General features: G+C 34.6%; 2 protein-coding genes across 3 annotated transcripts; one reads left to right on the top strand and one right to left on the bottom strand.

Annotated features, from left to right (window-relative positions):
- Positions 1 to 8,368: 8,368 nt before the first annotated feature.
- On the top strand, positions 8,369 to 43,327 carry LOC145690084 (uncharacterized). 2 transcript variants are annotated; one of them, XM_081764618.1, is made up of 4 exons: positions 8,369 to 8,486; positions 27,121 to 27,310; positions 31,212 to 31,414; positions 36,035 to 43,327. In XM_081764618.1, the coding sequence occupies exons 1-4, from the start codon at positions 8,477 to 8,479 to the stop codon at positions 36,211 to 36,213; spliced, it is 582 nt and encodes a 193-aa protein (XP_081620744.1). In that variant the 5' UTR covers positions 8,369 to 8,476; the 3' UTR covers positions 36,214 to 43,327. The 2 variants fall into 2 exon arrangements, with proteins under 2 accessions (XP_081620744.1, XP_081620755.1); XM_081764629.1 differs by having other exon boundaries at positions 8,372 to 8,443.
- Positions 43,328 to 57,600: 14,273 nt separating this feature from the next.
- On the bottom strand, positions 57,601 to 65,474 carry LOC145666667 (uncharacterized). The gene is made up of 5 exons (XM_081734143.1): positions 65,273 to 65,474; positions 63,408 to 63,551; positions 61,588 to 61,704; positions 58,652 to 58,759; positions 57,601 to 57,708 (listed from the first exon to the last, which is right to left on the bottom strand). The coding sequence occupies exons 1-5, from the start codon at positions 65,388 to 65,390 to the stop codon at positions 57,662 to 57,664; spliced, it is 534 nt and encodes a 177-aa protein (XP_081590269.1). The 5' UTR covers positions 65,391 to 65,474; the 3' UTR covers positions 57,601 to 57,661.
- Positions 65,475 to 68,890: the final 3,416 nt, after the last annotated feature.

Genomic DNA, 68,890 nt, shown 5'->3' with positions numbered 1-68,890 from the left:
ATGAGCACGAGCGAGTTTTCTTTGAAACTTGACTCGATTTGAAACAGACATCTTTGAGCTAGATTCGAGAACTCGGCCCGAAAAATTTCCTCCAACTCGACTTGAATTCGGATCGAGTCGAGCAAAATCGAGCTAAAGCCTCTGTGTAGTTCAAGTAGCCTACATAGACAATATAATTATCAATAATACCACTACCACAACTTATTATTATTATTATTATTATTATTATTATTATTATTATTAACAATACCGTATATAACTATGAAAGATAGGCGATTTGTATTTGAATACTAAAAACTATTTGGCTTCCGATCTTGGTCTCGAGCCAAAAATTGTTAAAAGATATATATATATATATATATATATATATATATATATATATATATATATATATATATATATATATATATATATATATATATATATATATATATATATATATATATATTAAAAGATATATAGACTGGATTACTCAGAGGACGAGTTCCTGGAGCATCAAACCAGGGACGTTTGAGAGGTATATAGATTTTATCAATAGAATAGTAGTAAATCAGTGAAAAACGCGAGATTTGACTTACATCAAGGGGTCTTGCCCCCCCCCCCCAAGCAAAATCTGAAATGACGCTCCTGCATCAAACATTGAGAGAGAGAGAGGTTCATCCAATACATGGCTGAAGTAGCACTCTTATTGGCTACGTACCGATGACGTCACAAAGTTTCAAGTTGAACCTGCTAGTATATTCGTTCCTCTGTTTTCTGTATGTGCGCGTTTAAAAAAAGAGAGAGGAGATTGTTAATATTTTTACTTCTGAAATAAATTGCATTATAATTCTTGATTTATGTTCACTTTATACGCGGTACAAATATATTATCCTTAAATTCATTCTAATAAAAGTTTAATAAAAGGCACTACACATGAATGTTATTACAAAAAATTTTAATATTGTTATAAGATCACATATTAGCTGATCGTGCTCACAATACAATAAATACCGTACACTACCGTGTGCAGAAATCGTGTACTTTGTAATACCTTCTTTTGATTTCAAATATATATACAGAACTTGGGTTCAGGCCCGTGCTGGCCCACCGGGACACCGGGACGTGTCCCGGTGCGCCCTCCGAAATATCACAGTATAAATAAAGGTACAAGTTGTTAGTAATAAATTCTTACAGTTTTATTGGTAAAGAACCCGTGAAAGGTGCAGTGCGCCCTTTACATTAGGCTCCCTTCTGAGACCACATTAAAGATGAACGATTTTATTTACTCTTCTGTATACCACAGTTCTGTACAATAAATACACACAGTTACTGTTGGCGAAGAACCGTGAAAGGTACAGTGCGCCCTTTACATAAGGCGCCCTACGAAACATGACATTATAGATAAGTGGTTTTAGTTATCCTGTATATCAGCTTTGACTGGTAGTACAGAACCTGTGAAGAATACAATACAAGGCGCCCTTTACATAAGATGCCCTGCGAAATATCACATTATTTTTTTATTTTATTATTCTGTATTTCAGTTTTGTATTATAAATGCATACAGTTGCTATTGACGGAGAACAGGTGAAGAGTATAATCTAACGAACTAACTAACTCTATGGCCTATGGAAACCAGAGGTTCAATGCCGCGTTCACAAAAGCTCTCCACTGACTTCTATCCTTATCCAACTAGATCCAGCTTCTACTTTGTATTTTTATCTCTGCGAGAGCCATCTTAATATTGTCCTCTCATCTGCACCTAGGTCTTCCTAATGTCATTTTCCTATTGGATTTTCAGTTAAAATTTTGAAAGCGTTTCTACTTTCTTCCATTCTAGCTACATGACCTGCCCATCTAAGCCTCCTAGACTTGACGACCCTAACAATGTTAGGTAAACCGTATAAATTATGTAGTTTCTCGTTATGAAGTTACCGCCATTCCCCATTCCCGTTCCTCTTGGGTCCGAATATTCGTCTCAGGATCTTGTTCTCAAATACTTTCAGAAAGTTATATAGCTATAAAACGAAACAATGTGATACATCAAGAATAGTTCGTAAAGTTCGTATAGTCAAACGCACGATGCATTTATGTAATACTACGCTGACACTAGTATCTAATTTACGAGTTTTACGGCATCGAAGCTTGCGCAGTCTTAATATGCATCCATTTATCCCAGCATATTGATTGTTCCTGCGTGTTTTAAAGCAGTGTTCGGATAATCAGTACCTGTTGTATTTCTGATATAAAGCTGTATTAATTTCCGTAAAATGTGGCCTTCCTGTCCCCACGGCACGGCGCGTCTTCACGTTGTGGATCGAGGAGAAGGCCTCTGGGATATAGAGGTTAGCTGTGAATATACTGAGTAAGCAGTCGCGGACAGACAAGGGGTGATAATCCAGCTTGAGAATTTGGTGTGAGGCTAACAACCTCATCCACTAAAAAAAAAAAAAAAAAAAAAAAAAAAAAAAAAAAAAAAAAAAAATCAGATAAGTTCTCAGAATCCTCTGATCAGAACTGATAACTTGGCACAAACTCCACAAAGTAAAGTCGACATAGATTTGGAACATAAAATACAAGAAGTCTCTATAGGACAGGCGCGTTAAAATTTTTAAAAAATGAGTTTAGAAATAGACGTTGGATCTAGTGGGATATCAGGAAGTTAGATGAGAAGGAAATGGAGGAGTCAAGTCGGGAAATTTTACGTTCTTTTACGGGGAACAAATTAAAAATTACCAACTAGAAACAGGGCTTTCCGTTCACAAACGAATACGTAATATCAGCAATTACATAGGTTGAATTTGTTAATGATAGATTTTCTTTTATTTCTCTTAAGGGTCGGTGATGTAATATTATTGTTTTAAATGCACATGCCCCAACAGAAAATAAGCATGGCGATTTAAAAAATACAGTTTTTACGAAAGAATAGAACGGGTATTTGATCATCTTCTGCAATACCATATGAAAATTATGTTGCGAAGGTAGGACCAGAGGGTATTTTCAAACCGATTATAGGGAATAAATATTTGCATAAGGAAGGTTGTGACAACAGCGTTAGACTCGTCAACTGTGCAATATCCAGAAATCTTATCGTGAAGATTACAAAATTCCAACATCGCGACATTCATAAATATACTTGGACCGCATCAGATGGAAAAACACATATTCAAACTGATCATGTTTTAGTAGACAGAAAAGAACAGTCTAGCACAACTGATATTCGGTCGTTCAGAGGAGTTGATTGTGATAGTAAGAGAGAGACTATCGTTGAATAAAGGAAATATTCAATATCTGAAAACGGAGTGGTATTTTTTTAAAAATAGAGGAGAGTCAGGTGAGAGGGGAGCCAGATTGAAGTGTCGAATAGATTCTCGGTTTTAGAAGGTTCGGAATGCACTAGTGTTCAAGATACTTGGTTGAAATTAGAGATAACATTAACATTTCAGCAAAAGAAATATTGGAGCACGCAGAAATACGTAGGAACAAACCATGGTTCAACCAGGAGTGTACTAAAGTAGCAGAGAAGAGAAAACAGAAGAAACTGCGTTGGCTACAAAATCTGAACGAAATAACTGCATAAAATTTCACTGTCATCTGACAGAAAGCTTTTAAAACTTTTAGAACAAAGAAACGCGACTTTTGAAAGTTAAAATTAATTAACTTGAAGATAATAGTGAAAACAAAAACATTCGGGACATGTATATATGCATCAACGAACTTAAGAAGGGCTATCAACTTCGTGCTTATATATTAAAGAAACCTAAAGGAACAGTTCTCACTGATATACATAGCATCTTAAATAGATGGAAAGATTTCTTTGTCGATTTGCTTAAAACATAACCAAAAACTAATGCGCGTGGAGAAAGTGAAATACATGCAGCATAATCGTATATTCCAGAACCTAACCAGACAGAAATAGAAATCGCTATTTAAAAATAAATAAATAAACACACATCTCCGGGTGTAGACGAAATTCTGGCTGACTTAATTTTAGTTTGAGGGGAAAATTGTAGAGCAAGATACACGAACTCATTCTCGTTATCTGGAACAAGGAGGAATTACCACAAGAGTGAAGAGAATCAATTATTGTTCCAGTTCAGAAGAAAAGCAACAAAATAGATTTAATAATTATCGAGGCATTTCTTTTCTGTTAACATCCAATAAATCCTCTTAAACATAGTATTAGGAAGATTGACTCCATACGCAGATGAAATTATTGGAGGTTATCAGAACGGATTTAGGTAAAATCGATCAACTATCGACCAGATATTTACCATTCGACTAATACTTGAAAAGAAATGAGAGAATACAACATTCTTGCACATCAATTATTGACTTTAGACTCTGGTAGGAGTCTAGACTCTGACAGTAATCAGGTACTAGAGCTGAATTGTATTTGCCAGGTTATGGCGTATGCTGATGATGTAAATTTAATAGGGAATGATAGAACAATAGAAAGGAATGCAGAAATCTTAATTAACGCTTGCAGGGATATAGGCTTAAAAGTAAATGCAGAGAAAACTAAATAAATGGAAGTTTGTCGGGATCGTAATACTGCATTTTATTGATGCATTAAAATTCCAAATAATATTTTCTTTCGACAAAGTGGATACTTTCAAATATCTAGGATCATTATTAACAGACTAAAACCAATTACTAAAAAAATTGATGTCAACTGAAAGCAGGGATTTCGTGCTATTATTCAGTTAAAAGTCTTTTGTTGTCGCTAATTCTGTTGAGGAATTTGTAGCTCAAAATATAAAACGATAATCATGTCTGTTGTGCTGTATGGTTGCGAAACATGGTCACTGACTCTGAGGGAAAATCGTAGACTGAAAGTATTTGAAAACAATATTCTTAAACCAATATTCGAACTCCAAAAGGAACGGGAATGGGGAAAGATGGAAACTTCATAACGAGGAACTGCATAATTTTATACCGTTTATCAAACATTGTTAGGGTCATCAAGTCTTGAAGGCTTAAATGGTTAGATTATGTAGCCAGAATGGAAGAAATTAGAAACGCTTTCGAAGTTGTAACTGGAAATCCAAATAGGAAAATGACCGTTAGGAAGACCGAGGCGCAGATGGGAGGACAATATTAAAATGGCTCTCGCAGAGATTGAAGTATAAAGTAGAAACCGGGTTCAGTTTTCTAAGGACAGAAATCAATGGAGAGCTTTTGTAAACGCGGCAATGAGCTTCCTGCGTCCATAGGCGTGCTATATTAAGTTGTTGATACATTTAGCTTCTTTTTATTTGACAGAAATGTTATTACAGGAACTAAAAAGTTTTTCTGTAGTAAAGAGGATTTCGTTTTGAGGTTAGCTATTTACGTTAATACTAAAACAAATTTGGTAGTGATTTTGATATAAAATGGCACCCATACTTTCTTTCAAAATCTCTCTCTCTCTCGCTATATATATATATATATATATATATATATATATATATATATATATATATATATATATATATATATATATATATATATATATACATTCCCGTTTGTATGGGCGCCCTTTTAGTAGACTTGTCCACTGCCCTCATTAGTATCCCAGCACGGCCCTGCTTGGATTCCACTCACTTGTTGATGCAAAATTAAAAACATCTTGGCCTAGTTACTTTTACCATGTACAAAAATGGTCCTCAAATTAACTTTACATTACACGCTTCAGTTCGTCTTCATTTTCATCCAAGAGTAGGTCTGGTTTTGCGGCAAATATCGTTGTAGTGCCTTTACAGATAAGCCATACTCTGTTCAATTGCACGAGAAATGCCCACAAACTTGAGCTAGATGGCTATGAGAATCTGAAATCTTAGATGAGTCAGAGAGAAAAACACGCATATGGCCAATGAGCGGGAAGAATTAGCAAGAAGTATAAAGGGTTTAGGAAGAAGGAGGAGTCAGGTAAATGCGGTTGGAAACCACTGCTTTAAACATTATCACTTATACTTTACAACCTCCCACTTGTGCACCTTGCTTCGCCCTACCCTTCTTCGGATTTGATGAAAAACTAACTTGTACAGACCACCCAGCACAGATGGGCATATATTTAACACATTTGATGATAAAATTGTATCGAAAATCCCTTATCAATAAAGACACGACAATAACATATGTTACAAAATACTTCTGCGCATGGAATGCACGTACGAACTGCAGGACTTTTTTAAAATTATCTTTATACGAAATTCGTAATGTTTAAATGAGCCTATTCCATCAGCAGATTTCCATTCTGCTATGAATGCTTTCAAGAAAAGATGTGTTTCATAATTCACTGAGAAGTGTAGATACCTGAATAGCGGGGTTAAGAGCAAGGATAATAGATCTAAAAGCACTAGCCTTAAAATACCGCAAAATAATTTTATGTTACATTTGATGCAGATTTTGAAATCGGGTGCCAAAAACTGGAAATTTACAGGAAATTCCTAGTAATTTAGATTTGATTTTCGATTTTAATTTAGCGTTCCTTTCAGCAAGAGCTTGTATGAGACGTTGAGCTACAGCTTAACATGAGACCCGAACTGCATGAGCTTCTGCCGAGAATCGAACCTACTACGGCAAAGGTGCGTACGCTATCCACCTACCCATTAGGAAGCTGTGTGTAGTAATTTAGAAACGAAAAGCATTTTTAAGGAACTAGCTTATGTATACACTTAACCCTGTAAGTGTAGTGTTACATCTCATATATCTATAGGCCTTTTCTGAAAGAGACGCTAAATTCAAATCGAAAATCAATTCTAAATTTCTTACACTTTCCTGTAAATTTCCAGCTATTGGAACACGATTTCAAAATCTGCAGCAAATGCAACATATAATTATCTGTAGGATCGTCTACCAGCAGCATTAGGCTTGTGTTTCAGATCTTATCTTGCTCTTAACACCACTCCCAGTGTTATTTAGGTGTCTGCTTTCTTAGATCCCCTACAATTCAGTGTGGATTATGAAACCAATCCTTTCCTGAAAGCATTTGTAGCAGAATGGAAATCCGCTTATGGAATAGGCTCATTTAACATTACGTGTTTCGTATAAAGATAATTAAAAATTAGTCCTGCAGTCCGTACGTGCATTAGATGTGTTTAGAAATATTTTGTAACATATGTTAATGTCGTGTCTTTATTGATTAGGGTTTCTCGATGCAATTATATCATCAAGTATATAAAATACATGATAATCTTTGCTGGGTGGTGTACAAGCTAGTTTTACATCAAATCCGGATAAGGGCAGGGCGCAGCAGGAAGCACAAGTGGGAGGTTGTAAAGCTTAAATGATAATGTTTAAAGCAATGGTTCCCAACCGTGTTTACCTGCGCCTCCTTCTTAAACACTGTATATTTCTCGCTAACCTCCCTCCCACTCATTTTTTTTTTTTTTTTTTTTTTTTGTCTGACTCATCTATGATTTCACATTGAGCATTGAAATCTCAAATCTTCAATAATTATACGATAATACAATAATAACCATATCTTTATCTTTAGTTTCCTCGTAGCTATATGATTAGCATATACGTCTTCGTTGTGGGAGACCTGGTTTCATGGGTGAAGTTAGGAATTGTCTGCTGGGGGGCAAACTTTAGGTCGGTCTTGGACCTGTGGAATATTTTCTACACGAGTGTGGAGTTAATATGAATAACTCAATTTTTGCCAAAAAGTTGGGGGACAATTCCCGCTGACGTTATTAATTAGGCCAAGACGTTTTTAATTTTGTATCAACAAGCGAGTGAACCCAAGTTCTGTATGTAAATTTGAAATAAAAAGAAGGCATTACAACGTGCACGATTTCTGAAAAAGTCATTACATTTATTGTATTGTAAGCACCATCAGCTAATACGCGATCTAATAAAAATGTTAAAATTTATTGTAGACGGTAATAACATTTATTTGTAGTGCGTATTTTTAAAAAATTAGGACGAAGACTTATTTAAGGATAATATATTTGTATCGCATAAAAAGTAAACATAAGTCAAGAATTATAATGCAATTTATTTGACAAGTAAGAATATTAATAATTTCCTCTCCCTTGTTTTAAACACGCAAAACAAACAAACGAAAGCAACAAGCATAGTAGCAGGTTGAACTTAAAACTTTGTGACGTCATCGGCGCGTAGCTAATAAGAGTGCTACTTCAGTAATGTATTGGATGAACCTCTTGGGATCGGCGAAAATGCTGCAAGGATAACTGGGTTTATGTATGTACGATAATTCCAACCGAAATACGGGGCCTGGTCCGTAATAATATTGGTGAACGTAACGTCTGCGTTGTGATTTGCAATAATTCACAAAGCAATACTTCTTTAATTAGTTGTGTTGCGCTACGCAATGTTTGCGAATGTTTTTTTCTATGCCCGTTTTTTTCTAGGTATATGGTTTTCGCAATGTTAAGAATCTGTCCATAACCTGGCAACAGTTAGCCCGGAAGAAGAAGAGGAAGAAGAATCGAGAGGCGGTGTTACTGGACAGGTGGTTGGTTACGTTTTGTTTGTGTTTTTGAATTGAATGCTTGAAGGTGTGTGTTATACTGTAATTCTAATACTAAGTCTGTGCTTACTTTCTTAAAATGTGTATACTTGCTGCATGCTCACGATATGCCCAATTGCATAGTAATGACAAATAGTTGTTGCTTGTAAATGAATACATCACGTACTTGTGCAGCGTATTATTTTTCCTCTGCAAATGAATACATTTTACCTCTTGTTTAATAACTGTTGTCAGCCGGATTCTTAACCTACGCATCTTATATCTTAAAATTGCGTAGTAAAACAAATTGAGAATCTGGGACCGTACAGTTTTATTATGAACTTTCTGCAGAAGCGAATTGCTAAATACCATTTCAGCTATCAAGTTTGAAACTTAAGAGTCACCAAATTATGTTGACAACTTGTCAGTCTGCATTCAGGTACCAATACGAGCTCGTAAAGTATTAGGGTTCAATTTTTGCGAGAGAGTGTTCCTGTTTCATTTTTTCCAACCAGCACTAAACAACGCAATACTAAATACAGGGGTTGGAGTATGTTTAGTACAAGGGGTCCAGAACCACGTAAAAAACACAAAATTTACAGGAGAAATGAATGATGCAAGTACTTAGACGTAAGAGAACGTAACCAAATCTGATCTAAGCTAACCTAAACTAACCTAATATTAGTAGAAATAAGCGAAATTTTATCATTTTTTTGGAAAATCATGCTGGACCCATACACTAATATAACATAAACTAACCGAATCTACCCTAAACTAACGTAATGTGAACAGAAATTATCAAAATTTTTAGCGATAAGTGCTGGACCCCTTCTGCTAAACATAAGCCCAGGGGTTAACTGTCGCAGGCGGTCCCGAAATAAAATTAAAAAAAAAAAAAAAAAATCAAAAGGATCAGACTAAATGTTTTAATGAGTTATTGGAATCTTAGAATACTCACAAATGTCGTTTGTTGATCTCTTTATTTTGTATCTTATTCTCTAGCTGTGCCTCTACATAAGCTCGACTCATTAAATTTATCTTATTCCATATACTCATAATCTTAACTTACATCACAATATAAATATTGTTACTACACGTTCTTAATCTTCCTAGTAATCTTTTCTTAACATAACAATCTATTTCTTCATTATAATCTATCTATATTTTCACAGTGTATTGCCTAACTACTAGCATTCAATATAGAGGCATATGCAAACTTCTTTAACGCACTGTGTCTGTATCCAGCAATCTCACTCGCACCTAGTGTTGTGTCGGTCATGAACGATTCGATCATTATGAACGAATCATGGCGTGAATCAATTAAATTATGATTTTTTTCACAAATTAATCGATTCTTCTAATGAATCATTTGTGCTTCTCACTGAATTGTTTGCCGTGATCGGAATGAATTGAGAATCACAAACTGCCAGCTTGTGTGAGACAATAGGTGAGGTTGCTTCTGCAAATGCGCTTGCAGTTCACGGGGAGTGAAAAAGAAAGAAAACCATACGCGCGCCTTTTCTTCCTGCTCTTGTAGATGCATGCGTTTTTTTTTTTTTTTTTTTTCTGCGTGGTAGGGTTTTTCCTAGGAAGAAAGGAAGCCGCCTTGTTAGATTACTTTCAGAATAAACTTTCTTGTTGCTTGCTTCTTGTCTTGAAGTGCTGGCAGTGTTGCTCAATTAGATGTATAATACGATTTCGTAGTTAATATCAACATAGTCTTGATGAGTATTTATCCATTTTATTAAGATACTGTACGTGCATTGGATAAAATTATTTTCATCACTTTCAACTGCAGTAGCCAAAAAGGTCAATTTTAATGTTTTATAATCAACTCTAAGTACTATATTATGTTCGATGTAAATACAGTACTTACACAGAAAAAGTGCACTGTAAATTATTTGTACTGTACAAAATTGATTTTAAAAATGTATATGAAGAAAGACGAATAAAGATTGTTTCTGGGAAGATAGTGTATTGCATCTTTCAGTAAAAACACTTGTCCACATGGAACGAAGCTTAGTTGTACCTACTTTTCGCTTTACTTCTATTGAAACATATATGAAGACACAAATGCTTTTCTGAGCTTCCATGTAAACAAGAAGATGTGGGAGATCCGGGATCGATTCCCGGCGGAAGATCATGTGGTTCGGATTTCATGTTAATCAGTAGGTCCACGCCTCATATAGCCTCGCTGCTGAAACGGACGTTAAACTGAAAATCAACTCAGCTTAAATTTAAGTAACTAACGGGTTTCTCTTAGAAATGTAGACAAACACTGATGATAACAGGGGTGGCCGGGGAGAAAATCAACCAGGCCAAGAAGTTTCTCCCGGGGCATTTCTCAAATTGGCTTCAATTGGGGTTGCCAGTATTTTCAGAAATATTATGTTCATCTCTTGCTTATTGAAGTAGTAGTGGCTCAGTGGTAAAGCGTTCACTTCTGGTGAATGGGGTCCCTGGTTGTCTATTTGTGCCAAGTTGGATTTATGGTGGACAAGCACCAAATGTGTGGGTTTTCTCGGAGTTCTTTTCTTTTCGCTCACTTCTTTCATTTCATTCATTCTCATCATTATCGTTTCCTTTAGTCTACACAATGATAATCATGGAACGTAAAACTTTTAAAATTATCACAATAGTATTAAATATATGTTCATATTTAAACTCCCTCTTTTTCTCTATCTCGAAGATCAGTATCTTTTCCAGTCAAGAATAAAATAGAACATATTTTAGAATATAATAGAATAAAATAGAAATCTTGCAGTTTAACGTTCCACGATTATGTCCATTAGCCTAAGCAAAACGAATGATTAAAGCAAGTAAATGACGATGGATGAATAGTTGGAATGAGAGTGTGGAAGGAAAGGGGAGTACCCGATAAAACCCACGGACATGATGATGTATACCACAAACTTACTCAGCAGTAGATCAAACCAAGGACCCCGCGCAAAGGAGGAAAGAGTTTTATCAGTGAGCCACGGTGATCCCTAGGATAGAATAGAATGGACTGCGAGATAACAATTTACTTTTAACTAATCATCCGCATCTTTTTTACCCTACAGAGTGTAACTCTGACTTACAGCAACAAAAGAAATCCATTAACATGATGTGTACTTTACAAAGTTTATATGACCTGGGCAAATAATACCCACTAGAAATGAATATAACACTAAAGACTCATTGTCTAATACTTTCTGTATTTAAAACCAAAAGCATGAATGTCGCCTATACAGAGCTCTATATTCTTCCCCATATTAATATGTACGACATTAAGAAGTTGAAAATAAATTGTTATAACTGCTCATATTCCGTGAAAATCTTACGGAGTATATTTCAACAAAATATTTCCTCGGAAAACTGAAGTGCAGAAAACTCGTGGAGATTGCAACAGTTTTAGTGTTTGTCTCAAGCTCTAATATGAAAGCAGGATGCAAAAACAACAACAATGGGAGTAGAGCAACACCGTATTATTGAAACTTCATAATTGCACTGAAGCTTACGAGTTCCCGAGACACTCCACTCACCCCAATGCAACGCTGCTCATGTCATGTGGCAAAGATGATTCACGAGATTGCATTTTCTCACAAGGAATTTGTGAAGTTGCGCAGAAAAGAAGTGCAATGGCCCAAGTGATTCATATGATCGAACAATTCCCACTCAATTCATATGATCGAATAACTCACTTGCGCAAAAGAGATGCGCGGAAACCTAACTGATTCAATGAGCGAATCATTCCCAACCAATTCACTTGCGCGAAAGGAATGCGCGGACGACCAATTCATGTGAACGAATTAAAAGATTGAATCATTTTAGTAAATCAAAGTAAATGAATCGATTCTCCGAAATGAATCGTTTTGCCCATCACTACTCCCACCTTTTAACTCATTCTTGGTCCATCAACTTTTCATTAGTCTATTCCCTTCCTTTCTTCTGTTTTCGCCAAATAGCCATCATGTTGTTAATCTGTTGTTGCATCCAATTCTGTTGAACTATTAAAGTATCTACTTCGTTATCTAACACCTTTACCTGAGTGATATGATTTGAATTGTGATCACTCTTTGTAATTGCCCTTTCCCTGACCTAATCTTTCAGAGATGTTCTTTTAATCGTTTTCATCTCGCTGGTGCTAGACGACGATGAAATTGGGTGGTCTGTATTCTCGTTCCTTGCCGATCGCAACTTCTTGACTTCTCCCGGAATGTGTAACGATGTTACTAGTTGAACGGAATCACTGACATTGGCGAACAACGTCTTTACATCATTCTGATCTTTTGCTGACAAATCATGTTCTATGAAGCACAGATTCTCTGCATATCCAATATGACCACTCTTGTTTCTTCGTTCCAGATTTATCCGCATTTCCTCCAGGGTTTGCCCAAGTGGGCCCATCCCGAAGAAACCCGGTGTTTTTTTTTCGGGTTGGACCCACCTGAAAAAACCCACTTTAAAACCCACCTGGGTTTTTGACCTATTTGTTCGTATATTATTAGTACAACTAAGGTGATCACATTGTAAGTGATTTTTATGAGATTTTAGACTTTCCGTGGGCAAATTAGAGGCTTTCACGTTAAGGTATACAACAACATTCAACATAAGACCTTTATAAAGTTTTGAATGCACTAAAAGATTTTAAAAAGAAAAAAAAACTTAGTTTGAGATAGTTATAGAACAAATTAATGTATGGATTATGCTTATAGCCTATTTGGAGTAAAATAAGCAATTTTGTACTATATAAAATATTTTCCGTGAATAGTGTGCTCGTCGACTTGGCGACACCGAGGGACATTATCACTCATACGTTTCATGGGTTTAAGGTCATGGGTGCCGGTAGTAATAGTACATATGTAAATACATTAGTGAAACTATTAGTATTATTTCTTACCTTTGATGTAAAACACAAGTTTCTTCAACTAAAATTTGGTTTTTCAACAATAACACTTTAGTTCAGTCATTTGTTGCTACTCTTCAAATAAGCATTCTGTAGAATCAAACCAGCAATACTGTAAAAATTCTTGTCAAATTTAAGAAGCTTAACGCTCGGGGTTCCGAAGACTATGTAACGCTTATCAGGGGCGGATTCAGGATGGACTTGGAGGGGAGGCGGTGAGTTGTAATACTGCTACTTAGAGGTACTTTTAAGAGCTCCAAACTCTGGGATGGGCTTTATTTTTATATATAAAATAAGAAAGTTTCCTCTTCCGGGGGGGGGGGGGGCATGGATCCGCCACTGACGCTTACTATTTCAAGTGCTAAGTTCAAATTTCTGTACTAGTGGAAGTTTTGATGTACACACCGTGAAAGAAGTGCTCGGGGAATTCCCGAATTAAACGCAGAAGGATCGGAAATGAATACTTCAACAATAAAACTATTTATTTTACGCTTAAGCCTGCCATACGTCCCGTACAGTACGGAAAAGTCTCGCGTCCCCGTAAATTTAATCGGGACAGAGAAATGTCTCGTATTTTAACTCCGTTCCATTTTTGCTACCATTATCAGCTTATTCGAAAAGTGAAAAACAAAAAATTCTGACATTGGCTGGGAATCCTGTAATTAGTGAATAAACAGTACGCTGTTGCATGTAACAGTTTCGAGGAAGTTATTACACCACCCTGTTCGACTTGATAGCGAGCGAAATTTGCAATGCTACTTTTTCTATTGCATTTCATGGAAACTCGGATACTCTCCGGAACATTAAAATAAATTGTGTGTTTCCACAGTTACAAACACAGGGAAGATGACTAACCTTTTCTCCAGCAACACATTAGGTAAGTTAAGAATTATAATCTTTTTCAGAGGCTAGGGTCACAGAATTCTGCTTTGGTCCAAGTCTTAGAAAAATGTAAATCTGGTCCTGACAATTATACACGACACAAGGAAAATAATCCGCTTTTCATCAGATTAAACTGACGAACGTAATTTTGGCAAATACAGCCATGTAAATAAGTATTGCTAAACGCGCGAAGAATATAGAAGATGGATTGTACCACTGATTTAAATAATTTGCATATTGTTTTCCTGTAAAACATTTTTATAGCACATCTTAAGTTTGTAAGCATCTTCAGTCTGTACAATTAATTGCAGGGTACGAACAGAGAAAAGCAGCAGCTGCCTATTATATTCTTGAAAAAATAAAATAAAATGAAATCTTTTAGTTTTAGTCTCGCGGTTATGCCTGCTATGCTCAAGGTGACGGTGATGATGAGAAATGAATGAAATGGCGGAATGAAGGAAGTGGGAGGAAACGTGAGAATCCCGAGAAAACCCGCGCACAAGGTGTTTGTCCACCACAAAGCTCACTTGGCGTGAGCTGGGATCGAACTAGGAACCCCGTGCACTGGAGGTGAACGCTCTACCACTGAACCACCGCGGCCTATTATACTTTTGTTCATAACCAGACTACAGTTCATTGCATTGTGTAGGAAAGTTAAGGAGGGGAGATCTGAGGTGTCCCGTATTCTCATGGAGAAAATATAGCAGGTTTATTTACGTTGGAAGATGTTAATTTCATATAAGACATTTGAAAACATTTATTTATGTCATACAACATGAATTGTATCTTTGTTATAAATTAATAGACCCCTTTGGTATTCATATTTGGCGAACGTCAGTCAGGCTTCTGGATGACTTGATTTACATTTGTTCGTTTGTCTGCCGAGCTCCTTCATGGCTATGCGGTTAGTGTATGCGTCTTCGGCGTGGGACCCGGGTTTGCTTTCCGGAGGGGCTCATGTGGTTCGGATTCCACGATCAGTAGGTCCGCTGCTGAAAAGGGCGTTAAACACAAAATCAACTTAACTCGTTTGTCTGCCTCTACCACACACACTACAGGGTACAACTTTCGGTCTTTTAAGTTAAAATTGTCAGAGTACAAGCACGAGACACTCTAAATTTTCTGTACAGATTTTAGCGGCATACCAACGTAAAATATCAAAATGGCGGCCATTTTTTCAAAACAGCGAATATCCACGCTACGAAGCGCAATTTTCAGTCTTTTAAGTTGAATTTTTGACGGTGGAAGCACGAGATACGCTAAATTTGCTGTATAGATTTTCTCGGCGATCGAATGTAAAATTTCAAAATGGCGGCCATTTTTTCAAAACAGGCCATTTAGTAAGTAGAAAATTGTTGCAAGTTGTGACAATGACAATCTTGAAATATAATTCACATTTTAACTTTTACCCCAAAGACGTTGAAATATTTCGAAAAAAAAACGATTAAACCCGAAAAAACCCATATGGGCCCAGGTAGGTTGGGCTTTTTCAAAAAAAAGCCCGGGTTTTTTCAAACCTTGATTTCCTCTAACTTTGGTTTTACCTTGATAATCTTAAACTTAGTTTTACTTTGTGCCCATCGCTTCTGGTCCTACCCTGTTTGTGACTGTTTCTATAGAAATTTATGCTCATGTTTCATGCTGAATGTGCTATCCTTGTTAGAACTGTGATTTTCGTTTATTTTTTCCGTGTCCATATATGGGTTTCAGCTTTTTGTGGTTTTGGGCTAAAACCCAAGAAACATGATGCACAAACAGTGGCGTAGATAAGGGGGGGATAAGGGGGATATATCCCCCCCTTGAACCTTTAACTCAGTCAAAATTGTTATATCTGATCTTAACATTTTGTTTAAAAAATTCAATATATATGTTGCTCAGTACAAAAATGCGTTCAAATTAATGAAAGGGTTTCGTTCTCTAAGAAATACCCCGTACGCACACAACATTGTAGAAAGGAATTGATGGTGAAATTAGTCCTATATCAATTACATAGTCAGCTATTTATAGAAGCAAATTCTTTGCAAGTCGATAGGCATTTGAAATAAATATTTCAAATTTCTACTTTTCTGAAATCGAAATTGACTGCGTCAAAGCCTTTTCACTTTTTCCAAATACCGCCGCTAAATTTGATCATGGTAACTTTTGATGCTTTCTTTGTGATTCATAAATTATCCTTCTTCCCCGGCATAAATTCATCTTATTATAAATGAAACGACATCACTAATCATATTTGGTAATATACTTCATTTCTATCTCAGAGAATTATAACACGCAAATGTTTCTCTGCGAAGCATTTTCCTCAAGAGGAAAAGAATGTTCATTTTTTTAACACTTTATGTATAAAAAAATACCGAACAAAAACAGTTGCTCATTTCTGTGGAGACTAATATTTTCCAAAGTTCTATTAAAACGTCACTTTCTACAACGACAGGAGGGTTGTTTTTTTTAAATGTGCGAAGGCAATAAATACTATCAATGGGTGGTCAGTCGAAAGACGTGGTTGGCTTCGTTCACCAACAATGAGATTGCGCTCGCCTACTCGGAAGGGTGAAAGGAAAGGAAAGCTGTTACTCAATTTTTATTCGAGGTAGACAAGGGTTTTGTTGAAATCGAGGTAAAAACTCGAAAACTTAGTTTGCCGGGCAAGCTGTTGTGCGCGGAGTGTGAAATCTTGCGTTCATGTAAAATGTCGCAAAGCAAATTGACAACTTTTTTTACGCGTAAACGAATAGTTATTGAAGATGAAGAAGAGAATAGAAGTGATGTGAAAAAAAGGTGTGTAACGAGTGCGAATGCAAATATTATTGAAAATATGCAAAATACTGGTGTTAGAGCTCCTGGTTCACAAGCTGTACAACTTGTAAGCGACATTTCATGTTTCGTGAATACGAAGTTAAGTGATGAAGAGAAAATTCGGGCGCTTGAGAATGTGTGGGTTCCGTGTAAAGATTACAAGTTTCCTCTTTTGGAGAAATTTAAGGAGAGGAAACTTCGATTTAGACATCAGTGGCTGTAGGAATTTAATTGGTTAGCCTACTCAGAAGTGCATCAAGGAGCATACTGTAAGTACTGTGTGATATTTTCACATTTGGGAGGATGTGGTGGGCAACCTTTGGGGCAACTTGTCAAAATAAAGTTTGATAATTGGAAAAAAGCAAAAGAAACATTCAGGGAACATAGAAACACGAAATATCATATAGATAGTGTGGGGAAGGCAGAAGATTTTTTGAAGGTAATGAAGAATAATTCGGGGAATGTAATTGAAGTCTTCAACAGGGACAGGACTAAGAAAGTACAAAAAAACCGCAAAGGTCTCGCACCTATTGTAGATGCTATTATTTTGTGTGGAAGGGAAGAAATTGCTTTACGAGGACATCGTGATCATGGCAAATTAGATATAAATGAAACAAGCGATTATACTAAAATGGGGAAATTTCGCGCCATTTTAAAATACCGAGCACAGGGAGACAATGATTTTCGAGAATTTTTAGAGGAACTCATATTAGGAACTCATATTAAAGAAAGTTGTTTCGCGAGTTAATGCTGTAAAATGCTTTTCGTTATTGGCTGATGAAACAATGGATATCACAAATGTAGAGCAGTTGGCTCTTTGTGCAAGATATGTTGAAAATGGATCTGTACGAGAAGATTTTCCCCAATTCGTTAAAGTTGAATCACTTAGATACAGGTAACGACTTAGCGGAAATAATTTTGACAAGTTTAAAAGACTTCGGCATAAATTGTGAATACTTGCTCGGACAAGGATATGACGGTGCCGCAAATATGTCCGGTCAATATAAGGGTGTTCAAGCGTTAATAAGGAAAAAATATCCTTTGGCAGTTTATGTACATTGCGCAGCTCATTCTCTAAATTTAGCGGTTACGAAAAGTAGTGAAATTTTACCAATAAAAAGCTGTTTAGGAGTAGTGGAAAAAATGTACGAATTTTTCAGTTCACCAAAGAGAAAATCTATTTTAAACAAAATGATAGAGAAGGCAGATATACCACCAAATGCAAAATCATTGAAAAGACTTAGTGTTGGAAAATTCGAAGCAGTTCACGATTTCATAGAATTGATTGAATTTGTATTTGAGGCATTGGAGGAGATATCCACGTGGAGTGATTCTACAGGTACGGACGCAAGGCTTGTCGTTAACTCTTTAGACTTCGAGTTTCTTCTGTCCTTATACGCAATTGATTTCGTTTTTAGCTATGGCTTCCCGTTATGCAAATTTTTGCAGTCAGAAAACATCGATCTTGCGGAAGCCGTAAATAACGCACAAAACATTGTGGAAGAATTTGATAGAATCAGAGGAGATTCTGAGAAGGTGTTCAAAAGAATATACAATAAGGCGCAGAAAGTAGCTGAAAGTTTGGGTGTAGAGGAGAAAATGAGGAGGGTTTCTATGCTTCAGAGAAACAGATCAAACTATAAAACATTCAGGTGAAGAATTTTTTAGAGTGAATATGTTTATTCCTTTCTTGGATCACTTTTCAAATCAGTTAAAAGAACGATTCTTAAAACACGAGAACATTTTCAGAGCCTTTATGTGCCTATTCAGTAGTGACGACATGGAAATTGAGTGCGAGAAGTTCGAAGATCTGGCTGCATTTTATTCTCCTTTTGTAGATAGAGATTCATATGGAGAACTGAGACTCTGGAAAACTAGATTGGCAAATGTAGGATGTAATCCCCGTACTGCCATTGAAGCACTGGAAAAATGTGACAGCAGGATCTTTCCTAACATACATAAGCTACTGCAGATCTTATGTACTCTACCTGTGTCTACTTCCACCCCGGAAAGAACCTTTTCCACTCTCAAGCGCCTGAAAACCTACGTAAGAAATTCCACGTCTCAGACAAGGCTAAACGGACTAGCAGCTCTTTCCCTTCATCATGACATACCACTGTCGAGTGTTGAAGTGATAGATGAACTAGCAAAGAAAAAGCGTCGTCTCGAGTTTGTTTTGTGATGTGATATTCTGTGTAATTGTGACTATTTTTTTTTTTTTTTTTTTTTTAAAGTAATGTAAATAATTGTGCGAATAGTATGAATAGATCATATATATATTATAAACGTTTGATAGACAGTACAAATATAAACAAAGATTTTAAAGTCGTAAATTTAACGTTTACAAGACTATTAAATAATTTGATATTTTATCGTGTGCATGGAATCGGGACATTTGAGAAGCGAGAGCTGAAATACAAGCCCACTAGATTCAAATACAGATATGTAGGTTTGTATTTTTGGGTTCAAATTTAATATTAGTATGTAATAACAAGAATTAATTATCTTTTTTTTTTTGTTTTTGGAAACTTTGAATTGTGTATGTCTTTCTATAGATATACACGTAGGAAGAAACTTAATTTATTGATCAATATTTCTCCCATAATATCAGCTATGAACTGTTAATTAATTAATAATTGTTAATTAGTTTATATATATATATATGTGTGTGTGTGTGTGTGTGTACCCTTCCTCAGTTTCCTGACATATCCCCCCCCTTGTCGAAATGCTATCTACGCCACTGTGCACAAATACGTGCAAAATGGTTAAATCCAAAACAGCGGAAACATCTTTTACCAAAAGCTTCTGGTTTACTTATATGTCTTAATATGCTGTGCATATACTATCACAAGTTTCACTATTCTGAGAGTTTTGATAACCACTTTGCACTTTTTTTTTTTTTTTTTTTTTTTTTTTTTTTACCTAACATATGTAGTTCATTTTGCAGACTTTGAATGATAGCATCTCGTCTAGCTAGTTCCTGTGCAATCCAACATTTGAGGTTCAAATTATCTTTCTGATCCATATTTGAGCATATAACTTATTTGATTCGACTGCGCCAAAATTGGAATCTTAGAATACACACAATGTCGTTTGTTGATCTCTTTATTTTGTATCTTATTCTCTACTGAGCCTCTGGGGCCGCGGTGGCTCAGTGGTAGAGCGTTCACCTCTGGTGCTTGGGGTCCTGGGTTCGATCCCAGCCCCCGCCAAGTGAACTTTGTGGTGGACAAACACCGTGTGCGTGGGTTTTCTCGGGGTTCTCCCGTTTCCTCCCACTTTCTTCATTCCACCATTTCATTCATCACTCATCATCACCGTCTCCTTTATCCTAACCGGCATAATCGTGGGACGTAAAACTCAAAGATTTCATTTCTACTGAGCCTCTACATATCTCAATTCATTTAATGTATCTGATTCCATATACTCATAATCTTAAATTACATCACAATATAAATCTTGTTACTACACATTCTTAATCTTCCTAGTAATCTTTTCTTAACATAACAATCTAACACGTGTTCCACAGCTGCTCGCAATTCCTGCGTTGTTTGATATCAAGTGTACTTGTTGCTTTATGAAACCCCAGAGATCTGGTGTCGTCTGATCGGGACTTCTTGGAGGCCAGGCAATGTGAGCTGGTGAAGATGCACAACCTCTTCCAATGCAGCGACTCGGAAACGTCTGATTCAGGTACTTGCGCACGTGAATCGCGAAGTGCGCTGGTGCTCCATCCTGCTGTATCACAACAGTGTCTTTGATACTATTTTCCTCCAGTTGAGGCACCAACCACTCATTAAGCATCTCCAGGTAAGAATTCATTAACATTGCCGTCAGAAAACATTAATTGGTGGTACGCTCACTTCCGGACCACCCTGTATGTGTTCGCGGATGGTTGCGATATGATGTAAAGTGGTAGTAGAGCATAATCTGACAGTGTCTCAAACCCACAGTGTTATTAACTGACTCAGGATATGTATGCTGCTGTATTATGAGAGTCAAGGTGGAACAAAACTAGCCCTGCGATGCTTTTAACCCCTTTCACTCGCTCAGCTGTTTCGTAACATAAATACATCACTTTTTTTATCAATAAAGTTGTGTGCGCAAAGTGGACTAGATACCACGTGACATTAAGTCACTCCCAGATGGTGCAACTTCAATGTAAATTTAACCTCACCGTTTGCGAAGACATGATATTGAATCGACTGCATTGTTTTAAAGCAAACGCCAAAAATATAGGCGGGTTGCGCGCGCACCTTACAGCTCGCTGTTGTCAACTCTCCCTTGTCATGTGCCACCTCCTTCCCCTCCTGTTGCAGGAGTAAGCAGACGACAGCCGTTTACCTTTTTTTTCGTTTACCTAGCCACAGCTCAAAGCCTGCGTTCTGCCGTAACCAATCTACAACACGCGCGCGAAACATGAAACCTTGACAGTGACTGAGCAAGACAAATGTAAATGTGGCAAGTGCGTAGGTTGCTAGTTGGCTGTTGCTCTCTCCACCCACTTTTTGTTCCGCGCGCAACCCGCCTATATTTTTGGCGTTTGCTTTAGTCATTAATGAGTAGTGTGTAGTTTGCAACACTTAACAGTTCCAAGGTACTAATTTTGCGCAGTAAACTATACTGATTTATACGGACGTAGGAAAGAGCAAAAGAAGCATGAAAATAAGAAATATCTATGTTTAATAGTGAATAGTGAAGGTCAGAAATAAAATAGGGGTAATTGTAGATAAGATATATGAAAGTAAGAACAGCTAACTTGTAATAGAACATTCAAAACAGAATCATGTGCGTTTTATCCTGGGCCGCCATCTGGAGCCGTTTAACCACATACAGCATTAGGTAAATAAACTTTTTAGGGGCGTTTGAGGGTGCAGTCTTCTATGAAAGACATGTCGCTAGGAAATTAAAAGTTACGGGATTACTGTATCGGCGGACTACACGAAAATAATAATAAAATGGAACATTATTTAGTTTCTCGCCTAAAATACTCGGTTCTGACCCTGGCTCTGTTGGTAGTATTTTTGTTCGATATACATTGTGAACGTATATCATAAAACCAAGTGCGTAACACGAACCAACTTGTGCTAGGTGCCCACTAAAAAGCATGAATGCCGTCTAACCGAGTCAGAGCAGGAGCGCGGCAGGAGGTCCGAGAGAAATGAGATATTATCGGAGAATCGAAGCCAATAACAATTTTATCCATCTAATGTGTGACGCATTACACTCAAAGTGGTCTCCTTTGGTGCGAGCGTTCACGGGTTCGATTTCCTGTGGGGACTACCTGAATGAGATTTTCCTGGCTTTTCCTTATTGTACCAACCAAATGCCGCGATGGTGTCTTAACATAATGGTCCCAGGCCGCTTCCTTCCTTCCCCATTCCTTTCTTCCTCCCTAATTCTCTGGGTAGTGTAATCGCCGCGGAACGTCACCCCTCATACGTGAAGAACTAACATAGTCATAGCACCCGAATGCCCAGAAATATTTCTACACACAATTCTTGTTCGCTAATTAAAAAAAGAAAAATAAAAAGAAGGAAAAAAAAAAGAAAAAAAGCGATAAACCCACATAAATAGCAGCTACAACAACACTCACTCCCTTGTTTGGCTCAGAACTAAATCGTATAAAATTTTCTGGTTGTAAGGAAGAGAATGGGGAAAATGCTATAATGTTCATTTCTTAATACAGTATATGAGCATTAAATATGGACCTAAAGTACAAACAAACAATACCGATAAGTTTCCATTGAGAATATACTGTATGCATATGATATAGCTTTTTGTACCAACGGTGTTAATAAAGCCGCTTTCTTTCATCTCTGGCTCCTGACTTGAGATATTATTCTAGTACTTGCGTGGCATGTTAATCATCCACCTCAGATTTATCTATTTTCTCCCATTTAAGAAGTCCACGAAACGCGGATGGGTCTTCACAAATTTCCTTTGTGCGACAAGGGAATTCCAGTTTCATTCCAGATGTGAACAATAGAACATGAATGCTTACATAAGAAGGATGATAACAATGAGGTTAAAAACTATCGTCCAATCTCTTTAGTACCGATAATTTCGAAAGTTTTTGAACAATGCATCAAAGAACAACTATCAACCTTCTTTGAAGAGAATGAGCTTTTACATTCCTCGCAATTTGGATTTAGAAAAGGTCGTTCCCCAGTTAAAGCTGTTGAAAATATAGTATCACAAGTATTAGACTGTTTTGAAAATAATATGTTTGTGCAACACTATTAGATTTAACTAAAGCTTTCGATACAGTGTCACATGATATACTCCTTTCAAAGTTGCATTACGGTGTATTATGGGGTTAGAGAAAAAGAACTGTCTCTGATTAAATCTTATCTTAGTAACAGAAAACAGGCTGTTTGCGTTGGTAATTCAATTTCAGAATTTTTGAACGTAACAACTGGTATACCATAGGGAAGTGTCCTGGGGCCATTTCTTTTTCTAGTTTACGTTAATGCTCTTCCAAGTTTTCTTCCTTTTAACAGTGTTTTGTATGCTGGTGATACAACTGTCTTAACCATGGGTAAAAATTTTAAAAATGTTCAAACTAAACACCCACAAATGTTAGAAACGTGTTCAGTATGGCTAAATTTAATAGGCTGCTATTAAATGAATCAAAGACGGATGTTTTGTATTTTCATCTTAATAACAACATAAATGATATGAATGAGTGTCATTCTGTAAAATTGTTAGGGATCCACTTGAATCCTTGAATCCAAAGTTAAACTGGAACATACATACTGAAAATCTATGTAGAAGACTATCTAGAGTTATATATTTATTACGTAAACTAGAAACTGTTGTTAGTGAAAAAATACTTCTGTCAGCTTATTATGCTTTCTTTCATTCTCTATTGCTCTACGGTATATTGTTATGGGGTAATTCAACTGGTGCTCAAACCGACTTTAAATGAGAAAAAAAAAAAAAAAAAAAAAAGTGTGTTCAAGGGACTACGTGATAATGACTCTTGCAGACCTTTCTTTAAAGAGATGCAAATCATGACAGTGCCCTCAATGTATATCTATAGCTGTCTCATGTATATTAAAGAAAACTTGGAAAATATCAGTACCCGAAAGAAAATTCATTGCTATAACACAAGATACGGAGACGACCTCGATACATCATATTTCAGGTTAAGTAAAACACAAAAGAGTTATAAATACACTGCGATGAAGATGTATAATCTTCTACCTACAGAAATTCGTGGTATGTGTAATAGGAACTTTGAGAAAGAATTAAAAAATAAAAAGTGACTATATATTCAATGTATATATTTTGTATACTCTCTTAACGTTGTCTATTGCAACAAATGATGTTTAACGACAATAAAAATATTCTATTCTTAAGTTTTATTGTGAGTGGGAATTCGGTTTTAAAAATACGTACACAATTTAATAAAGCCCAACTCTACCCAATAAAAACCCATTGAGCTTTTTTTCTTTCTTTTGTGGGTTTTAACAACCTTGCTGTGACATCCTCGTATCTTGAACGTTGAGTTGACAAAATGAAGATACACCTTCCTAATGAACAGCTTCAGGCGATATAAAAGAGGCTCTAGTATCAAAGTAAGTAAGAACGCTAAGAGCAGGCGTCCCTGTCGCAACCTTCGACGATGCGGTAAAGCAGCACAAGCAAAGCCATTAACATAAATCGTCGCCGTCGCTGTAAAGAGATCGCAGCATAGAAAGAAAGGCTAGTGAAAAAATATAAAATTTCTAAATGTGGAATAAATATACATGGGCTACACTGTCAAAAGCACGCTGAAAATAGATAAGACTGTAGCTCTCTGGTCAGACAGTGGAAAGCAACTAATAAGATCACGCAACTTCGAAAGTACCGAATAAACATTCTTGGTATTGTGAAAGATAGTTTGATGTTGATTAAAAGTAAAGTGAAACGACTTTTTTTTTTTTTTTTTTTTTTTTTTACAGGCCATCAGTTTAAGCTACAGCTTGACCACAATACCATCTTTTTTGGAGATAGGAAGAGTGGGGTAGCCAGTTGTTAAATATATCAGTTAGAATCACTTCCCAGATCATCTTGTAGAACTGTAGGGCAGGTTATTCGAACCGGAACACGAAATGGATCGAGTCTGCCCCAAAACTGTAAAAATATCTTCCCTGGCAATAGAAACAATCAAGTCATCAACATTGACAATGCAAGCAGTTTCGGAAACACTAATGACAAAATCCGATAACAGTGAAAAATCACACTCATATGAGAAGAAATCCTTACGATAAAACTCACTAAAAAATACGCAGCATATCACGAACGTTTTGAATCTCACCATCTGTTAATTAGATGGACGAAATTCATCCTGAGTTAATTTTAGCTGGAGGGGAAAATTTGTGGAACAAGATAAACAAACCAATTCTTATTTGAAACAAGGACGAAGTACACAAGAGTGGAAAGATTCCGTCATTGTTCCAATTCACAAGAAATGCAACAAACTTGATTGTAATAACTATAGAGGCACATCTATTTTGTCAACATCCTATAAAATAATTTTAAACATTCTGTTAACAAGATTGATCCCATAAGCGGATGAAATTGTTGGACATTATCAAAATCGATCAACTATCGATTTGATATTTACTATCCCTCAAATACTCGAAAAGAAATGGGAATACAACACTCCTGTATGTATATTAAATATTTATTGGTTTCAGAAAAGCACACGACTCGTTTAGGAAGAAAATATTGTACAATATTCTTACGGAGTTTCATATAACAAAAAGGTAGTTAAAATAATTAAAGTGTATTTCAGTGAACCCCAAAGTAAAGTCGGAGTAGGAAAATTCTTTTCCAGAGCTTTCACGTCGAGAATGGGCTAAAACAGGGAGATGCATTGTCGCAATTATTATTTAATTTGTTATGGAACACACAGTAAGGATAATCACGGATAGCAACGAAGATCAGAGCTGAATGATACGCAACCAAGTTATGGCTGTTGCTGATTATGTAAATATGATAAAGGATGATATGAGCATAATGGAAAGAAATGCAAATGTTTTATTAAAGCCTGCAGGGACAGTAGTTTGGAAGTAAATGAAAAGAAAGGTAAAAAACGAAATACATGGAAACTCGCTTTGACCGTAATATTGGAAGTTACGGATATGTTAAAATATCAAATAATACTTTCTACAAAGTAGATACTTTCAAATATCTATGACCAATATTAACAGACTAAGCTTATATTCACAAAGAAATTAAATGTCTGCTGAAAGCAGGGAATTCGTGTTCTTATTCAGCCTAAACCCTTTTGTCTTCGCAAATTGTGTCGAAGAATTTGAAACTTAAAATATATAAACGATAATTATGCCAGTTGTACTGTACGGTTGCGAAACATGGTCGCTTACTGTGAGGGAAGAACATGGAATCCTGAGGCGAATATTCGGACCCAATAAGGATGGAAAGGAAGAATGGCAGAAACTTCATAACGGAGGAACTACATAATTTGTACTTTGTTAGGGTCATTAAGTCTAGGAGGCTCAGGTGTGCAGGATCATATAGCCAGAATGGAAGAAGGTAGGAACATTGTCAAAATTTTAATTGGAAAACCAATCGGAAAAAGACCATTAGGGATCTAATCGCGTACGAAGCCGTCTATTCGACTTAACTATGGATTGGGGGAAGGGGTCGAAATTCATTCTTAACAAACCACCCTGTTGCAGCACTTTTATATCATGCAACCAAGGCCCAGATAGGAAAATAATATTTAAGATGAATCTCGCAGAAATAGAAATACTCTCTACAAAGTAGAAACTGGATCCACTTGATAAGGACAGAAGCAAGTGGAAAGCTTTTATGAATGCGGTATTGAACCTCCGAGTTAGGTGGTTAATTAGCTCTCGAAGAATGAAAATACAGATCTATCAGTCAATTTCAATTTAACCCATAAAATTTCCATTTTATGGTATTGATATTTTCATCAGCATTTCTTTTAAACAGTCTTCTAGTTATCGGTACATAATAGTGGTGATTGTGATAGCAACTTTATAGAATTTTTGTGTATGCCAAATGTGCAGTTGAGAGCTTCCTAGCTCTTTGAAACATAATGTCAGTATAAGATATACTTAGTGTAAAAATTGTTTTATTTCAGGAAAAATGAGGATATTTATAAAGAAGAAGAATATATTCTACATTTGCCTAGTAGGATGTTTGTTATATCTACTTTTTTGTCCGAAGAAACACAATGTTAAATTTGAAGTATTCATCGACAAGACCAATCCAGTTCAAGTATGGGAATATGTTGCTGATTTTAGTAATATGAAGAAACTAAACCCATTGCTGTAAGTATTTAAACGTGATATAAAGTGTAGAGTTAAATTAACATACTTAGTGAATAGATAAAAGAATGTGTGTGTCTGCAATTAGATTTCACATAGAAAGCAGTCACAAAAAGTTACACAGATAATCTTCACCAGATCCAATCGCGTACGAAGCCGGCTATTCGACTTAACTATGGATTAAGGGGGGAAGGGGTCAAAATTCATTCTTAACAAACCACCCTGTTGGAGCACTTGTATATCATGCAACCAACATTGTTGTACTGACATGTGTGTTTCAACCGTACTAGGATGGATTTTGAAGTCTTATTTATGTTTTTATCTATATTAACATATAAAGAAATGTGTGTGTATCGATGCTATTTAAAGACATATTTAGGCACGAAAGGGTATCCCCGTTGTTCCAGGAATTGGAAGAGGCAAATGTCAAAAGTATTTGTCGTGATTATGTGCCCGAGTATCTCGTTATATTTCACGCAGTACGTTCAAAGATTTTGTATAAGCATTATTATTCCCATGCAAAAAAACGGGTATTGCAGCTAATAAGATATTGATCTTGAACTCACTGAAGCATCTGTGTTTTTAACTTGTCCGTATACCTTTTGATGACTGCTTGTTATCTTCCTCAATACATATCAGAGTTTTTGTAGCGTTTCGCTGCTTCACATTGATTGTAACATTTCGGTACTATAGAAGTACGTGGTATTAATTGTAGTTTGTTGACACTATTCACAATACTGAAACTACTATAGAAGGGTTAGTGAACATCACTTCACCGCAATGTGTGGCCTTCTATTTATGCATTTGGTTCAAATTCAACGCAGAATCTCTTCTTTCTCTTCCTTTCTGCTTAATAGAATTTAGGTATTGCACTACCTTCCAGTCTTCCCACAGCACATTATAATCCCCCATTACTATTGTTTGTGCATCTGTTCTCTGTCCCATGCTTTGTTGTCGGATTTAAAGTAAGTTTCAATAGGATATTTCGTGATAATGACATTTGTTTTATAAATTATTATTATTCATGTGTATTGAGTTATAAACAAACGCAAAATATTTTTACATTAATAACTTCATATCTAACCAACAATATTTGATGTACAGATCTCGTAATTTTAAACTAAAGTGGAATAAAATATTTAGTGTGATGCGTGACACTTATGGTAGGTAAACGTACATAATTTCTCTCTTTATAAGGAAGTTGTGGATAAAAATTGCCGATAGTAAAAACGTTTGTTAATTATTTTATTCTACAGAAACAAAAAACAAATGAAAACAATTTAGGTAGGAAAACTTCAAAACTCTTACATTTCGATTTATTTAAAACATTTACTGTCCCTTCGTATTTCGGAAAATGTAAATTGCCTATATTTTTATCTACATTAAGAGGCTTGCTAAAGGCACAACCTAACTAGCGACTTCTCAGTCAAAATCTGAGTCCATATCTATTGGGAAAAGTTCATCTTTATACCTAGAAGACCATTTTATTTTCCCTGCATTTCACTGTCTTCTAATATAAATGATTCATATCCATTTAAGGTAAGAGGGCCAGAAAAAATCCACTTCACTACATCAGCATCGAAGGTGAAGTTCTTCAACTGTAATGTAGGTAAATATCGCAGATGTTTACGAAGATATCCACTTTCAGGAGACGTTAAACAGAGTTCCCATAAGTATTATTTTGGTACGTTTTCTTTTTCATGGGCTCAGTGGTAAAGTTCTCACCTGTGGTGCGTGGGGTTTGTGATTCGATCCCAGTTCCCGCCAAGTGGGTTGTATGGTGGAGAAACACCGTGTGCGTGGATTTTCTCCTTCCACTTTCTTCATTCCATAATTATCAGCCATCTCATCATCCCAATCTCCCTTAGCCTCAGTGCATAATTTTTGGCCGTTAAACTCAAGAAAGATTTTCTTCTTGAATCTTTATAGTCTTGCTAAGAGAGGACGCTGCTTTTTTTTCTTTCTTCCACAATTGTCTTATATCACAACAAAATGCAGAAATTATATATCACTAATAAATCGTATTATTTATTGTAGTAACTGATGTGATTATTTTTAAAGTGCTTTAAAACATGGTGAAACTACCTATTACTAAAAACATTTTTTTAAAAAATTGCTAGCTTAAAAATTAATATCAAGCAAAGTGTTATAAAATCCCCGTGCGGCGGAGTTTTTTTTTTTTTTTTTATCGCTTATAACAGTTACTACAACAAGTTTTATATATACGGTTTGTCCGGGAAATAGTAGGACTGATTTTTTCCCACCAAAACTTGGTGAAGTAGGGGGATGTTACTGCGCTGGTTGGGTAGTGAGGAGTCTTAGCTACCACCGCACCAGTCGCCAGTTGTCTACAAGCCTTCACGGAGTGTAGATCGAGTTTAAAGTGAACCTCTTTCAAAGTACTTGTCATCTCCACAACGAATCATTTGTTAGAGCAGTTTGCGCGGTGAAGTTTTGCGTCAAACTAGGTAAAACTGCGAGTGAAACCTAGGACATGATCAAGACTGCTTATGCTGCGAGTAATCCCGAAAAAGTCCACATGAGCAAGTCAAAAATTAAATTGTTTTGACTGCAAAGGAATGGTTCACAGAGAGTTTATAATGCCTAGTCAGATTGTGAATGCTGCATTCTACGTGGAAGTACTTGAAAGACTCAGAAAACGAGTCGCTCGCGTCCGTCCAGCAATCGCTGAATCATGGATGCTTTATTACGACAATGCGCCGAGCTACACCGCCTATGCTGTCATGGACTTCCTGACCAGACTTGCCCCAGCCACCCTACAGGCTAGATGTCGCTCATGCAGACTTCTTCCTCTTCCCCCAACTGAAAAGGGTCGTGAAAGAATGGCATCACGGCTCGGTCCAGGCCATTCAAGAGGCCGTGAATAGCATACCAGTTTCTGCATTTCAAGGAGCCTTCAGAGATTGGCATAGTCGCCGGAAACGCTGTGTTGATGCAGAAGGGGCATGTTTTGATATCGGGTGTTCTAAAAATGGCGCCCACGGACCACAGGGCACTATTCTACAGGCCAAATTAAAGCAAAAATATTCTATTGCGGTATGTTCTCCGGGATCTCCTTCAGCCGCTACAAGGAATCAAAATTTCACAATGTGGCAACGTCGCAGATTAACTTGGAACCATTAGCATTACTTTTCGAGTACATCATGTAGTTAAATCGATTGCTACACTAATAATTGATGCTAGTATCTATCCATGTCGACTTTAGCTGCCTTCTGCGAAGAATTAATATGACTATTTGATAGGTTGGTAGATCTACTCTATGGTTCTTTATTATTTGCGACGTTGCCACATAGTGCAATTTGTCTCCAGACGAGGACCCGAAAGGTATATATATATATCCGATTATGCTTGCCTTCTCTAAAGTGTTACGCTAAATAAATATATTATACTGAATTGAGCTATAAAGCTGAAATACAAAGAAATTATAGGTCCTTGTCATAATAGTCCCATGTCACCCTATCTTAATGCGTTGAAGTTTATTTCCTTACCGATATATATATATATATATATATATATATATATATATATATATATATATTATTTATTTATTTATCGGTTACGTTCTTCCGAGATTGTAGATTCGAAGAAAACTTAGAGCCTCAACTGTGATCACATTCTTGTTACTTTGGCAAAAAAGCCAGGCCCAATTTATTTTATTTATTTTAATGTACACTAACGGGTTCTTCCAATCTTATATTACGCGTCTATAAAAATTTAGTACGAATTATAATGAAAAAAAAAAGAAAAAAGAAAACATAAATGTTATTAAGTTTTATATCAGAAACGTCCACTATTTACAACTTCCAATGGTTGCATCCATGCTGCTTCAATTTGAAACATTTTCTCTTATAATAATTCTAAAGGCTATATGTGTTTTCTGTAGGTTGAATTTTGACATTCTGTCGGAAAAAGGAAACTACCATAATTGGGAATACAGTGCTGAATACACAGAATTCTTACATCAGTTTCCCAGTGTGAAGAACTACAATAGAGGACATTTTGTTGTTAAACCAGTGGGAGATGATTACGCAGTACTCTCCAGGCATGAAACTTGCATGTTTGATTCATATTTTCGCTTCATGTGCTGTAAGTACCTAGGTATTGTTAATGTATTAACTATTTTGATTCCTTGACCCATAAAGTTCTTTTATTATTATTATTATTATTATTATAAATTAAATTTAATCGTAGTGCCTTCATTTACCATATATAGAATTTTTAACCGTGTAGGTGGAATATAATGTTACATATTTTGATTGGTTGCTTCAGTACATAGTTACCTGGGAGGACATTCGATATTCGTGTTTCCAGGTAGTATAATAATAGATTTTTAGAAAAGAATATTATATTGGCTGAGCAAACGTAGATTATTGTTAATATTATTGCTTCGCATTTGTAAAATTGTGGTGTCAAAGCTTGCTTTTGGCCATCTTTCATTCCCTTTAATAGTAGCTTTTCTTTAGTCTCACTAGGGAAATAGTGGGATCTTTAAATCTATTCCGTTGAATTTCTTATAATGAAATTTCTTTCCATTGTCAAATAGTTTCCATTGTAGAATAGCATCATGGCTGTAAATGGAACTTCGGTAAATAAATAGAAAAAAGAATGAAACAAGTATTTTACATACTGCTTTATAGCATTTACATGATTTTTCTGATAACTATACACAGTAATATCGTTTTAGTCTTCAGCCTGTACCTATTGTTTGTACATGAAAGATACACTAGACAAAATATCAGTTTACTTCTTTTATTTTATAAGTTTTTGCTCTGTATTCAATGAATAATAGAGAAGTACTGATAGATGTTGTAGGGTACATATTTTAAAAATTAAATTCTTACTTTTGTATTCAAACCGCTGTCATTATTCAGGATGTTATTTTCAAGATATTTCGGCCCTCACTGTGTTTGTAAAGTGTAAGATTTTACACTTTGTTGAGTTTTTCTTAGTCCTGTGAAAGGAAAATAGCCTCACACATTATGTCTATTATTATGACTAGACATATTTATATGCAATTTATATCCATATATTTAATATTATATATAGATTAATATTGTTTATATTCTATTTTATTCTTATTTTTACTTTTATGTCTATATGTATTTTTATATTGATGCATTTATAATCAGTTGTATTTAGTAGAGTCTGTTACTTTTAAATTATATCTAGTAGGCATCAAAGGAAGATTAAGAGAAGTTTTAATGTAATTGGTCAAGTAAAAACAGACAGGTGTGTTACAGATGTTTGGAAAAGATAATAAACAAGTGGGAGGGTAATTGTCAAGGCAGGTGGCCGACAGATGACGCCCGGGGAAGTACGACCCAGGTGGCTTCCCATGCAAACAATAATTTTAGTACTTTCACTTTTAGTATAAATGTCTGTGCTTTGAAGATATCTCTTTCAGTTAGTGTCTGGTGAAGACAACGTCAAGTTGTTGAAACCGTTACACTGTAATTTAGTTTTTAATAAATAAGTGTGTATACTTTGGTCAGAAGTGTTTATTATTCTTTTAGTGAGTTCCAGAGTCGTGATGGATAGAGTTACTTATAGTTGTGCTTAACTCTGAAATACACATTATGAAGCTACTATGGAAATATTGAGCTCAATTTTAACAATCACATCTGTAAGATTCCTAATTTCTTCAACAAACCACAAACCATTCAGTAACTTAAATTTCTTGTTATGCAAAGAGACTAAACAGATGTAAAAATTTTGTGTGCAGCTGTTGTCTATTTGATTGGCGAGAATAGTGTTATTTTTGTTTTAACCTCATTGTTCAACTGAGTACACACAAAGGAAAATGCCAAGTGACATTCGGAGAAATAAGTTTCATGTGAGTTATTCAGAGTTACTGAGGAAGGGGTCAGAGATTGCCGAAACAGTATAGTATAAATTCACATGAGTGAACAATTAGTTTTTAAAAGCTATCCGGAAGGAGCAATTTAGTAAACTTTTTGATTCCTTTTTTCTTCTTCCTACGGTATTTCCTTGTACTCCTGCTACTCGTATATTTTTTGTCAGACCTAATGACTCCCATAATAGGTTTATATCCTATGTGTATGTGTATATAATATAGATATCCTCTAAGTAAACTCTTTTTCCTGTATTCATTCAGTTGGATCAACCCCGTTCATTGTTTACAACTTGTTCGTGCATAGACTTACCTTCTTACTTCCATTTTTCATAAATAAATGCTAGTCTTTTAATGATTATTTGAAACAAGCTTTAAACTAATGTTTTCTTATCCATAGTTCACTATCTTTATTTGTGGAAATTACTGAATTAATGTTTCACCATTAGGATCAGTGTTCGTTGACCATCTTTGTTGTTTACTTTCTTTCTGTTATTTACGTAGCTCCTGAATATTCATTTGGTTTCGCACTTAGCAACACAGAAAATTAGAAAGTTGTGCTTCTTACAAGCATATATCTAAGTGTTTCAATAACTTAGATCTAATTTTGATGATGATGATGATGATTGGTGATGATGATGATGATGATGATGATGATTATTATTATTATTATTATTATTATTATTATTATTATTATTATTATTATTATTATTAACTTTTCTTTTCTCTTTTCGTCGTAATATGTATAAACGAATTACTTAGCAGAAAATAGCGTGATCGTTATCACACACACTAAAAGATAAATGCATCGTAAACGCTTTCTGTAAAACTTTAAGTGAATAGAGAGGGGAAGGAATAGGGAGAAAAGAAAAGAAAAATGAAAGAACAGAGAAAAAAGCATGGAGGAGGGCGCCAAGTTCGAGTGATGGAATCATAAGTGCAAAGTTCGTATAATATAGAGCAGGGTGCAGTATCATGGGAGGATGGAGGAAACCCTCCTCACGTAATATTTTTGGAATAAAATTGCCCTCCCCACTAGTGAATTTTACAGAAGGGTTAAGAATCTGACGATATTCAGAAATATTCAAATTATTAGAGTAATTAAGGTGTATTTCACCTTTGGTGCGTGGGGTTCGTGGTTCAATCCTAGTTCTCAACAAGTATGCTTTGTGGTGGTGGACAAACACCAGGTGTGTAGGTTTTCTCGGAGTATTCGCTTTACCTTCCATTTTCTTCATTCACCCATTTCGTTCATTATTATTATTATCATTGTCTCGTCTCTTATAGTACGGCCGCTACGTCTCTGGCTCTGACAGTTCTGCACGTGGAAAAACAATGTTGCCAATTTGTCCTTTATACACTATTTTCTTTGGCTTCGGTTCTGAAGAACTAGCCATTGTCACCAAATAATAACAACACTTCTTAACAGCACACCCAAACATACACAAAGAAAAGAAAAAAAAAAGTTGCAATAACCAAATACGATCTCAAAGCACTCTTCACTGAACCATGTACAAACTAAAGGAAGAATACGGAGCGGCAACAACGTCTGGTTTCCATGCCAGCGCGGTCACTCATTGGGCCTTATGGGGGTGTGTCAATGTAGTATCAACCCTCGCTTTCTTTTTCGCATAGCTGTCAGAGCCAGAGATACAGCGGTCGTACTATAGTCTCAGAGAACAATAAATTAAATTAAAAAAAAAAATAAATAAATAAATAATAAAAAAAAGAAAATGTATTTTACGTGTTGTTACCTCTTCACATTTTTCGTATTATGCAGCACCCTGTTACCGATATTAGCGGTATTCCTAATTCCATATAGTTTAATAATGGATGCTCAAATATAGGAAATATCTCTCCTGGAGCATTCTATTGCAGAGAGGGAGTCTTTTCTTTCTCATCATTTCTGTCCCCCCTTCACTCCCCAGTCGAAGTGATGATTTCACAACCTAATAGAAGAAAAGAATTGAAAAATTTAGAAAATAAATAAAAAGTAAGAATGAACTATCCATTTAGAAAGGTTCAATTATCCCGAGATTTACAGCACTATATAAAATGGCCAATATGCCTTCTATTGTTACGATGGTACGCTTGAGTAATATTGTATCTTTTTTCCGCCTTGTTTTATATTTATATGGGTCAGCGTTTCCGTCTTTAATGCTTTTAGTCAACCTTCTATCTTGGGCGTCCTCTGTTTTCCATCCCCTCTCCCTTAGCTCATCTTGTCCATCCATCTCATCTCTTCCATCGTCCTGGTACTCCCAGCTTTTCAATTCTTTTTCCCACATAGTTGCCGTTTCAACGTTTTCTACATGTCCCAGTCATCTCAGCCTATATTAAAACTTTTTACTCAAGGATTAGCAGTGCCTCTTATATAATTGTTCCTTATTCTGTCCTTCCTCGTCACACCACACCGTATGAAACAGTAGATTCAAGTGTGCTCTCTGAGTTTTATATTTAGAACATGTGTTTTTTGTGTTGTATAGCATACCATTGAGACCTAAGCACTAGTTTATTTTATTTAGGAACGTTAATATTGTAAAGTATTTAGTAATTTATTACTTAAGTAAGTAATCACTAGTAAGTAATTTTTTACTTACTTATTTCCGTATAATAAAAATTTCTATAATTGTGATGTGATGCTAACGTTGTTTTTATTTTTTTCTAAGCATTATAAATATCACTTTCTTGTTTTATAATAAACAACATAAATTAAACAAACACATGTAAGAATTTTGGGTACTTTACAATATTTATTTATAATTATTGTATAGATTCGTTAACTAGTTGCTCTTCAAAAGACATTCAGTAACAATCCCTGTGAAAAATAATATATTTTGTTTTATTATTTCTAGTGGAGTCGACGTCAGATTTTCGATGCAGTAGTACCCCAATAGGTAAAACTAGCGGAACAACGTGTATTGATAATATCACCTATGAATGTCCAATGTTATTTGTACATTTCTGCAGGAATGAGATTACCTTTCAGAGATCAACTATTATGTTGAATCTAAAAAGGCAGTTTGCGTCGTGATAAAACAGATAAGACACGAAAATCATAGATATATGTATTTTTTTATTGGAATCACAATCTGCATTTATTGCTTGGTTGCATGAAGATAGATTTTTGTCGTACAGATAAGAGCAGTACGTTTGTTAAAATCTCATTGATTTTGTGATAATTTTTATATAATTATCTTTTTAATAAGAAAACATAAACATTGTATGATGTTAATTATTTTCAGTATAGTGCTGGAAAATTAGTTGATCTTTTTATGTTTAAATAACGTTGAGAATTGACAGATTATTGTATATGCTTCATGGAATGACAAGCTGACGACAACACAGAGGTAACTTTACTCGTAGGTCCCGAAAGTTTAGTTTGTGCTCAATTTTAGAAGTACGTGAATAATTTACCAAAAATAAATAAAATTTAAAAAATAAAAAGACAGGGCTGTTTACTTCCTCTTGATTGGTTGATTTATCGGGAAAATATTAGGAAAAAGTATGAAAAACAGTATTTCACGAATTGTTTTACTCATGTGAAATTGCCTTATATCTTCATTAGTTAAAAGTACTATGCTACTATTTAAGTAAACAGTGTTTTAGTACTAATTAATATAGCACAATGTTTACACGATATTTATCAAGTAAGCTTAGTTTGGGTGCCAAATTATTATATTTTTTTCTTCGTCCGACTTTCTTCGTATATATTTCCAAATGTGACTTTACTAACTACCTAGTCATATATCCCTTTAGAGTTGGATGAATAGTATTCTAGTCGTAATTTTAAGTCAATGTATGAATTATTCCATGAAAAATTGAGTGTCTTATTCCGGACACTGTACTGTTGTACTTAACATATACAATGTAATATCTATAAAGCTTATTTTCTATCCGTTTATAATTACTTTTTGTTTTATTATTTTACATTTAAAATCACAATAGTAGTAGTATCTTATTTAGAAAACTCTATTCATTAGTATTATATAAGACGATATGTATATGCAATTTTTTTTTAAGTCTTCTTGTAAGATATTTGTTTTATAGCCATATGTGAATGTAGCGGGTAAATCTAAAAAGTGCGTTTTCTGCTTTTGCTATTTTTATATATATATTGAAATGTAATTTTAAGTACCTGAAGGTAAAACTCAATGATATAATTACACAGAAGAATTGGACAGTGCATTGACGGGAACTCGAACCTCAATCTTCGTTTTCCGAGCGGGCTTCCGCCAATCCAGCCTCCAGATTTTTCTATGTGAAGAAATTAGATCCTAATCATATACTAACCATGAATTAATTCGTCGAAAAAAGTTTTTGGTTATTGAAAAATAACATAACACTTGCTAATTTTTCTTTAGTTCGTAGTATACGAAAATATATGGAGTTACTAGCTAATAGCATAGAAATGATGATATCAACCAAAATTATGAAAGTGAAGCAATTTCAAGATTTTTGAAAACGACTGGAAAAGATACTAACATTGAATTATAATAAAGTGAGAAACAGTATTTACGTAGTTATTCATATAATTGAATCCTCCCATATTGAAAAAGCCACTTAGGAATCTTATTTTAGTAGAACCATGGAACTTGTTCTAATAAATTAAACTAAAACAGTGGAACGTTGGACAAATACTGGGATTATATCATTAAATATTGAAATAAGATTATATTCGTCCGTAATACACATTTTAGGAAATCTCCATATGTGAAAAAATAAACTAGATAGAAATATGAATTGGAAACACTGAAACAATGTGGTTAACGTCACTGCAGATCGAAAATAGTGTAAGTTCATAATATTTATTCATCATTCTGTTTGTTGTAGTATTGTATAGACAGGGTTATATTGAAGAATAAAGAACTATAGTATTAACAAAAATTTGGCTACTTACCAATGAATCCTCCCTTGGAAAGTTTAAACACTTTTGTGTGTGTGTTAATTTGGACTATCTTCCCATGCGCCCATGTAATCATAACTTCATAGTATGCTTATAGAAAACACAGGCACAGGATAGAAAATATATAGGAGGATTTAAATCACCACACATTAATAGGTAAGTACTGTTTCTAACGTTAATATATGACTGCATAAAGCAATTTGATAATTTTAAAATAACTATTAATGTTATTTTTTATTTGCTGCATTTATGTAATTGTCATTTTTTATTCTGCCGAACAAAATATTAATAGGTGAATATTTGGTGAAAAACGTTGAATGAGAGTTGTACTATATAATTTACAATAAAAAAATGTGATTTACAGTGTGACTTGTCAGTAGCTTATTCGTTATTTCCTTAGGACAGTGCAACTGCATTAAGAAAGAAAGAGAATGAAACACCTTTCCTTTTGACAAGTCTCTCTATTTTCATCATTAGGTAACGCTCAGTTTTGGGTTTATGAAAAAAAAAAATCTGCATTAAAAGTATTTTCAGTTAATTTTGCAACCAAAAGTAACGTTAACAGTATAAAGTAATAGTAATAATAAACTAAATAAATGTCGATGTGAAAACTACTGTCGTGTAATGTTACGAATTAGCTAAAGATTTGTTGTGCGTAACAAGTTAGCCAGAGTATAAAAAGTATGACCTTCGTTTATTACTTCTTTGATGACCTGATACTCATATAGCGGCGCTAATTGAAACTGTTTATTATATAAGTATAAAGTCTTATTGTTTCATATATTCTGCATTATTCTTCTGATATAAGTAATAGATATAAATAAAATGCTAAACACTTGATTCTAAAAGTAATACATGTTACTATTTTATTTGGTGGTCATGTTGGGTTAGGATAGCATTATTATTTTGCGTATGCACAGCCTAAGTTTTGTAAAGTATTTTTCATAGTCTGTAATGTTATTTTCGAAATGTAGCGTTGAATAAAACAAAATCAGTAAATTGTATTTCGTTGACCTGGTAAGGGGCATCCATATGAAAATGAATAGGTCCGGAAAAATCCAGTCAGCTTCTGACTTTGTACACTAAAATTAATTTTGTATGTTGCATTGTTTTTTAATAAAAACAAAATAGTTGAATATTGATATACTTCGTTTGTAGAATTTGGTTAACTTTTGTAGTTAGATAAAGGGACCAAGTCATTGCCTTGGATAGCTTTTCCCCTCCAACATCACATTTCGAACCTTCCGTAATGTCCAAGTCTCTGAACCATACAATCTTTTGCTCCATATATAGCACTTGACCAGCTTCTTTCTTAGTCCAATGTTAAGCCTGCTAGTTAGGAGTAATCTTTTCTTGTTGAATGCCTCTTTTGCTGCAGCATTTCTTGACCTGTTCCAGTACTTTTAGAAAGCAAAGAATATATGTAAAGCACATGCACATGTGGTGGGCGCTGTGTGTAAGCATTCTTGAGTTCTGCTGGTTTAGTTCAGAGCAATCTCTTACTTTTTTCCGATAATTTGGTGTTGTAAGAACAGAGATATATTTTGGTAAAAAACAAACTAATATAATGTACTTGAACTACATAGTTTGTAATGGAGTCAAGATAGCTTCATTATAATGAAATTTTCTTCTCAATTTGTTTTTCTAGGTTTTTACTATTGTGTTATGTAAAACAATTTTAAAAACACACAAGGCGACCGCTTGGGCACTGGTTCCAAATATTTCAAAATCTGGCCAAAAATGTTTCCACCTGATTGCTGTACACTGTTTCGAAATCTTGTGACATATTATTATTATTATTATTATTATTATTATTATTATTATTATTCAACAGCGATAAACTGATCAGCTTGTATTAAAAGTAGTGCTGTCAAAAGATATTCATTATTCAAATAATTTTATTTCCGTTATTCGAATATTCTCGAAGCGATGAAATCACGAGATAAAGATATCTTCAGTACTGTTCATTAAGTCGATGTTCGTTGCATCTCTGAGTTAAAATTTTCTGGATTCTTCAAAATGTCCATTTCTAGTTTGCTGAGCTTCGCACATTTGTCCTAGAGAGCATTGCTGCAGAAATTATAGCTTCACAATGAACTAGAACTTTAAGAAAATAAATTGGCATGTAGTATCAACAAATAAAGAAAGCAGGAATATCAATGTTGATAGTAAACCTACTGGTTATTATTTTAAGAAAAACTAAATGTGTGGATCAAATCATTACCTATGCTAATAATTTCGTATGATATATTTTTGTCGAAAAATATCCTTGCAGTGTTGCCATCATTTGAGAGCCACTTCTAAGTTTTGTTTGGCCAACAGAGATCCAACTTTTTTTCTGGATTTCTCCCATTTATTTGCGTTTGTTGACTATTGCTTTATTTTATTTGCTGTACCATTCAATCTATAGGAAATATGCAGTAAATATTAGAATGAATTCACGTATGGATAGGTAAAAGACCAATTTGAAATGAGGGCGTTTCTAGAGATTTTCCTGTCAGAAAATGTAGCAGATTTATCATTTCTGGAGGGGCTTGAGAAACAGAGCTATTCTGGGACAGTGAGAGACACAGATATATATAATTTACTCCAGTTTGTAAGAATCGAGTCGATATCCCATATTCAATCTCTATAAAGTAATGTAATTTAATAAACAGATGTTTGGGAGCTTCAAATGATGATATCAAATGTAGGAAATCAGCTCATTCGTCCTCTATTTGCCTGAACATCAACATTAACAAATGTATTTCTTTCTCGTCGGGAAAGGTTTTGTAGGTTAACTTCAAAAATAGCACTAAATTGCAGTCTTATTTTATAAAGGTTTCAAATGGAACAATCAAAAGAGTTGTTAAAAATAAGATTAGACATAGGGAAAAATTTGGAACTATACGCAAATCTGATTTTGTATGTTCATGGTAAATAAAGTGCAGTAATATATTGCTATCTAAAGAACAGTTGGATCGGTATTAGTTTTTTGTATATGTTCTACAATAACATACATGTACATATACACATATATAGCCGATGTTCGTACTATTTTGTATTAAAGGATAAACTCAATACTGCTACAAGAAAAGATTACAATCAAACTTCCACTTGAAACTCTCGATGCTGACTAACGTCTGTTGATGGTCTTTTGCGTTATTACAGTTGTGTACTGTAGAACACATACATAGCCGATCTACACCACTTTTAACATTCTCAATTCCACTTTTGGCCAGGTTTTAAAAGTATTGAGGCTAGGGTAGACTATCGAGAAATGAAACTACGGTTTGCCGCTTATTGAGCGGATGCTTTTAAGATTGTCTGGCTAGTTGGGGCTCGAGAGTGAGAAGTGAATGCAACATACGGATCCTGTTAGAGTAGAGCATGTATTCTGGAGGCTGAAAGTCAAGATTCGATTATCTCTTATTTCATCTAAAGTGTTATCTTTTCAAACATAAAAAGTGCATTATATGAGCATTAAATTGTATAAATCTATAGTGTTGCAGGAGAAACAGTGGTAAATATATATGTGAAATTCTATAAACAAAATTTCCCACTTTCTGACGTCCTTCGTGAATGGGATTTCCAAACAACTATGCGTCCATTTTTATAATCATCTTTAGATACTACCATCCAGAAAGAGAAACAAAGAAAATAACGTACTATGTATTTGTACTTAATTCGTAGATGAGGTAATGTGATGAACAAAAGATAATTATCAGAAATGTGTGAGCTTTCGTGCTATGAATTCGAGGTTGATGTGTATATGTAGGGCAAAATGTGATTAGGAAAATATTGAAACATTTTACAGTTTTCGTTAAAATGTGTAGAGTACATACATACATACATATATATATATATCCTTACCGCTGTATTCATGTAATTATTATAGAGATGTTATTTGTTTAAAAATATTTTAAAGATGACAATAACATACAAACTGTTTAATATGATTTCTTTGTCCCTCAAATCGTAATATTTAGTTAACTGTATTTTGTATGTAAAGAGAACAAATTGTGGTGCAGTCTATCTGTGTCAACAAAGTATAAAAATCATTCCAATGGAATAACGATCGTGTTGAAACATATTATTTTACTAAAATATCACGTGTCATAATATTGAAGTAACATGTTGGTATTAAAGAGTTATATGTGTAACCCTTAATATGGCATCGTGTTTTAAGCATATGTCCATGGTTGGTACGGATGCATGTGTCACTTGTTTCAAAACAGATTCGTCAGAAATTTCAGAATAGGGCATATTGACTGAGATAAGTTTTGTATTGAGAAAGTTTTTTTTAAAGAGTATTGACTTTTAAAGAAAAGAAATTATTAATTCCTAAGTAAAATTACCAAACTTATTGTGTAATTGTAATTTAAACATTTAAAAACTCACTCAACTTATTTCTCATTTTAACTTGCCTTGCTTGATTGAGTGTTCTTATAGGAAAACTCTTATAGGAAATTAAAGTTTTATATTTATTTCTTTTGTTGCTGTCGAACGAACTCAACTGTATCTGAACAAAGAAACGAGCAAAGTATGGTATATTAACGGGTCTTCAAGTGAGTACAAACATGATTAATATTTAATATGTATCCTGTCAGATCACTGAATGATTTACAGAATGGTGTGTTGTTGCGCCGCTAGAATGTGGTTAATGTGTAGTATTCTGAACTTTATCATTGTTATAGTAAACCTAATTCAAAGAAATAGTAGCATCCCTTGAATATAGGGTAACTCAAGTGCCAGAAAGTACTATTTAGAATGTATATTTTCACACAATATTCTCACCCACAGTTATATTATTACAATCACTTTGAGATTTTTTTGTTTGTTTTTTATATCTTCCCTATTCTGTTGTGTTAGTTTTGTCCTTAAAAGACATTATATTACATTCTGCTAGTCTTTCCTACCAAATGTAGACAAGTATCTTAAAATTTTAGCTCAAGATGAATATGCCATTTCTTATATTACACATGAAACTATGCATTATATATATATATTTTCATGAAAAATCCAAAATGTGTTTCATTTGTTGCTTGTGAAATATACTCATTGCAAGTCTTAAATGAAGGTATATGCAATAATTGTTGGTCCAGTTTTGCACAAAAATTAAAAATGTAGTTCGTTCTAAGTTTTAATTTTTGACGATGGATGTAATATTCAAAAATGTGTTTTTGTGTTGTTTCAGACTTATGCATGTCGAAACTCGAGTCATATTTATGTATTTTTTAAAAAAATAAATAGCTAAGCTTTAGTCACTATACTATTATTGTCCTCTGAGATTTCTTCTTCAAGTATATGAAATGGATATTTTGGTGGTGCAAAGACGTATTTTAGCACCAGTCTATATGGTGATAAAATGTTACGTTAGGAAAGCATGGCGACAATAATTCACCTAACGGTTTGTTGTCTTGGTTGAATATATCATCTACAATTTTCATAACTTGATTCTGTAAAGAAGTATCGTATACCATTGAACTTCAAGTAATTCTAAAAACATAAGGTAATACAACTCTACAGAAAAAGATGAACTTTACTCCATAATATGAGCAGGTAACTACTACAGCTGATTTAAAGGATTAAAGAGCAAAGGAAAGTAAGTTCAAATTGTTGGGTGAAGTTTTCCCTTCAGAAATATATTATTTTCGTTTTCAAAATATGTGTAGTGCTCGCTTACTTGCATTTAATTATACAAGTACAATCAATGACAAGTGCTTTATAGAATATATTAAGTAAATCAGTAAGAGTAAAATGTGGAGTGTGATACATAATGAATACAAAAGCTCAATACTGTGATTTTTCTTTACGAAACATATGTGTACTAAGGAAAATGAATATATATCATAAGGATGTAAAATAAATCATAAATATGCGAATTCTTATCCATTTCGTAAAATGGCAATATTTTGCAATTGCTCTCGTTATCTTCATCTTAATTTATTTTCTGAAGACAGATGAAAATTCATTTTTTTAAAAAATCTTGCATCGGTTTTTTTAAGTTTAATTTACAAAGATCACTAATATCCCAATTCATTTCATTACTGTAACTTGAGAATTTAATTGAAAATTCAGTATGTCACACGTTATCGACATGCAGCTTTTCTGTTCATCTTACTGAAAATATTGCAGATAAACTTAGTAGGGGAGTCACTTCCTGCTATACACATGTCACGTTGGTGGAAACACGTTTTTAGAATACCCCTATACAACATCCAGATCGAACAAAATTCATATCACAGAATGTGGTTGTAATTGCTATGTTGATCTTAGTTTGAAGACTTCAACACACCACACTTATAAGAGGGCAGGCTGATCGTAGTAGTGTCTGTAAAGGAAATGCTGCTAGCAGTTTGGAGGTCATCGGATCCATGTGAGCGCGAATCGATTGTGTGTGGGTGACAACACATTTGCATTGAAAAGTGCTTGCCAGCGAATGGTTGTTGGGCACTTAAATAACTGCGAACATGGGTGGTCGTTCTTGCAGTATTGCAGCTCGCTTGTGTCGTGACGTGTCAGCCAGTGGTCCACCGGTAGTGTACATGTGACAGTATGTTCCCAAATCAGATATGCTCTCCAATGTCCCCGCGACACATTGGGAGTCCCTGGACAGAAGCATTTTTCGGGCCGCCGTAACTAACAGGATGGTAAACCAGTTAAATCAGAGCCATCGTAGCCTCTCTCTCCTCCCACCTGAGCGAACAAGTACTTAATAATCGTTCGAGGAAGTCTACATTCTCACGTTCCTTTTGCTAAGTTATTCCTGACACCTGCTCATCACCGGGAGCGTCTTCAGTGGTATTGAGACAGAGTGCAGTGGCAAGACGAATGGTATTCAGCGGTGATAATCGTTTCTACTTCGGACACAGTATGTCTGTGTGTGTGTCTGTAGGTGTGCAGATGAACGGGAGAATCCAGTATGTGTTTGTACTCGCTATTCACTCCTGACATTCTGTTATAGGGGAAAATAAACTACATTACATTCACTTGTGATCTTAATTCAGGGAGTGTGATTAATGCATCATATATTTGTGATGTTAATCCTAGACTCCAACCTTATCTCACATTTCGCAGGACTCCATCTTCTGACAACTAAACACACGTCTCCATACTGCCAGAGACTCGCGTGTTTTAACTCTATACACCGTCTATGGTTGATAAGTCTTCGGACCTAAGCACTATCGATTATGTGAAATATAGTTTCACGACCAGTCTGTTCACCTGGTAACGGCTTCCACTCAGCTCTGCCAGATGCAGCGAATGGGCAATACATTATCACAGATAGATACTCAATATTGTGTGATTAGTACCCACATACCCACACAAACGATCCTTGTGTGGCGACTCGGGGTGACTGCATGTCGTATCAAGGCAAGGTTTCCCAACGGAGTGTGTCGCGCAGCTCCATGGGGTATGTCACGAAATTTTAGAATTTAAAAATAAATTTTTTGTCATCTAGGTGATCTATAAGTCTAGGCTTTATAAGACGAATAGCACGAAGCATGAATAATAAAATGAATTTTGAGACAAACTATCAGTCAACGGGAATATTCTCAGTATCATTTGCCAATGTTTTAGATAGTAAGATTTAAAACTTATACTATATAATTTACATTATTTAAAAATTAATACGTATGTCGCGATGTCGTGAGCATTCTATGAAGTGTCATCAGTTGAAAAAGATTGAGAACCTCTGTATGAAGGTAAATATTGTTTAACACCCGTTTATAACATGTTTGGAAAGTCCCAAGGGGATTCATGTTGGGACCATTACCATCTTCTTGTGTACCAACTTTGGGTCAGATCCATGAATTCCTACTGGGCATTTTTAAATACGTTTTCACAGAGTATATTTTGCTCCAACTGTTCCTACATGAATTGGCTTGTCCCGGAAACAAGCACTGCCAAGTGATAAATGGTTGAGTGAGTCCACATGATATCCTGCTATGTAGAGTGCTTATTGTTGCCAATGGATGGTCGCGATAAAGAGAAAGCTTCAGTACAAGATTGTTTAATGTACGAGTTTTTACATATTCTTGACTCTTTACTCCTTACTTTGTAGTCTTTAAATGTTTTCTAAAATTACGTGTAACCAACATTTTATTAAATTAAATATCCTGTTTAGATTTCATTCCGTGTATTCCTTAATCGGTACTTTTTTTTTTTTTTTTTTAATTAGATAAATTTATATCCTCACCTATTTCTAACTTCCACAGATGCGTATTTGCAAATAATAATGATATTAGTTACGTTGAGACACAAGTACGCAAAAAACATTATTATTTATGTGTTGTGGAAATGGACTTTCATCGAACGTCATTCATAAAATCTAGCCTCACTGTTTCCAATAATTTGTCCTCTTTCTTGATACATGATACATATAGCATTTATTAAAAGTGATGCTATCTAAGACAAGATTTCAGAAGAAAAAAAAATCAGAGTTGTTCTCAGTTTTTTAATTGGACTAATCTCATGTTTCACAAGCCTTGCTATACAGTGAACAAAACTTACTCCTTACACAGCTAGCAACAATTCTCTCCAGTTTATTTAAGTATTTTTCAGTTATTTTAAAAACACCATTTTCTAGAGCAGAGTTAGCTACTTCTTAATTCAAGCTGCTTCTAGATTTCGTCACGGTGGGTCACTCTGGGACTACCCGTGTTAAACATCTAGATAGGATACATGGGAGCGTAATTTTCATGGTTAGGGAAAGTAAATAGAAAGAATAAGCTATTTTAAGTGAGTGAACGCATTCTGGTTTAGGAGGCTCGGTGTGGTACCTCATTAGTAAAATTCAAAAGTGCAAGAGGGTCGATGTCATTGGACTCTCAACTTTAAATAATAATAATAATAATTTGGTCATGCACGTTTACAGGGGTGGATTAACCATTAAGCAAAATAAGCACATGGTTAGGGCATCAAGTGAAGGGGCACCATATAAATTTTCTATACCCGAATTTACCATAGCCCATGAGCTAAATGGTGCTGTTGAACTAGTATCTGCAAAAGCGGTCCCACATTAAGTGAAAAAATACGTACACACACTGCTTTCTTTCTAAAATATAGTTTAGGGGTATAGCTAGTTTAACTTAACTTCGCCTTTGCGCTCTTAAGCAGTAAGTACAAGGGCGCATAACCAATTACAAAATATTTACTGTTTTGCATTAAACATAAGCGAGTTCTACGGAGCACAGCGTTTCCAGATCCGCTAATCGGGATTATGCTACAATACTTGAAAATTACAAGTGAAATCTCCATGTATAAACTCGTGAGTTGTAATTGTGTTTAGTCTTAATTTTGATACATGATTTCTTTTCTGAGTCTGCAAGTTCAGAATCCGAATTATATCGAGTGGATACAGTGTACAATAATAAGAGCACTCGCAGACTTCCGCCAAGAGTCATGAAATCAAAAGGGGAAAAATCCCCTCACATAGCCTAAATAAAAGCAGAGGGAACTTCGTATGCAGTCTGCGATATTCGTATACTTTCGTACAACGTCAGTGAAACACACACACACACACACACACACATATATATATATATATATATATATAAGGCGCAAAATTTCTGGTCTCATTTGCGACTAGAAATTTAGAGCTGGCGATCAGTGACAGTAGGAATGGTCTCTGCCTAAACTCACAGGGCTGGGCAGTTTCTGTTTTCGCACGAAAATAATTGCCACTGAGTGAGAAAACACGGAATGTGAAGTCTTCTCAATGTTGTAATTCTCCTCTTCTTTCTCACCCTCAATCGAAAACTTCATTACAAGATTCCCAAATTTGCTTCCAATTGTCACATTTTGTGCAGTTTTATCTGTTAGTACTATACTTCAGCAGTCTCAACAGAGTTATGTGACTGCCTACAGGAATTCACTGAAGACTAACACACTGGATGATTTGCTAACAATTTCCGTCAATGGCCCTTCACTTAAGGACTTTGATCCGAAAACAGCAATCGACAGCTAGTACTTCAGTGGAGAGAGAAAGAGCCTTACACAAACGTGAAGTCTTAAGGTAAGATACTTTTTAACACGTATATGAATTGTCCAATTCAAACTTGATTATCCTGAATTTGATTGTTTGGTTTTGAAATTTTATGCCCTGATATAATATCTTTCTTTGTCAAACCACAGGCTGTGTGGGGGGGGGGGGGGGGGCACATAATTTGTACGTGAGAGATACTGGCGACGGTCATTTTTGGATTGGCAATTGCATCCGACTTTGAAATTTTGCGCCCTATATATATACAGATGGTGATCAGAAAAATGGAAACATCTGTAGTTGGCAACTCGTCAGATCTATGGGTTGGCAGTGATGTGGTGGCGCCCGCTGAGCCGGACCGCTGGTGGTGGTGTGTTAGGTCGGTCTCCATACTACGTCAGGCGCAGTGAAACAGCAGTGTCCAGTGGCTGCAGCAGACGGAGGTAGTGTAAAATGGGAGACCTCTCAGATTTTCAAAGAGGGCAAATTGTTGGTGCGCGGTTATGTGGAGTGAGTGTGACGGCAGTGGCTACTGTGTAGGTGTATCGCGTGGGACAGTGTCGAAGGTGATGATGGCCTACACAACACACGGGGAAACCACATCGGGGAAGCGGAACAGTGGGCGGAAGAAAATCATGAGTGACAGGTCACGTCGGGTATTAAAGTGCATTGTCACGCAGAACCGTCGTGCCACTGCGGAGCAAGTGACAGAAACTCAATCAGCACCTCCCCCACCCTGTTTCGACAATCACAGTCCGTCGCGAATTACATGACATGAACTTACAGGGTCGTGTTGCACGGACCAAACCGCTCATCAGGGATCATAACGCTTTCGCTTGCCGCAAATGGTGCCGCGACCATGCAAATTGGACCGTTGAGGACTGGAAACGTGTGATATGGTCGGATGAGTCATCCTTCGCCCTATTCCCAACCACGGACCGTGTTTATGTGTGGAGAACGACCAAAGAAGCTTATGATCTGCAGTGTCTCCGCCCAACTGTGAAACATGGCGGTGGCTCGGTGATGCTGTGGGCCACCATATCATGGTTTTCATTGGGTCCTGTTGTCACACTTAGCGAACGAATCACTGCCAACGATTGTGTCGCAATTTTAGGAGACCACTTGCATCCTATGGTCCGGATGTTGTTCCCGGACAATGACGCCATCTTCCAGGATGATAATGCATCCATTCACATAGCTTGCGTTGTTGCAGCGTGGTTTGAGGAACATCGGGATGAAGTTCAACACCTCCCCTGCCCCGCCCAATCCCCAGATCTCAACATAATTGAACATCTGTGGTCCGTCTTGGAAACACGACTCCGGCGATGATTTCCACCTCCACCCTCTCTCACAGAACTGGCCGATGCCCTGCACGAGGAATGGTGTAAAATTCCACTTGCTACCATTCACGGCCTCTATGCCTCCATCCCACGTCGCATCAAGGCTGTTCTGTAGGCGAAAAGTGGCCCGAAACCATATTAATCTGGTAAGTTGCAATGTCGTTCAGGTGTTTCCATTTTTCTGATCACCATCTGTATATACATACATACATATATATATATATATATATATATATATATATATATATATATATATATATATATATATATATATATATATATATATATATATAGCGTGGTCCGGAAGTGGGTGTATCTCTAATTTTTGTTTTCTGACGGTTTTAGGTTTAATGAGTGGTTGGTGCTTCAACTGGAAGAAAATGGTATCAAAGACACTGTTGTGATACAGCAGGTTGGAGCACCAGCGCACTTATGATTCACGTGCGTAATTACCTGAATCAGACGTTTTCTGGCCGCTGGATTGGAAAAAGTTGTGCATCTTCACCAGCTCCCTTTGCCTGGCCTCCTAGAAGTCCCGATCTGACGACACCAGACAATGCTCTCTCAGGTTTCATAAAGCAACAAATAAGAAACACTCGATATCACACAACTCAGGAATTACGAGCAGATGTGGAACACGCCTTCACCCTCGTGACTCCGGATTATCTTCGCATAACATCTGCTAGAACTTGGCGCAGAATTCTGCTCTGTTACGACATGGATGGTGATCTTACCGATGTTTATGACTCTTAAGACTTCAAGGTAACTGTGTACAGACATTCTACCACTGTTGAAATTAAAGAGGGGTACGCCCACTTCCGGACCACCCTGTATTATATATATATATATATATATATATATATATATATATATAGATAGATAGATAGATAGATAGATAGATAGATAGATAGATAGATAGATAGATATAGATAGATAGATTCAATCGGAAACAAATCCCTTGGCGGAAGTAAAAATCATAGTAATGATAATAGTAATAATAAAGGTAATGATTGAGAATCTGGTCAAAGACGCAATTGAAAAGATAAGAGAAAAATTTTCGAATATAAATAAAGTGGAAGTATACAAAAATTAAATTATTTTCCATCTTACTGTAAGTTTTGTTTAATCTCATTAAATAAAATCTTAGGTAAGTACGTAGATAAAAGGGCCCACAGTTATTCAGTTCAACTTTGATCATAATGTGTTCGTGAAATTTCAAATACTTCTATCAGAAAATTTCAGACCGAAAACCTCCTCACGAAGTTACCCTAAATTACGACGAAGTTTATCGTCTATTGGGAGAGGGAGTGGATAAAAGGGTCCTTGGCTTTTCAATTCAAATTTAATCGCAATGAGGTCCTGAGATCCCAAATACTTTCCGAGAAATTTCAGATCGCAGAGACCTCATAAATTGCAGAAAACTATGTCAGAAAATTTTCCTGGACACTACGTATTAATTTTATTTTATTTTAAAATAAAGCAACTTGCCCGACACCTATAGACCCATTTTTTTTTTTAAATATTCGATATTGCAATAAATTTACAACAGTTTATTTATTATTATTATTATTCTAAGCAATTTAAGTAAACAAATCTAAAATTTACAAAAGTTTCTTCAAGTGACACAATTTCAGAGATTTCACATGGCTTAACGTGTCAATTCAATGTTCATAAGCAAATTGTCTTGAAACACTACTCAAGACATAAAATATATAATAAGACCAAACTTCGTTAAAAGAAACGCAGGTTACCTCCATTATCCGTCATCCCATATCAAATAGGTTTATACTCAAAGTTGGAAAAAATTAATTAAAAATTCAACGAATTAAAGTAAAAAATTAACGTAATAAAAATGAGAAAAGCACAATTAAGATTAACATTAAAAATTGGAGTTTTGAACGTTATGAAATAAGAATTGGCTTGAGTTGTGAAAGTTCGTTTAAAATTCAATGGATAAAATTAAAAACATAGGAAAATTGCTGTATTATGAAAAAATCCGTCTGTTTTCATACAAAACTGGTAATTAATAAAAAAAATAAAAATGTCATAAAATTGATAAAAATATCTATGTAGATTATGTACTTTAAAAAATATATTTTTTTTAAATCTTTAATAATAATGATTTCATCGTTACAAACTCCATGACCCAATCCTCTCGACAAGTTGGAGCCATTTTGAGAAAAGCAACCTGCATTAATTCAAATCTGTAGTGGAAGTGCCTATGAAATAAACAGCAAAATAGTTCTTGCCGAATATCCGTTTCACATGTCTTTCAAGACAAAATAACGATTATTTTTTTTAAAGGTTACCATTTTTTAAAATGATTATAAATTTAAAATTAACCTGCAAAATTTAATTGATTACATTAAAATTAACAAAATTTTAAACTTCTTAATGTCATCGTTATTTTTTTAATGGGTTAATTACAAACCTAGGTATATCTAAAATGAATTATAAGTAAATGTTCGGCATTTTTATGTTTCCATTCATTTTTTTTTTCAAAACAGTATTTAGGGCTTCATGAAAACATTGTGATCAAATTTGAAGCGAAAATCCGCGGGCCTAGATGAGAAATTCCGTCATAATTTTAGGCAACTTTTTCAGGTTTTCCCGGCCTCAAATTTTCTGGAAACACTATTTCACACCTGAGGAAAACATTGTGTTCAAATTTAAACCAAGAAACAAAAGGCCTTTTTATCTACATAACTACCACCAAATTTATTTTAGAATTTATGTAAGGCACCAACATTTTTAAGTGCTTAGGGCCCTCTACGAGACTTCGGACTTACAAGGAAAGAGAGGGAGATTATATATCGAAGTGGAATATGTCTTATACACCAATCGAAAGCACTAATGACGCCTATTACGAAATTAATAAAAATTTTCCGAATGCATATACAGTGCGAGTTATATGAATATAGAGGCAGGGTGTCCAGAAAGTCCGCTGCCACCCCTAAAAATCGCAAACGGTGAGAGAGATGCCAAAAGCGTATCAAATCAAAGTGTTGTCCCAGGGTCCCAGGTGGAGTCCAACTCAAAATTTGCAAAGAGCACCTTACGTGGCTAAGTGGTTAGCGTACGCGCCTTTGGCGTGGGAGACTCAGGTTCGATTTCCGGCGGGAACTCATGTGGTTCGGATTCCATGTTAATCAGTATTTTCACTTCTCATACAGCCTCGCTGCTGAAAAGGGCGTTAAACTCAAAACCAACTCAAAATTTGCACATGGTAAGGGGGTCTAGTAGCATAAAGTTGGAAAGCTCTTGAGAAATGAAAGAAGACGGAACAAGTCTCGACTATCTAAAATTATCCTGTGGGAAATGGCGGCCGATCAAAATGTCAGCAAAATCGTCATTGTAAAGTCTATGGCCACCTCAAAAATCTTGTAACGGTGTGACTGATGTCAAAACAGGAAAACACAAGTATGACCATTTTAAACGTACAATGATTGAAAGTAAAAATATTTGTTCCAGTGTCCCAGATGGGGTCCTACTCAAAATTTTCGAACAGTAAGGGGGATCAAATAGCATATCGTTAGGAAACTGTTGGAAAATGAAAGAAGACGGAATATGTCTTGACTTTCTGAAATTACCGTGTGGAAAATGGCGGCTGGTCAAAATGTACCTCATTTCGATATTCCGAGCGCATTCGCTTTCCATTTTGCAATCGGCATTTGTTGTCATTGTGAGACACTTGCACGTATTCGCTGTTCCTGGTGCAAGAATTTTTTTGTTCGAATCATTTTATACTTGATAATCCAGATAACGAGGTACCACTATTATACATTATATATTAACTAGTCAGTTCTAGACTCAAAGATGTCTAATGTTATTTCTTTTCTTTTGTTTATTTCTTAATTTTCTTTTGTTTTATTATATTTCTTTATTTCTATATTTATTTAGACATTACTGGTCCCAAAGAACAGAATCTCACAGTAAGGGCATTTCCTTTCTTTCCATTGAATACAAGAATTAAAGTGAAACCAAAAGAAATTCCGACTACAGAAAGAAGAACTTAAACGCAAAATGTTTGCACAGTGTTATCGTAGAGCGTCCAAACTTGTTCCATCTGTTTTTATTTAACACCAGTTCTCAAACGATATGCTACTTGGCCTCCCTTGCCGCTTGAAAATTTTGAGTAGGACCCCGTCTGGGACCCTGCGGAGGATCCTGGAACAAATATATTTTTTAAAACTTTCAATCATTGTACTTATGAAATGATGACACACGTCACTTTCCTTTTTTGATACCTGTCTTATCCAAGTTTTTTGGGGTGGGACTTCTACAATGACGTTTTTGCTGACATTTTGACCGGCCGCCACTTTGCAGAGGATAATTTTAGGAGAGTCAAGACTTGTTTCATATTCTTCCATTTCTCAAGAGCTTTCCAACGATATGCTACTTGATCCCCTTGCCATGTGCAATTTTTGGGTTGAACCCCACCTGGGAACCTGTGGGTAGTCCTGAGACAACACTTTTTGGTTTGATACGTTGTACTTTTAAATTGATTAAACACGTGTTTTCCTGTTCTGGTGCCTGTCTCACCGTTTGCGATTTCTATGGATGGCAACGGATTTTCTGGACACCCTGTATATTCATATAACTTGCACAGTATATGCATTCGGAAAATTTTTAATACAGTTCTGTAATAGGTATCATTAGTGCTTTCGATTGGTGTATAAACCATCTTCCACTTCGATATATAATCTCCCTCTCTTCCCTTGTTAGTCCGGCCCTGCATGTTCATCTTCATGTCATATGTCAATTAAAAGTGTAAATAAATTCATTGCAATTATTCAGGTGCACTCTCTTTTATGTAAAATAGTTCTTATAAAGATTTTGAAATCTTGGTTTGTGAGTTATGATTTTAACGTCCTTATATAAAAAGAAGTTATGAGGGATAAGACACCTAAAAAAAAAATCAATTTATAATCATATTTCTCTGAGTAAATATGCCATTTTTCCTACTTCTAAAGAGCAAACCAATACTCAGGTTTATGTTCAAGGTATTGAATTCCTTGTACAGCATTCTAAAACTTTTATTATAGTTCACTACCGAAAGGGTAATATAAGTCCTAAACGGCACAAGACCTAAACAGCATAAGTCCTAAAAATATAGGCATTGGACCTAAATTTTAGTCTTGTGCCGTTTAGACTAGTGCCGCGAAATGATTTTTAGGTCTTGTGCCTTTTTCATTCACCTGCTTTAGTTCTAAAATTCGCCAACACCACACGAAATTGCGACGATGCAGTAACTAGTTGGCAACAATGTTCCGAACATAGCAGTTATACATGAATTACATTATATAACCTATTTCATTCTAAGAATTGTTATGTAATGAAAAAATTCATTTCTTTCAAATGAAGATACGAGAATCCCATGACCAATTTTTAAAAAAGAATTAAATAAAAATGTTTAAAAGCATATTTTACCAGACTTTTCTGAAGCCAAGCAAGCACTCAGAATTACAACAAATATACAGTATATACTCTGTGGAGTGTATTTTATTAAGAGTAGGACAAAGCCCACTCTAACTTTCCAAAGATAGGACAAAAGCCCACCAAAGTTTGCTTAATTAGGGCAAAAGCCCACTAGATATTTCACAAGTGAACACTAAATATCGACTACATATATTAAGAACGCAGACAGTTACTATATTTCACAGTGGGGGGCGCGGTGGCTCAGTGGTAGAGCGTTTACCTCCGGTGCTTGGGGTCCCTGGTTCGATCTCAGCTCGCGCCGTGTGAACTTTGTGGTGGACAAACACCGTGCTCGTGGGTTTTCTCGAGGTTCTCCCGTTTCATCCCACATTCTTCATTCCACTATTTCATTCATCTCTCATCATCACCGTCTCCTTTAGCCTAATCGGCATAACCGTGGGACGTAAAACTTAAATAATTCATTTCATTTCATTTTATATTTTACAGTGTGTTTTGATAAAGTTGATATGTATAAGCCAGAAAAAAAAATCAACAAATAATCCTACATTACTAATGTAATATGCAACACAATACGTTTGAAGAAACCAATACGTAGTCATTTAGAGGTGTAGCCTGCAAACTTTTCTAGGGAAGTAGGCTTTTTAACATATTAAAAGCAAACCAAAGGTATATTTCCAAATTACGAAAGCTTCAATAACGCAATAAATATATACATATTACACACGTCTATAAATACATATATTATTATTATTATATTTTCAGTTGTTACCTTTTTGAAACCTGTGTCTTGACAGTGCGTGAATTTAAAACTACAGCTTATGGGAAATGTACGAATAAGTAAGTCAAAAGAAATCGGAAACTGTTCATGAAATTCAATGAGTTTGACTGTGTTTATCTTCTGTACTCTTATATAAAAGAGTTAAGATAAGTGACTTTCTGGGCATGAGTCGTTAAATTTTAATTTCAAAAAAATCGTTTTCTTACGAAAGCAGGATATAAGAAAGAATTTTTGGAAATACGTATCGTAAAAAGGGTGGGGTAAGATTTTTTCTAAAGAGTAGTGTATCTCGTAAATCTCTGAAGCTAGTAAAATAAAACCTGGCATATAAACTTTCCACTGTAAAACAAAACAAACAAAAAACCTGAAAATGCAACACATGGTGAATTTTCTTGAATATTAGAATTCCCCATACTTATTCAGAAAATATTTATAAAGTAAAGAAGGATTTGCTTAAGCTGGATGCGTGAAACTCGGTATTTCAACTTTTAACTAAAAGTAATAAAATATATGTTTCAGCGTCTTGAAAATTACGTTTCTAAGAGGGAAGGAGGGGCAATTTCTATAGTATTAAAATTTCCCGCTGCTTATGATTTTTGAGCAGAAAACTCTTTTCCTTTAGGTCTGGGTTCGTCCAGTTAAGCAAATGGGAGTACAAAGTGGATGATTAATTAGGTTCTTTTAATTATTTTAACATGTTGACATAGTTTAATTTTTTAAAAAGTGTTTCTTTCACATTCTATTATAAACATTATTAATTTCCTGTAATTATTAAACACAGACTAACCCCCACTTGGGAGGCCCAAGAGTTTGTTTTGGATGTTAAGCCATCATTTGCCGTCTGTGACATAACCTTCGATTTTAACTTCACGTACAGTAAAGGCTCAGGTCTCAAAAATGAAGCATAAGTCTATTTGAAATATATGATTATTATTACCAATAATAATAATAATAGTTAATTCCAACGGTTACACCTATGTTAGTAATACTAAAACTATTGTTAGTAATGGTAACGAGTAAAGAGTAGTTAATTACGAGTATGACAACTATTTGCTACGGAAAGAGTTGAATATGATAAATATATGTGCAAAAATAATTTACTTCAAATCAGCACAAAGAAAGCAAAATTTATGACGTATATAACTAAAAGCAACATTATGTTACTAATACGAGGTTAATGGTGTGGGAATAAAAAAAAAAACAGACATTATGAAAGATCTGGAAATCTCATTTGATAGGTTGTTAATATTTTGTCACCACACAAATGCTATCATGCAAACAGCAAGAGAGAACAATAGGCTTTATTTATTTATTTATTATTTCAGAACGATATATTATGTATTTATACAAATTACTTGTAAGAACTAAGCTAGAATCTGGTTCTGTAGTATGAAACTGTGTATCTAAAATTTTGACTAACAGATTGACAGCATTCTTGGCACGGACGCTATGATAGCGCCACAGGGGATTTTTTGGTCCAGTGCCTTTTAGGACTTGTGCCGCGAAATGATTTTTAGGTCTTGTTCCGTTTAGAACTAGTGCCGCGTCCCCAACCGAAATACTAGGATAACACTCATTTTCACAATGTTCAAATTGCCGCTTTAATACTTGCATTGCATTGAATTTGTACTAATCTGAATTCTTCTTGTACGGAAAATTAACTCTGCGATCCTTTCTAGTTTTTACGAGTTTGTCTGAATTAATTTGCTAAGTTACAGCGTTTGATATTCAGTCTTCTCAACAAGTTCCACGTTTTAAATTACAGATTCTTATCACATTACCAAAGAAATCATGTCAAATATGACTCGATATCGGACTAGAATGAACAAAACTAAATGCCGAATACTACTTGACAAAGGACCGCAAAGAGTTAAAAAGTAATCATGGGAAGAGTATAGACATGCATGTTGTTTAAAAAACTTTTACTTTTCTAATTTTCTTTTATAAATATAATTTTATTTTTTTATTTATTTATTATTTTATATATAGTCTCAAAAGTGATGGCAGTTGGAACAAGCTTTCGAAACTGGACAGAAACACACAATCTCAAAATTAATCCACAGTTCTTAATGAATCACGGATCGCATCTATGCCTTTCTCTGGAATGAGAATAATATTGTGTTAATAAAGCCATATATTAAATATTGGATGCAAAAATCATTTAGATCTTCCAGCTTCTATGGTATATTAAAATTATATTTGCTAATAGAGCGATCCAACAGATTTATGAAAATCAGTTGTATTTTATTGATATTGTAGAGTCGAAAGCAAGAGTTTATTTTGTCATTAACTTCAGAATAAATTGATTAATTTGAATTAATAAGTTTTCTTGACATGGAAATAATAATAATATCGAATTCGGTTCTCTCGCGTGAAAGACAGAATCTTTTAGTCACGAGGGAGCTCAGAAAAATATATTAATTTTAAAAAATCCCGTTAATGAAGACCCTTAAGAAAAGTATGATGGTAAAAGATGAAATGAAATGAAATGTTTAATTCAGCGACCTATGGTTATACCTCTTAGGGTAAAGGAGACAGATGATTGATGAAAGTGAATGATTATGGAGTAATTTGTGGAATGAGAATGTGAGAGGAAATGAGAGAACTCTGAGAAAACCTACGAAGTCCGTCATAAGCTCACATGACGTTGGAGCGAAGCAATCAGCCCTCTCCCCTTTACAATGGAAATAAATTGCAACGAGATATGTAACACAACTTTATTGTTATCATTATTTAAGGTATCTAATAGATAAAGCATAAAAATAACTATTGCAATTTTCCAAAATATATATATATATATATATATATATATATATATATATATATATATATATATATATATATATATATATAAAATCGTTAAATTAAAAAAATGTTCTTAAGTTTAGTTTGGCATAGGCGATGCTAGAACGTGACAGTAATAGTAATAATCATGTGGTTCGGATTCCACGTTAATCAGTAGGTCCACGTCTCATATAGCCTCGCTGCTGAACGGGACGTTAAACTCAAAATCAACTCAGTAATAGTAATAAGTAAACTTACCAAATTTTTGAATGTCTATCAAAAGACTAGCAATTGCTGATACGACTTCATTTTCGGAAGCACAAGCTTCTTGAAGAATATTTCTGTCTGGTCTTTGGACCGAAGCTTCTATGAAATAATACAAATTAACTTGCGTATAGCACACATTTAGAAGTGAAAAGATATATATATATATATATATATAAGATATAAAATTATAAACTATATGCAATATTTGAAAAGCCATGAAATATATTTCTTAGAAGCAGATAGAGCTCACTCTGTTCGTACTTCTGAAAATTTCATTTAATGAAATTAGACTTGTTTTATATATATAATTAAAAGTAACCTAAATCTATGATAGATCAAGTATGTGAAATACAATATTCAATACAAAGATAAAAGAAAAAAATATGTGTAATGTCACACCAAATTGTTACGAATCGTGAGTGCTAGAGAATAATCACTGATTATTGAATAAGTCAACTTTTAAAGCGTTTTTAAATTCGTTAAATGACTGCTTGTGTTTATGTTAGGCAATGCATTCCATGTTCTTGGCCTTGAAATACAGAAACATTCCTCTATTTGTGTGGTCTATGCCTTAGTATGTCATTTTTTTTACTATTACGAGTTACATAACAATGAATATCTAATCTATGTGTGAGCTTACGATGCAAGTATTGAGGACATTTCATTCTCAAGATTTTATAAACAAAACAGCAATAACGCAGGCACTTCTGTCTTGACATTGTCAGAATATTATTGGTGTTCAACGTGGATAAAATGTGTTCTTTTCTTTTTAGATTAAAAACAAACCAATGCATGAGTTATGAATTTTTTGTATAGTTCTAGATTTGTAAGACGAAAGACGTTGTCTATATACTGCATCACAGTAGTCAAACAAAGGTAGAATAAGTACATTTGTTAGGTACAGTTTTAGAGAAGAGGTTAAGTAACCTTTAATTTTGTAAAGGTGGCGTAATAGAGTAACTGCTTTATCACACTGATTAGAAATATGCTTATTCCAGTTTAGTTTCTCATCTAACAGCTACCCAAAAGTTTTCACATGAGTAGAATGGAAAAGGTATGAATCCACAAATTTTATTCTTTTGTTCAATTATTGTGGAGTTCCTGGATACTATATAAAGATATAGATGGGTTAATAATTAGATCGTTATCATTACACAAGTGAGATACAAATAATTTAGAAGCTCAACTATTTGCATAATGCTGTGTGGCGCTAATAAATGGCGGATGTGGCGGTGTGTCATCTGCGTAACAATGGGCAGAGGAGTATTTAATTACAGTTATGAGGTCAGCAGTATACACGGAACACAACAATGGATCTAAAATAGATCCCTGAGGTACTCCCTTGTTAACAAAGGAGCTCGGATATAGAACACTGTGATGTTCTTAGACACACTTGTTGCTATCTACACCAACAGGAGAGGATAATTTTCTAGTACACTTTGATTTTTCGTGGCCTTTTCGAATATTTTTACCGTGGCAATAGCAGCCCAACACAGTACAGTTTGTTCACATTAAATGATTTTATCAACAATATGATGGAAATGTATTAGTCAAGTATTAGATTGCTAATGATTTCTGACCTGTCTTTCTACTTAATTAATATAGCTAGTATCCCCATTACCTAGATGAGGTACGTAAAACTATACCTATGTTTGACCGCCAATGGTTCACAAACTATAGGACCGATTTCAACGGCATTTTCAGCAATGGACTCTGGAATTTCAGGATGATTGTAAGCTATTTATCATCAAGGAAGCATTTCAGGAATGTGATAAAGAGTCTAATAAATTGTGTGAAAAATAAGAGATTTATTTATTCGTGAATTAATTCGACAATATTAACATTATATTGGTAACTTCAGTTGCAATATTATTGATGTTGAGACACAAGATAGGCGGCGAATTTCGTTGCAATTATTTTCATTGCACAGCAGGATGATTGGGCACGAAATTTGGAATATGGGAATTGGATAACACGATGCATATGTGTGAAAAGCTAATTTTTACATGATTCGCTTTCGTCTAACTTGTAACATAAGATACTGGGTAAAGTTGTTACTCTTTTTGATAACATCCTAATAATCATATTACTGCATCTTCGCTCTTCCAAACTAAAGCTATTACTTAGTGAAATGAAACAGTGAAGTGCCGAAATATACATGAGTAAATATACTCTACTCAAGGAAACTTACATAAGGAAGAAAGGAGGGGAAAAGTGGAACTTCATTTTAGACGCTTTCAAAATTTCATCTGAAAGAGAGTATCGATGGAAAACGCAAAGAGAAGGTGAGGAAATTTTGAACTATTGCTGTACAAGTAGAACATTTGATATATGAAACTGTTTGACCATCTCTTTTTGCCTAGTCGGCATAACCGTGGGACGTAAAACTTGAAAAAAAATTGTAAGAAGATGAAGCTGTTTGATACGCAACATGCGGAAAAATATATAATTTACTTCACGAATTTCGGAACTGTAAGTGGTAAGGGAAAAGAAATGGACTACACGCCTTTTCTTAACGGTTAGACAGAAAATCTACAAACTTTGGTACATGCGAGCTTTTCTATATATGCAGAACATGAACAACTCTTTAACTTGTATGAATTTCGAAAATTCCTCCCTGAATGGGTGAGAGAAGGGGAGAATTTAACTGTTATTACATGTTTCTTCTTAACTGTTAGTATAAGGCACGGCACTTTGGGTTGGGGATAGTTCTGGAACTTACCAATTCGTGTCAATATTTTTCTCCAAGTTGGAGCGACATGTTTATCATACGTTTTTCGATTAGTCTGATTTTGTTGGTATACGAAGAACAGATACTACAGCCAGTGAAATTATTAAAACCTCGAAAAAAATGCCAAATTCACTAATTCCTGAACGTAACATCAAATTTCAACTAAAGAAAATGTAAAAGAAAAATAATACCTTACCTTCTTCATGAGTAACGATGTTGCTGCTTTTATCTGATTTACCAAAAAGAGTTTTCAAAAATTTAGAGCTTTTCCAAGACTTTTTGTTTTTGTTTCTGTTTTTAACTCTATTGTCTCCTGCAGATAAGCAATACGTACACAAAATTAAAATGAATTAGAAAATATCTCAGTTTGTTTAGATGTACAATTTCGGTTACAGTACTGTTCTTAGCTAATATATATCATTACGCTTATGGGAAGCAAAACTTCATATCATCCTTTTATATTACAAACTATAAGACAGCCTGTGAAGCATACCACCTGTAGAAATGTTATTACGATTAGGTAATGAAAAGCTTTCACTGTATATTAACGTCTTTAAATCCAACGTTTCTAGTTCATAAAGTGCTGAGTTCGACCAGCTCCTCTGCTATTTTACACGCAATGTGTATATTAGGCTAAAACGGGGCCATTCTAGCTTTGGAACTATGTATAACTTAAAATAAAGCAAACTCTTAATATAACTAAACTATAACTCAGATTAGTAATAAGAACTGCCTTGTTCAAATTGTATTTACACTATTTGAGATACTAACTCCCTGAGTTTATATAGCCCATAGAAAGCGAAGAATTACCAGTCACTTTTACTCGATAAGAACTGCACTATTGTATTTCTTAATTTAGTAGCTTCCGAACGTCTACGTCATAAATCTGTGGCACAATCAGAATTATTATTATTATTATTACTAATAATAATAATAGTGGTTCTATTGATTAATCTACAGTATTAATTGATTGTGGTTTCAGATATATTCTAGTTCCATAATTTTTTTTAGGTAGTTTGCGTATATGGGCGATTTGATGTAGCAGTACTGTTAATTCTATTTACTACGTCATCAGTGAAATAAAATTGTTAAATAGGAGTTATTAGAAGTGGCTCACTTCCTATGTATTCCAAGTTACGAACACTAATTTTGTGTTGTTTTGTTTCTTATATATAGCGTTTTTTCTTTCGAGATGGCTTTTCACATAGTTTAGGTCTTATGGTGCCTTTTGTTTCTTATATTCAATTCCTTCTAGATGACTTTTCGTATAGCTGATGATTTATAATAATAGTTTAAATAAAGTTTTCATGATATATCTTTACTAATTTTATTCCCTTTCATTTTTTCCGATAGTAATAAGCAATCATTTTCCTGTCTTCTTTTGTAATTCAGTTATTCAAATTTCTATAACTTCTGCTATTGTTGTGTCGTTTCTGCATATTTTGTCATCGTACTCCTTAATAATAAATGCAAATAATTTACTGCAGTCTTTTTTTTTTTTTTTTTTTTTTTTCGTCTATCCTTCTGCGATTGCCATATTTCATTCATGTAAGTGAATAAAATATTTATTATGTAAGTCAGTAGTATTAAACCTTTTTTTCCGGTTATGATACTTTTCCATTGAAATGTGTACCCTCAATTTAAGTTATCCTTAATTTAAATTGTACGTAACCATATCATATAATTTATTATTTATTAATTAAATAACCCAGTTTAACTAAAGCAGGAGAAACATGCCATAAATTTAATAGAACATTACTGCTTCTTTCTCTTTCAGTGGTTTTACTAATTCTAAACCCTTTATCCTCCAATGCTCCTAATTTCTCTTGCAGTTTTCTAAAACTACCGCTTTTGCTCTGATACACGTCAACAAACAAAGTCGTTCTATTAAGACGTCCCATACTTATGCAAATAATTTATTCTAAAAATAGTTGTTTTAGTACATCTGGAAGGAACTAATTCTCAATTCATATGCATTTTCTTTATTGTACTCTAACAGTAATTAACCGTTTTTACCTGCGTAAATGTTGTGTGTCTCACTCATAATAAGAGTCAACAATTGCTTTACTCGAGAAATCTTTGTTGCTATCAGAGAATCATCTGTAAGTGAATCAGATGATGACGACGATGATGATGGAGGAGGAGGGCAATAAGCTTTGGCTGAAAATCACAGGAAAGAATAATGTTACATTTGTCATGTAATATAAAAGCAGTTATCTGCAACAATACAAGGTTAGTACAAATCATCTCCCTGATTTCGTTCGCACCTTGTCCTAAAAGTTTAAGGCGTAGAGTGTTGAAATCTACAGCATGAAAAGAAAAAATCACCAAGTTTCGTTTTAAATATCATCAGAGTCCTTAGTAGGCTAGGCGTCGCTAGGTGCACCTAGAAATCAATATGTTCATGTACGAAATCCCACCAAATGGACTGTAAAGGCAGGCAGAGCTTGGTATACCATAGCGGACAGAGCGGAAAGTTCTGCGAGCTCTTGTTAGCTAATCTTGATGATCTGCAACATCAAATCAGAGTGGCCGTGAGTAGGGTTGGCCAGGATATGCTCCAACGTGTGTGGATGGAGTTGGTACTACTGTAGATGTGTGCCGTGACTAAAGGAGAGCATATCAAGCACATGTAACATTTATAGCTAAACTTGCTAAGATTTTCTCTTCATACTATGTTTCAATACTCCATATCTTATAGTTTTAGCACAAGATGCGACGCGAACGAAATTAGTAGCACTACACAGGCCGAATATCAATGGACAGATAGAACTTCGGTGAAAGTTGACAAACACTTTAAAAACTGAACAAATTATTCTACAATGACAAAAAGTAATATAGACAGATTTTAATGGAGTAAAATTCTACAAGGTGTCACTATGAAAAATATGACTGTTGGTTCTCGGTAGTCTTTGAAAATGTTAAAAGAGAATGTTAGAAGACAGAATCTGAAATGTAACTCTTTAGTATGTTTAAGCCATCCTTGGTGAAAGGTTCTCTAGCAAAAATAGGTAATATTTCAAGTTTATATTTACAACAATTTATACCACTTTTATTCCTACTCACAGAGACTTTGACCTATTAACATTTTGTACTGTTACACTACGCATGTTCTCTTGCGAAAAAGAATTAGCGCTTATCAATCTGTAATATTTTGAAACATTACACCAAACATTACACGTATGAGCCTCAATTAGTATTTCTGAATAGACACATACCGGTAGTTGAAATTCAACTGATGTTTAATCAGTTAGTAACAGTTTCACAGATGTGAGACACAATTTAATCATATTGAGGGACGTCAAAACGTACAAATGATGCATATTGTAACGTTAAAATAAAGGAAAATTTTTACTCACGTTAATATTTGAAATAATTACGTAAATCTGATAACGGTTTCGACAACTGTTGTTGTCTTCATTTTAATCAAACAAACAATATTCGAATTTAGAAATTCACGACCTGCTACACTTTAATTTATTTCTATCCATCGTAACTTCGTAAATAATACTGTATATCATAAATATTCCTGTAGAGAATGAAGCTTGTACACAATTTCAATTTCTAGTTGTTTCTGAATTCACAATGATATTGTGGAAACAGAACTTCGTATATTACAGAAAGATTTATAAGATAGGCTCCAACAAATTTACAATAAAAATGTAGAAGGAAGACGTCACACTTTCTAAACTCTTTAAGATGGTTTTCGTCAGATGAAGGCAACAGCAGTTGTCGAAAACGTTATCAGATTTATATAATTATTTGATGCGTTAGTTAGTAGAACCTTCCCTTTCTTTTAATACTGAGAAAAAAACTCGATAGTAAGACATATACATGACTTCCAAAACTAAAATAATGCTATTTTGTCCATTGGTTAATACCTCTTTGGCGATGCTTTCGCTTCATCATATTCAAAAAGGATAAATAGCGCAGTATATATACTGCAAATGAAGATGCTATAGATACTATCACATTATTTGCTATTCTTGAAATAATCATTGTTAACAGATATTTCTTACACGATGTAATTTATTGGACAACGAAAATAGAACACTTTTGCTCTTCAATAGTCACAGGTAGATACGTTGTGTAAATGGATATTTGAAAATATTGTAAACGCAAACAAAAGAATAGTAACTACAACTCTATAGATTAAGATTTGAATAGTCATCGCCGCTGAAACAAAATACCGCCATTTGTTCTTATCCTGTGCCAAACCAATCCAATCAGAATTAACATTTCCTCCGAATACTGCTTTATATTACCCTCACAACTTCATATTGGTCAACCTGAATTTCTTCTAGCCGGCTTTCTAATTATGTAGTGAATTCCTCAAATAATAAAAAAAAAATGTTTACTTAATTTGAACATTATACTAAATATCACATACAGGTGATAAATCCTCAAATTTTATATTTATTTTTCCAGTCGCTTTGTTTAACGCAAAAGCTATTATCTGCCACTGTACAATATTTCTGAGTCATTAAAAAGACACATACTTTAAAGTTGACCCACTAAATATTTGTGTAATATAGGTAAAAATATCAAAAATAATAAAATTTATTACTTAGTAATAAAATAACCTAATTTTAATATTAATTGCAGAATGATGCTATAAATTTAATAGAACCGTGTTACAGTTAACATAACGTGAAATAACTAAATGTACCCTCTAAGAAGTCATATCTGTTTTAGGGTACTATAATACGCGTGACAGGCTTTTATTTGTAATGTTTTACATATACTTATATTTGAATAAAATTTTGATTTGGGAAATATTACTTCTTCATTTTAATTAACTATAGCAATATGAAGACTATACAACAATTATACTCATATATTTTTCGGGCCTGCCCATTTTGACGTCTCGGTCTTATGTGATATATGGTGAAGGACACATATGAAATTCTGTTCTGTAACTTACTCCATTTATTCTGTTGAGCGTCTACTTTAGATTTCCAAAATAAACTATGCGCTAAGTAGAAGGAATCTTATGCAAGGACTCTGTCTATCTGTGTGTCAACAGGTATCAGAGCACAAGTGGAGAAAGATTTGATATGGACTCAAGGGTCCCAAGAATAAGTCCCATCTCGGCTTTTATCTTTCTACTGCTTTTAGATCGTATGGCTTAGTGAAACGAACCACACTTGCTTTTACACCAAATATTTTCTCACAACGTCCTTTTCAAATTATGGAATTATATTGAACAGAATCACTAACTTCCTTTGTTCTAACTTCACCATCTTTTTGCCTACCGCTTTAACCTTTAGCTTTCGCAGATTCAATGTATTCTTTCAGTGAGAAAGACTAACGAGGCCTGTATTTCATTTAATTTTTAATATAGTTTTATAATAAGTTCTGAAAATATGCCCAGTATGTACTATAGATGTATTTTCTATTTATAATCCTCTGTTAAAAATATGGAGTTTATCTTGGATTCAGAAATATACGAATGTCTTATTTACTAATAAAGTTTCATATACAGTTGTGAAGTTATTCACACCGCAAGCAATTAATAAAACGTGAGAAATGTTTTGGAAAGTCGTCTGTTATGGCATTAATCTCAGTATGCATTTGGGAAAACCAGATTTTAAACTGAAGTATAAGATGATACTAGTACTAAAGTTGTTTGAGTCGATAATGAATGCTAGCCGCGAACAGTGGATATTTGATTTGGTGATTCTCTTTCTGTAGGTACTGTTTCTGCTAGAGTCTTCCTGTGGTTTCACCTTTTTGTATGATTTGCGATGTGTACAACTGCTGCTCAGATTGTTAAAGGCTGTATTGACGAGTGTAATCGCATTACTGTGGATTTACTAAGATACTATTGGTAATAGTTTCCTAATGTAGATCTACTCTTTTACTGCCTTATTCGTCACCTGACACGACAAAATTATAATGCATTACGTAGTTGTAAGTTTTCCTTTTCTCCTTTTTTTATTTTATTTTATTTATTTATTTATTTTTAAATTTATGTTGACCATGCCATCTTCTTCCTTATGAAAATTCTGTCTTGACTAAGACTGGACGTTGGGACTTGAGCAATCTACAGCGTGTTGGAAGAAGATATCAATTGTAACCGAATCGCATTACTTCCGAAATAGCATTTTAAAAAATTCGATAAAGACCCTAGAATAGCTTTCATTAACCGATCAATATAAAATTAATAAAAAAGGATAAACTTGTCCAAAATAATAAATGTTGTTCTATAATCGACGTCACTTGTATTCGATGTCACGGTGAAATCTCCAGATTTCAATCATCTATATTGGGCTGGTAGATTCACTTATGGGATATGATGATTAAACTTGGGTTTGGAACATTCGACAATGTTTGTTTTGTGGCTCTCATTTCAAACACCTAATGGCATTCAGAACTATTCAATTGCTTATATTTCGCAAACATTAAATTAGAAATTAAAGAAAGACTTTATAACCATTATGATGACGAAACCACGGTTGTAACTAATGACAAATTTCTACAATGTTGTGATATGTAAAAAGAAGAATAATCACAATTGTCCTTCTGGATTTACTGATTTTAGCAAGGATCACACGATAGGGGAGACCGGGGTAATAAGACAAAAAAATATTGCACTTGCTATGATTGCTTGAGGAACTAGAAAAAAATATGTGTGATTGTACTAAAAAAAAATGAAACCGGCTGATGTATTAACACATTTTTCCAGTTGCTTTTTCACACACACACATAAAAAAAATCACGAAAAATTTTGTTAAAGTCATTGGCTCTTATTACCCCTAAGGGGTAATAAGAGACAGGGCTCTCAGTACTCATATACTTAGAACAGAAAATGAGTAGTGGTTTAAGAAAAAACCTGCAGAAAATTCTGAACAATTTACTTTTTTCAGATCTGAAATATGTGCATATGTTCCCGAAATATCAAGATTTAAAAAACGAAATTCAATAGTTCGTTCCAAAAATTTATTTGCCTGAGTATTAAGTATCAGAAACCATTGAAACAAAGTATAGTTGCGTTTTACGAAATCTAGATACATCATGGATAAAACTCACCTACGAAATAAGAAAGAATACTGACAAGAAAATTTTCTGGAGAATGTCGAAAATGAACTTAAAAAGTGCCTACATTCTCAATGAAGAAAAAACACTGCATTTGAAAAACAGTGTTAGCTAACTTAAGTGAATTGAAAAAGCTATTAAATTGTAATAATACAAGAAGAGAACATTGAAAAATGTTGTAAAGCTATTGTTGACCAAATTTTATGTAAAATGTAGCCTATGTAAAACCACATTTTCGAAAAATATGTAAGATGAATATTAAACTTTTTACGATGTACAGTCGAACGATCATATGAAAAATGTACCAAAGAGTTTGGAAATGTTATGCTAGCCTATGTAAACTCCAAGTTAACGTTTAAAAACCTCATAAATGTAATTTAAACTTTGGTGTAACATAATTGTAGCACGTAGGCCTTATTAATTATCTTAGGCTGGACCACTTAAACAAACAGAAAAAATGT

Source organism: Thermobia domestica, chromosome 1 (genome assembly GCF_964235325.1).
Source record: "Thermobia domestica chromosome 1, izTheDome1.hap1.1, whole genome shotgun sequence".
Taxonomy (NCBI): Eukaryota; Metazoa; Arthropoda; class Insecta; order Zygentoma; family Lepismatidae; genus Thermobia; species Thermobia domestica.
The sequence above is the reverse complement of the archived record's forward strand: the minus strand, read 5'-3'. Positions and strand labels throughout refer to the sequence as shown.

Excerpts from the sequence above, each read along its gene's own strand:
- LOC145690084 (XM_081764618.1), top strand. Across the intron at positions 27,311-31,211 it reads AAGAAACTAAACCCATTGCT|GTTGAATTTTGACATTCTGT; the intron begins GTAAGTATTTAA and ends TGTTTTCTGTAG. Across the intron at positions 31,415-36,034 it reads ATATTTTCGCTTCATGTGCT|TGGAGTCGACGTCAGATTTT; the intron begins GTAAGTACCTAG and ends TATTATTTCTAG.
- LOC145666667 (XM_081734143.1), bottom strand. The coding sequence starts at position 65,390 with ATGATTATTTCAAGAATAGCAAATAATGTGATAGTATCTATAGCATCT. Across the intron at positions 61,705-63,407 it reads GACACACAACATTTACGCAG|GAGACAATAGAGTTAAAAAC; the intron begins GTAAAAACGGTT and ends GCTTATCTGCAG. Across the intron at positions 58,760-61,587 it reads CATCGTTACTCATGAAGAAG|AAGCTTCGGTCCAAAGACCA; the intron begins GTAAGGTATTAT and ends ATTATTTCATAG.